The 69940-nt window shown below is 43.9% G+C and overlaps 5 protein-coding genes across 20 annotated transcripts in view; 1 reads left to right on the forward strand and 4 right to left on the reverse strand.

The window, feature by feature from the left end:
- Positions 1–2500: 2500 nt before the first annotated feature.
- Positions 2501–12424, reverse strand: LOC113578468 (terminal nucleotidyltransferase 4A-like). Of its 2 annotated transcripts, none has more exons than XM_027011729.3 (13): positions 11082–12424; positions 10461–10584; positions 9693–9739; positions 9469–9589; positions 9196–9303; positions 8845–8973; positions 7685–7898; positions 7366–7492; positions 6977–7080; positions 6542–6696; positions 6179–6319; positions 5834–6001; positions 2501–4169 (listed from the first exon to the last, which is right to left on the reverse strand). In XM_027011729.3, the coding sequence occupies exons 1-13, from the start codon at positions 11732–11734 to the stop codon at positions 4011–4013; spliced, it is 2250 nt and encodes a 749-aa protein (XP_026867530.2). In that variant the 5' UTR covers positions 11735–12424; the 3' UTR covers positions 2501–4010. The 2 variants fall into 2 exon arrangements, with proteins under 2 accessions (XP_026867530.2, XP_081552623.1); XM_081696497.1 differs by lacking the exon at positions 2501–4169 and adding an exon at positions 4181–5665.
- A 136-nt stretch (positions 12425–12560) lies between these two features.
- ice1 (KIAA0947-like (H. sapiens)) lies at positions 12561–23084 on the reverse strand. Of its 5 annotated transcripts, XM_081696493.1 has the most exons (22): positions 22821–23079; positions 22033–22091; positions 21706–21741; positions 21287–21304; positions 20797–20908; positions 20592–20668; positions 20156–20193; positions 19793–19875; positions 19603–19679; positions 19438–19475; positions 19151–19233; positions 18979–19015; positions 18826–18876; positions 18587–18664; positions 18028–18494; positions 15553–17796; positions 14892–15060; positions 14527–14687; positions 13653–13843; positions 13388–13488; positions 13100–13198; positions 12561–12980 (listed from the first exon to the last, which is right to left on the reverse strand). In XM_081696493.1, exons 1-22 carry the CDS (start codon positions 22908–22910, stop codon positions 12799–12801), a joined length of 4491 nt encoding a protein of 1496 aa, XP_081552619.1. In that variant the 5' UTR covers positions 22911–23079; the 3' UTR covers positions 12561–12798. The 5 variants fall into 5 exon arrangements, 4 of the variants coding, with proteins under 4 accessions (XP_081552619.1, XP_081552620.1, XP_081552621.1 ...); XM_081696494.1 differs by lacking the exon at positions 21706–21741 and having other exon boundaries at positions 21287–21327; positions 22821–22900; XM_081696495.1 differs by lacking the exons at positions 14527–14687; positions 14892–15060 and having other exon boundaries at positions 22821–23081.
- A 2305-nt stretch (positions 23085–25389) lies between these two features.
- prpf3 (PRP3 pre-mRNA processing factor 3 homolog (yeast)) lies at positions 25390–33846 on the reverse strand. Its single transcript, XM_027011753.3, has 17 exons — positions 33679–33846; positions 32908–33068; positions 32610–32740; positions 32325–32480; positions 32027–32113; positions 30366–30652; positions 30111–30229; positions 29825–30012; positions 29073–29239; positions 28853–28935; positions 28576–28719; positions 28104–28203; positions 27883–27996; positions 27475–27593; positions 27264–27341; positions 26797–26855; positions 25390–26375 (listed from the first exon to the last, which is right to left on the reverse strand). The coding sequence occupies exons 2-17, from the start codon at positions 33050–33052 to the stop codon at positions 26226–26228; spliced, it is 2127 nt and encodes a 708-aa protein (XP_026867554.1). The 5' UTR covers positions 33053–33068; positions 33679–33846; the 3' UTR covers positions 25390–26225.
- Positions 33847–41531: 7685 nt separating this feature from the next.
- Positions 41532–51363, reverse strand: LOC113578477 (uncharacterized). 2 transcript variants are annotated; one of them, XM_035531110.2, is made up of 6 exons: positions 51208–51363; positions 46693–47048; positions 46459–46534; positions 45717–45795; positions 45364–45538; positions 41532–45205 (listed from the first exon to the last, which is right to left on the reverse strand). In XM_035531110.2, exons 1-6 carry the CDS (start codon positions 51239–51241, stop codon positions 44705–44707), a joined length of 1221 nt encoding a protein of 406 aa, XP_035387003.2. In that variant the 5' UTR covers positions 51242–51363; the 3' UTR covers positions 41532–44704. The 2 variants fall into 2 exon arrangements, with proteins under 2 accessions (XP_035387003.2, XP_081552749.1); XM_081696623.1 differs by lacking the exon at positions 51208–51363 and adding an exon at positions 49756–49917.
- Positions 51364–59983: 8620 nt separating this feature from the next.
- Positions 59984–69940, forward strand: part of ca14 (carbonic anhydrase XIV) — a 14528-nt gene continuing 4571 nt past the window's right edge. For 3 of the 10 annotated variants that reach the window (XR_014117094.1, XR_014117096.1, XR_014117095.1), the window contains exons 1-3: positions 63516–65608; positions 66077–66225; positions 69768–69863. Coding sequence is in view for 5 of the 10 variants with exons in the window: in XM_081697021.1 (XP_081553147.1) it covers positions 65338–65608; positions 66077–66225 (420 nt within the window). In the remaining 5 variants the exon portion in view is untranslated. Of the gene's footprint in view, positions 62274–62802; positions 62909–63515; positions 65609–66076; positions 66226–69767; positions 69864–69940 lie in introns of those variants that run through there. The other 7 variants (XM_081697021.1, XM_081697022.1, XM_081697026.1 and 4 more) reach the window with 5 other exon arrangements.

Here is a 69940-nt window from a genome sequence, read left to right on the forward strand (position 1 = left end):
GTGAAAGTGCTGCCTTTTATCCCGATGGTTTTTTGGGGGGGCGCGGGGGGGGGGGTTATATCCGCTTCTCCCGTCTCTGCCAGCTTCAGTAGCTACCGTCAGCCAGAGGTCTGAAGTTGAGTTAACAAAAGCTCTAACAATGATCAATAGGCCACCTCACTAGCTCCCGTTATACATCACTCCCCGTTGTGATGAGGTTGGCGGTCTCAATTTGAAAATTTACATTTACAGCATTTGACAGACTCTTTTTTCCAGAGCGACTTACAAAAGTGCTGTCATTTATTTGTAGAACGTATCCTAGCCGGTACAGTAGGTTACCGTTCAAGATACCATTGAACCAGAATGTTGTTAATATACAGGAATCAATTGATATCTAGAAGTGCAAAACACGTATAAGCTGCATCCCCGACAACGAAAAGTGCACTAAAAACCAACATCCTACAATAAGTACCAGCGTTTCGACATAGGTGCAGATTTAATGGTCATTTAAATATTCCAACAATAGATGGGTGTTCAGTCAGCGATTGAAGACCGCAAAGTCCGGACAGCTAGAGGAAGTTCGCTCTACCATCTGGGAGCCAGGACAGAGAATAGTCTCCATGCCTGTCTTCCATCAGACTTGAAGCATGCTGCTTGCAAATGAACCTGCTTTTCACCTTCTGAAAAACGTCGGTAACACGTAGCGAATAGAATGTTTTCTACACGAGCTAAAGCTGAAGTGAGCAAATCCCAAAAGGGGGCGTACACGCTGGAGCGTTTTTATACCCCCGGTCTAAAACTCAAGAACATCTCGTCCGTAACGTGCCTACAGGACTTGCAAATTATGTGTCATGCATGTCGTTAACGCATATTATTCCTGATCTTGATAAGCCCACAATCGCACCTTCAACGCGAAAAACGAGCGCGCTCTAAGCGCGAGCTGCAAACTACGACAGCGTGCTAACGTTTGGAACATCTGGACACCCCGCGCGTACCAAGCCAAAGCGGTATTCATGCGAAACGGAGCCAAAACAGGCCATTACTCCCGGAGCGCAGAAATACGACGTCTCATTACGCTTGCCACGTTAGGAGAACGCAGATGAAACTTTTTTCAAAGTGCGCTCACATACCTGGCTAAAGAACCATGAAAATCCGTAGATACACACTCGCGGCTTCGACGGACTGCAAATTAATATTTACGGCGTGCCCATCAAAGCCGTGCTGGAGTACTACAATGACTGTATTAGTTAAGCCCATTTGTTATTATCAGTGCAATAAAGTTCATTTTAATCAAAGTGGTAGCGGGGTCCAGTTTCAGGAGCTCATTTGAGCGTTGTGGGTGCGGATACAGAAGCATGCGGCTGTTTGTTGGATGGGAATTGTGCACGTAAAATCAATTGCTCTTGAGCAAGCGACACACTTCTTTGGGAGGATAAACGGCTTCATTTGTGAACAATACAAAATTCATCTCGAATCTTTGACATTTAGGGTTTTCTTTTCGTCTTACGTTAGTTGTAACCCGCGCTGCACGAACCTCCACTGAACGTGAACCGTGCTGAGCGGGTCTGATATAGCGCAAATGGTGTGATTAAAAATAAAATCTTACTCCATCGCACACCAATATACACACAATACAATCTTAAATAAGCCATCAATTTAACAGAAGTGGGGTTTTTTAATGTATGACAACGAAAATCTCCCTAAAAGTCTTTCAAAAACATTTACATTGCAAGATCCATTGCTAAAAAAGCGGACGTTTCTGTACTACTTTCACGACCAAAAAATGCAGTCTGTTTGGTAACACGTTAGCTGAGTGTGGACGGTCCTAATTTTCGAACAGATGGCCGATATGCTGTAGTCCTGCAGGCCTAGTTCTCGTCCTCTGAACAGTCTGTATGGCTTTCTATTCAGAAAATAGCGTGACGCTACAGAAATCAAGTAGCAATTTCTGCTTTGAAAGAACTAACGCGTACTATGGCGGAGTGTTTAAAAAGGCACTAAAAGTAGGTCAGTTTCCCTAGAACCTCCAGCCCACACGCGGAATAGAGTGAGCTCTCGCTGATACAACAGTAGAGAAGATATAAAAATCAAGTAAAACCTCGTGTATTGCAGAGCGGCCATCTCATGGCCCACAACCTAGGGAAATGGTGTAGGGAAAGGGGAAGAAACGACCCTTTATATCAGTCTTTAGTTTGTGAAGTGACTAAGTCGATACGGAGAGACGCACCCGACAGGGAGCATAATCTGAATGCACAGGAAAAGGTCTTGCACACGGTGCTTGCAGCAAACGGCTCAATCGTGGTGTTGCAAGAGCGCCTCCAAGTGGCAACGAAAGGCACTGCATTTGCTGCGTTTTTCTTCCGAGATCGAGTCACGGATTCCGTTATATCCGCTTACCGTAAGTCGCGATGTGTAGCAAGACGCATTAAGATCTTTAGATGGGATGTAAGAAAAGAACGGGGGGAGGGAAAGACAGCGAGTCATTTAAGATATTTATTTTAAAAATAATCTGTAGAAAAAAGTTCACATAAAAATATCCAGGGACAAAAATGGCGCAAAAAAAAAGGGGGGGGGGGGGGGAGAATTTACTTCAGTTTACATTCAAATATCACGTTTATGCAAATTACATGTATTTGGCTCATGTAGACCGATGTACAAGCTCTACTCTCCTTCACTGGACCATGAATGCATCAACCAAGGACCATAGTCTAGGTGCACAGCAACATTCTCTCTTCCATCGCATGCATATAGGAAGGGGCTCTTCCTCTGGTGGTTCTTCCTCCCTCTCTAGCTCTACTACACACTCACGCAGGTGAAGATGAAACTCTTGGGCTGCCAGAAACAAAATACACAGCTCGCAAACGTCTTTTGCACTTGGAGATGGTCTTTGGCACAAATACTTTTTTTAAAAAATAAATAAATAAATAGAATACCAAAACAAAAAAAAACAAAAAAAAAAGCTTCCATAGTATATCCTGGAAGCTTTTCTGAATGTAAACAGATTTGTGTGTGAATGTTATTTGGCAGCACAGTTATTTCAAAAAGGAACAACAAAAGCAGCTAAAATGTGAACAGGACATGATTATGTTGCTAAAGATCTTTTACAAACCTGTATTTGAGCACTTTCTTGTGGGGGACTAAAACCATTTGTGGATAACTCAAAAAAAAAAAAAAAAAAGTTTCCCATTATTTTCTGAATGCCGGGTATTAGAGAACGATCCAGATGGAAAACTCAACTTGGATCGAGGATAAAATCAAGCAGAGGGGATATGAGCCATCAGTGGCTGTGAAGACGTAGGCTAGAATATAAGGAACACTTGGTCCATCAGCCCTCTGACTGTAGTAGCCATAGGATTTTGGCACAGAGCAAGTTAAGAACTCAGTGGCGCCATCAGCTGGTGCAGAGGCTGGAATGCACGTGTGGCAAGCCAGCAAGTTGGGGAGATGAGATGCAGAATTGAATATAGACATACGTTTTTATCATGTGCAAAAACCACAACCCTAATTATTAAAAATGGTTCCTGGTTTGAACATGATAAAAGATGTTATGCTTGTAGTACCAGAAGTTTGATCTATTGTTACAAGAGCTAACATTCTTCACAAAAATGTAAACATTGAAGTAAAAAATTAAAATGTAATTTAAAAAAGCAACTTAAAAAAAAAAAAAAATCAAATGATTAAAAAAAAAAAAAAACCACAAAAACACACCCATATATTGCACAAGTAGCAGTAAATACAATTCCAAGTAGAGCCTGTCTGTGTGGAAAAGTTTAGTGTGTCATCACAAACAGAAACCCAAATGCAAGTTTAAGGTGGGGGGTGGCGTGAGGTTCGGAGGGAAAAAAAAAAAAAAAAAAAAAAACCACGAACACGTGTAATAAATGGGTACACAGTCCATTCAAAACAGGCAGTCATGTCCGACATGCCAGGTGAACTGGTTGATGCTGCTCAAAGACCACGCATATGCGAGACAGGGCGTGGAGGAAGTGCTACCTTTCACCTGCAGCAGGTGGGGTCCCTTCACACTGCCCCTATCTGCTGAGGTTGCAGGGCAACGTTTCCCTCCTACGGCGACGCCAGCTGTTCCGGTTGTGCTGGGGAGAGTGGAACCGGGAGCCGGGAATCGGGCCCGGCTCGTAGCCGGGGGCATGTGGTGGCCCCTTTGATCCAAACCTCTGGCTGCCATGGAACTGGAGGAACCAAAAAGAAAAGCACCATTAAAAGCTGCGCTACATTAAAGCTTGTTTGCTAAAACCCGAGAGCAGCACCGCAGAGTTACCAAACAATGTCCTTGCACATGTAAAGGGCTAAATATTTGTTCAGAAGTCAGAGCTGCTCGAGGGAGCTTTGGTTTGCAGGCGTTTGGATTCCATCAAAAGTTGTCATGGCACTATAATCTTACAAAAGAAATAAAGGTCCAGTTTTTGGACCCAAGTGCTGGAGGCGTGGTTTACTTTGTTGCTATGAATGGCAGTTTGGTGACCTGCACGAGCAGTCACTGAACACAGAAGACTCTTCAAAACAGCAACCCCAACTGATCCCTGTGCTGACGTCCAATAGTATTTACAAAACAAACAGGAATTAACAGATAAGTAATACAAGGAAAAACAAAAACAATTTGTCTATATACAGCAGAGAAACAAAGCCTGAGGCAAAACACCAGCTTGACTTCTCCAGAGGGGCTGGGAGTTCCGTAATCAAGTTATTTTCTAAAGGTTTCAAAGTTCAACATGTGGAGCGTGATTTTTTGGTAGCTTGGTGCTGCAATTGTGACTGCTCAGTACAGTCAACATGTCATGATTGACTACACATGGAATACTTCTTGAACGTGCATGTGCCCGAAAATCAGACCAATTCATTTGGATTTGTTTGGGTTAGGAGACTGAAGTTACATTAACCTGCCAAACAGTCCAAAATCTCTAGTCTTCCATAGTACAGCTTTAATGTATGCTAGCATAAAAACCCCATTATTTTCTTCCTGCAGCACACCCTACTGGCCAGTGTACATCAGCCTTGGTATAATGACAGGGTCTGATCATGCACTTGTGTGTCAAGTTTGCAAAGGACCAGGCAAAGGGCTGAGGAAGTGCACCTCATTTATATCGGTCTGGCACCATTACACAAGTTCTGAGGTGACAGCCTTGAGGTAATAAAGTGATGAGATCTTTTGGTAACTTGATTCTGAACTGTTTCAGGCCACGTTTTGAAGACCGATCACCCAATTTTAAGCACCATTTTGAAAATATCCTTTTTGGGGGGGGGAAATGCAAGTTAGCCCAAAATCTAAGTAATAGAACTTAGTGGTCTGAAAGGCAGGTTTGTGTGATCTGATGAAAATCAAGAAGAGCTTGATTCTCTAAAGTTACAGTTATGGAGCTATAGACAAACCACAAAAACATGTTTCACACCAAGATTATAGCACCACTACATGCCTGGAACCTTATTAATAATTTTTTTTTTTTTTTAATGGCAAACAGGTACCACCTCCTAAAATCCATGAACAAAAAGTTGTTTGGGTTCTTTTCAAGGGGGGTTGTTTATTTGTTTACCACAGTTTACGACTGGTAAATGCATTACTAAAAACACCAACAGTAGCAAAAACTCAAACGCAGTCCGAGTCTAGCGGTACAGTCCCTTCAGCAAGCTTTCTGGCTGCAATTCCGTCCCGTGTCACCCATCAAAGGCGCTTTGGCATGAAGGGAAAAACCGTACAAAAGGGTTAGACTCTGCACTCTAGGCCACTATGTCCAGCAGGCTGAATCAAACTGAATCAACCAGGCCTTCATTAACCCTGCAAGGTCATAATGGCACACCACTGACAGAGCTGCGTCACAGATCAGGTGGGGGAGGCTACCTTGATGGAGGATTGTTGGTGACCCAGCAGAGGGGTGAGGTAGATGGGGGCAGACGCGGGGTGCGGCAGTCGGTACCCGGCACTCGAAGGGACGCATCCATCCTCACATGATGGTCTCCCAGGTAACGGTGGGGGCACCATCCCACACGCAGGGAGCGATTTTCGCAGCTGAGGAGAGAGGAAGAGGGAGAACATGTTCCATTAGAGCAACAACAGTCCACCTGGGTGTTCGTTTTTTACATTAATAAGTCTACATTTCCAATTGTAAACAGCTCGCTTTAGTGAACCTTCTGCATTTGACTTTGGGGCTTTATCTCTGGGGAACAGCCCCAAGGTTGATTCTACCTGCAGCTTGGAGTTGGGTGGGGTTTTGCCCCAATCAGCTGGATTTGCCCCATTCTGCTGTCTCTGTTGGGCGCTAGTTAGAGCGGATGCAGGGAACGCATCGAGAGCCACCGTGGTTCCACAGGCAACGGAATCAGAGTCCTGGAATGAGTGTGTGCGCAAGAAAAGTGTTGCACATTTCAGTATCACTGCAAATACACACCTGTGCCTACCTCACCATCAATACTAGGAATAAAAGAGTCTTAGATGAAATACAGAAATAAATAATTCAGTGGGCAGATTCAATAAGACAGCTTTGTGCAATTGAGGACAACACTGCTTGAAATCCGCCTGCCAATGTGGGAGGACAGTCTACAGACTTACGATGTCACTTCCTGAGAGGGAAGAAACCGAGGAGGACGAGGAGGACGACGAGGACGAGTGCTGCTGAGGGCTAGACAGAGACGGAAGGGATTCGGCACTCTGGGGGGTGGCGGAGTCTCGCTGCCGCTGATCAGAATTACCCCCAAACTGTACAACTGTCAAGTGCAAACGCACAAATCTGTTAGCGATTTGAATACAGCTGCTTAAATACAATGCCATTTCTGAAAAGTAAAGAGTAACCCATCAGAGACTAATGAAAGAATTTTGCCCAACGTCACAGTAATCATAAGAAACGGAAAGCAGTCCTGTAGTTCACCATGAGCCATCGAGTACGGGAGCCATACCAAAGATGTCACAACGTCTATAAAATATATTTCTGTAACATCCACCAAAACCTGCATCCAATTATTACACATATGTGAAAACTGAACTTACCGCGTTGATTCATTCTGGCATTGTGGCTGTCGCCCCATTTCTGCAAGATCCACTCCCTGTAGTTAATCACTTCCTGGGTCAATCTGATGATCCGACCTAGGGTACTGAGGAAGCATTTTTTTTTACCCGCCACAAAACGTGACACGCATGCCAAATCCAGAAAGGAGACATAAACCTACATAAATCACAACAGTTTAAAGGATTGCCCTGTTTAAAGCTTTATGGTTTAACCATTTTATTTTTTGGCTGATTTCAGAGCTACAACTGCATCTTGTAGGGAAGGGGTGAAAAAAAAAAATATATATATCACAAGCACAGTTGATTGCATTTCCTCCCCCCCACTGCAATAAGGCAGATGTGCCTCCTTTAACAGCTGGGCAAAGACAAACCTGTCCATGTCTTTGTTGGGGTAGGAGCGTGCAAGGGGAGACACGGCGTGGCTCAAAACGATGTAGGCGTAGTCAAACACTTGCTTCACCTGCATGGCTCCGTACGAGCTGCGACCCACGTCGTTACCTGAGGGGCGCACGCGCACACACACAGTAAGGTAAAGGTACCAACCAACCATATAAAAAGCCTATGTCTCATATGGTGTCAATGAACGTGTCCACACACAAAAGCTTGAACGGAGCACTAAGGAAATCGAACACGGAGATTTATCGTCTAGCACTCGTACGCCAAGCAGTCAGATACGTAGCAGCTCCGCACCTGGTAGGTTGGGATCCTCTATGCACAGCGTGGATGGCCTGTGTCCATTGGTCATCACCTTCATCATCTCCTCTTTGGCAAGGTATGCTCCTCCATTCTTCACACGGATGCCCGTCTTCAGGTAGTTGAAGTGCCTTCCATACAGCTCGAAGAACTCGATGAGGAGAATGCCCAGGTTGATGTTGGAGCCTCTGCAGTCAATCCGCGGGTGAAGCTGAAAAAGAGCAGAAGCCTGAGCGGCAGGGGCGGGCAGCGCTTCCGACCAATCACGGAAGCCCGTTTCAGACGGAACCCACGGCACACGAGTGCTGGCTCCAGGCTCTAGAAGCAGCTGCTGGCCAATGATGCTCGTCAGATTTGCCCGTTCGATTCGGGAACCCTAACTCAAGAACACGTCGGTTCAGTTCAGATATGGGCTCTGACATATACTGTACTGAGCACAATGGTGGTGTCTTCTATAGTAAAGTGTTTTGTACAAGTAATTGCATGTACTTGTCTGTTTGCACCGTCATCTGCTACTATTTTATGTCAAATGTAGCACTGCGTCTTGGATGGACGAAACTTCCTTCACTCAACACAGCTGTGGTTAGAAGCAATGACAAAGTTGACAGTACTTGAATGCAGTTTAGCCACCCAAGTGAAATAACGCTTTCATGACAAACCTAAGACACCTTTTAAAAGAAATATAGGCTGTGCGACTTCAGTTGCACACCTATGGGAGGAACGGTCAAGAGCAGTAAGCCCAAAACCCCACTGGCTGGCCAAGAGTCAACTCACTAACAGCTCAAATCAGAACTAATAGGGAGAAGGGAAGCCCGCCCAAAAGCACAGTGGGCCCATGATCAATTTCAATCTCTTCTAGCCAGAGACACAGCACGGAGGAGTGCAGTCTCACAGAATTAGGCCTTTAACTGCCACAATACAAGTACGCAGTCCAAATGCTAAGCTAAGATATCAGGTGTGGCTCCTTGCCTCTAACTGCAGCCAGCTGTTAAGGCGACCACCACCGACCATTCCAACAGAGGGGCCGCCAATTTATCACAGTTTTGACGAGCTACAGGCCATTAAGCAGGCACGGTGCACTCTGGGGTCTGCTTGCAGTGGTTGTGTGGCTAGAACCGACTGCAGATCGGTTATAGTGGGGACAGTTCCTCACTCACCTGTAAGAAGCTGATGACCATTAAGATGAGGCAGTAGGAACTGATACCACCGGTGAACACCTCGTTTAGGTCTCGCTGTAGCAGAAACTGCTTCAGCGCAAAGATGAGATACGGCAGCACCGAGTACTTCTGAGAGAAAGAGAGAGGGGGTGAAGGAGGGAGCGAGCGAGCGTGCCTGTGTGATCACATAATACACATTTTTAGGATTCCAAGAACAATTAGACGTAAACATGAGGAGCAAACAAAAGACTGAGATTTTCATACAACCAATGAGAAGACGGCAATTGTTTTACCCACATTACCTCAAGATTTTCAGTACACATTTCAACAGAATTTGAAGTAAAACTTCACCTTCAAGTGGTCCTTAATAAAGCGTGCGGCCTTGATGCCAGTTTCCACGTTGAAGCTGATGTCAACCTTCACTTCCGTTTCTCTGTCGGTGAGTTTAATGATGGGAACCTAAGGAGAAGGCTTCGTTACAAAACCGCTTCAAAGTGGGATGCACCGATACGGGTAGCTTTTGAAGCAAAAGTCGGGTCAATGAAACAGACCAGAACTGGGAACCTAAGAAGAGAGTGCCCAGGAATTTAGCCTTCTGCTGGATTTAAAGGGCAGGAGACTGACCGTAGCCTTGTCCAGGATTTTGATGGAGAACGGTTCAGCCAGGTTGTGCTGCTTAAGCGCCTGGTCTAGCTGCTGGAGAGGAGGGCGGTCCCACTTCCCAAACACCACTAGGTCAATGTCACTGTCAGAGGCAAGCAGAAGATGACCATAAATTAGCATCCGTTTAAACTGTACACATTATGATATTAACTGAAGCTATTCTTTGTGACAGACACAAGTTCAACCTTGTTGGGAGATACAGTCCAGTACTGAAGCTGCCAAATATTTGGACCTGAAAAAACACAAAAAAGGTACAAACCTACATCAGATGTTACAGGCTGTTCCCTTCTGACTCCTAACAGTTTATGGCCACTGCAAAGCTGAGCAAAGATCCTGAAGGTCAACAGCAAAGCTCTCTCCATCGTCCCGGAGTTGCCTTCATTTCTCCAGCTATCGCTACGTTACTGATGATCTAAACCATATACTGACAGCAGGCGCACCGGCACTGACTAAACCTCCAGCTCATTAAAAACAGGACAGGATGAAAAAATAGCCACACGAAGCTTCCTCGCAGGAGACAGAGCGCATGCATGTGTGCGTGCTTCTGAGGAGGGTGATGTGGTGGAGCACTCTCTCTCAGGCTCTTCTTCTACCTCCAGCACTTCTGCTCGGACGTGCCTGGGAATCCCAGGTGACGACATGCAGAGTAGATCCTGAGCTAGATGTTAAGCACATGCATGGCTGCTGGAAACACGCTGCCTTACATCTAGTTGCAAATGGTGTCAACATGGCATGGGATGCACAGTTTCAGAATAACTGTTACTTGCCAAGGTGCATAGGACTCAAAGGCAGGAAGGCTAAAAGCCCAACATTGTAAAGAGACTTCAACACAACCATCAGGACCTGCACACTCAAGTATAAACTGATGCTTCTGCCACTGCTTTCAGGGCCATTAAACAGAACATAATCGGGTTCCAGAACTCATAACCTCCGGGATATGTTGGGTTACCCACGTTAGCTGTAGGCCACAAGTCCTTGATCACCGTCTCGATTCGATTCACCACGTCTCTCCTCATGGCCTCCTCTTCCGGTCGCGGGGACATGAACTCATAGAAGTCCATTATCTCTTCATGGAGGCTTGGGGGGGGGTGCCATAAAATGAAGAGACATACCTAATAATTACACAGCCTACACCAAAACTAAAATAATAATAATAATAATAATAATAATAATAATAATAATAATAATTTAATAGTTCAAAGAACAGGAATTTAGATTATTACTAAGGCCAAAGTTGGAAATGAAAATATTTCTCAGAGTGGTTACAGAAACTGAGAAGGAACATTTAAGTCATTGGGAATTTTACAGGCTTACATGAAGAGACAGGGATTCCAAAACAAGGTAGGCCTACCTTACAATGCAATTGCTCGTCAGATGCACTGCAGAGTGCATGGCTAAATTTCTTGCTTAGACACTTCAGACATAAGCAAAGCGGGCCTTTTTCTCTCTAAAGTTACAGTAGTTAATTAAATGTGGAAGCTTGACAAGAAAAAAAAAAAAGTTATGCCGAAGCGCTGGAGAAAAGCGACCTCCTTGGAGCTTCGGGGGGGTGGGGGGGGGCCCCAAACACTTACCCGTTAACTCCTGGACTGTATTTCCTCGTTTTCCACGGTGTCCCAGAACAAAAGTAGTGGCCATTGGAGCTGGCGAGCAAATAGTTCATCCCGTAAGTGCTCGCTTTGTTGTCGCGCGGCTGGTGATGGTGGAGGAGGCAGTTGCTGATGTTGTGCAGATGCTCGGTGAAACTGAAATGAAGTTTGGCACCATCGGTGGGGACGGTGCTGGTGCCGTCACAAGTCCCAGAAGAGTCCGATTTCGGACTGTCCGTTTCCGAGTCCACGGAGGACGGCGGAGACAGAGAACCATGCTTTTGAGAACCATTTAATTTTCCCAGTCCTGTGCAAGGACCACTTACCACCGTAAAGTTACAGTTGTTAAATGGCGGATGGAGATTTGTCTGTGCGTTTGGACAGAAATTTGAAGAGATGGCACCGCCGTTTACCAAATGATGGGCGATGCAGCTGGCAATCAGTTTGGTGCCTGATGCCGGGGGAGCTAAGGTGCTTTTCATCAAACCTGAGGCCAGAGCTGGCGAGTTCCCACGGTGCGGATGTCGGGGATGATCGGAGCTGGTCTGCAGCCCCTGTGAGGTTTCCCAGATCTGCATCCATAAAGCGTTGGCAGGTCCTTTCTGTTCGGGCTGGAACCAAGCTACCCTCGGATCCATTAAAACTCACTCGTCAAAGAAACCTTCTCTACGAAATCCTCTCGCCAGGAGAGAAAGGGTATTCGAAACGTGTAACTTACGGGGGCCGTTTAAACGACGCAGAGAAGTTTTGTTTAAAATCCCAACAGGACCAGTAATCCGAAACAGCCGCTAGGTCGCTGGCTAATGTAAACGGTTCTACTCCACCGGATTTCCAATATGGCGTTTTAAAGCGCACTGCGCATGCGTAGGATTTTAAACTGTTCTGGAACACACCCCCCAACCCAGACCTACCCAGTTTGACTTGAGTAAAATTTGAGTTTATCCGTCTCACCTCGCACGCTCCTACCCTTGCGATTATCTAAGAGTGTTTTTAATAGCAAAGCCGTTTTTTGGAGAAAAAAAAAAAATTTCTTTTTGTTTGCATTTCAGTTATTCGCAACAACACGCAGGTATCCTGCACGTACCTCATTTTGATTTGCACGCCAATAAAGCTCAGCTTTTTTTTTCTTTTTTCTTTTTAAGTAACGGTCTGCAAAAAAGCATACCTACATCTTACATAACTCTACCTTTGTTTAGAGAATATTTCTAACCCCCTTTGAATGTAATAAATCGTCAAGGTGAACCCTTTTCAATCTGAATTCAGAAAATCTGAAGGGACACGATGGGTTCCAATTTATTAAAGGGTTAAACATTTGGGTATCATTCGCAAATCTCCAGTTTGACTTGTCCAGCAAGTCAGTGAGTAGATGGCCCGTCCTATGGAATGACCAAGGCCAGCGCCCCAATTTTTTCTTTTTGTAACGTGACCAACGACTGCCGTAAGATTGCTGCTCTAACCAATGCCTGCCTTGCTTAACTTTATTTTTTCAGGACCTTAAAAAACAGCTTTACAAATACAAAATATACAAATAATTTACAAATAAACAACCATCCCTCCTCGTGCCAATCATCAGGCCACTCTTTGATATAGCAGAGTACAGATCACCTGACTCGAAGGCAAAATGCCATGAACACACGGGGATATCAACCAGTGACTTTTCCCCACCGAGATATAAAACCAAATATGTAGTTCCCTGAACACTTTATAGTTTGATCTGACGGCAGAGGGAGCCGATCTGGGTGATGCAGCTGGTGACGGCCGGGGGGACGGGCCGCGTGGTGTCCCCCCGCCACGACGCCAGGGAGTCCAGGGCGTCTTTGGGGCTGATGGGGGCCAGGTCGTAGATGGCGTAGACCGCGGACAGCTGCACCTCCCAGGGCACACCTACACACAGGGAGGGACGGGGCTTTAACGCCAATTTTAGGATTTCCACGCAGGCTGCAGTTTCCTTAAACCCTTACATTTTTCTCCTTTTTTTTTTGGTGGAATTTAGTTCACAATACCTTCCGCTATTCCGTGTTTAGCGAAGAGGTTTATGGGTTTTGAGACGTTTTGAAGAAATTCGCATAGCTTCTCCTTAATGCCCAGTTGACCGAGTCGCCCTGAGAGAGAGAGAGAGAGAGAGGAGAGAGAGAGAGAGAGAGAGAGAGAGAGAGATAGAGAGAGAGAGAGAGAGTGAGAGAGAGAGTGAGAGAGAGAGTATGTGAGTGTCCCAATAGCATACAGGAGGGCAAGAAAAACAAACACATACACTGAACATGTAACAAAGATTTAATAAGTAAGAAACCTACCAATTAGTCTCAGAACAGCTGCTACACAAACATCTCGCACTGGTGTTTGCTGATGTCTTGGCTGTGTCACCCATGCATTCATGACTGGCCAAAGCTCTTTCCTGCAGAAAGATTTTTATTTTATATATATATATATATATATATATATATATATATATATATATATATATATATATAATAAAAATTATATATATGATTGAAGGGGGGGGGGGGGTGTCATTGGCTGATAACTGAAAGGCTGTGTAGTGTAGCTCATGCAGTGTACCCAATAATATTTTCAAGAGTCCACTTCCATCCTAGATGTGCACACAGAAGATCCACTGTAAAAATGTATTCCCAGGCTCTGGGGCAGAGGTCATCACCATAGCGATCATGCTTCTGGAATGTCAGATCACCGTCCTCTAGAAGTGCTTTTAGTGTGCTAGTGACCATTTTGTTGAGGTCACCTGATGGTGTCTGCCAGAAAATGTGACACTGGTTAGAAACTTGGTTGAAGAAATCTTAACTTCATTGTCATTTTGCTAATTTACCAAGCCCATTTGCACCCAAAGTTGCTAGTTCAGTTTGTGATACAGTATTGTTCTACAATAATAAGTACCCAAAAATGTAGGATGACCAATGCAGAATAAACAGTAATAAAAGTGCAGTGCAGATGATGAACAGATGCACATTAGTGCCGGCGAAGAAGATGAATTAGAGTGCAGTTATACAGAACATTAGCTCAGCAGCAGAAGGTAGTCTTCAATTTTAGAACAAAGTATTTACTGTGTTAGTTGCTTGACTATATAGAGGTGTTAGTGATATATGAACTGTAAAAGTTCTAAAAGAAAAACATCTCGAAGTGAAGAGAAGCTGCAGTTGCTTGCTTTGTAGATCACTGAACTGAAAACTATTGGCTCATTAGGGAATAGGGAATCTAAAACAAATTTTAATCAACTGATAATTAATCATTTTTAAAATCTCTGAACTCTCAAAGCCCATCTCAAAGACATGAGGCAGGTATGATCGATTTGTTTTGCAACTGGCCGCTTCACTTTGCAGTGGATTCAAGAACTGGAACGAGTTGATGAGGATGTTCAGCCACACCACAGTCACCAAAGACCAAAGAACCAGAGGAGGTCAGTAAGGCAGCTGCTTACCCTGTCCCAGTGAAGATACACAGTAAGGTAGTCCAAAACCTCCCCCTCTGCTTTCATCTTGCTCACTGTGTTGATGGCTTTGCACAGAGGGCCCTCGTGGGACATGACGGTTGGCCACGTTGTCACCAAAAACAAAATCATCTTCGCGGCTTCGGGGAAGTCTGTGTGATGCCAGTACAACGCAGCATTACTTCCACCACGTGGAAACAATCTAGTCGAGGAAAGGTTGGCCAAGAAGGCTGTTAACGTTACGCGCAGCAGATGCGAGGGGACCGCTCCGCTTTCTTTTTGGCCAGATTTCGGCTACGCGGATACGTTTTGCAGATATTTTTTTTAGCAAAACGAGTACGTCAGCACGGACCCACCTTCTTTCAGAAGGTGGTAGGCAAGGGCATGGACCTTTTGATGGTCACCTCGGTGGCGACACAAGCCTACGTAGACCCTGCAGAGGGCGTGCAGGTGGTCCGCTTTAGCAGCAGCTCTCTCCAGCTTCATTTTAGACAAAATGGCCAGCATTAACTCTTCTGCTGATGACTAATGGAAATGAAGCAGAATCATCAGGACTACTACTTTAATTGTGCATGAAATACACTGAAGACAGCACCTGCAAAGGTACTAATGAATGACAGCTGCGTCGGGGACTCCAACCAGTTCTTAAGCCTGGCCCTGGAATAAAGTGAATTTTCAATGGCACATCATTTTATCTGTTCAATCTAAAGATTATACAACCCTGTATGGGTAAGTACACTGATTAAAATCTGACAAAACTACTCAGAATCTTGAATTTTGAATGAAGGGCTACTAATCAATGTCTTAAAAAAAAAAAAAAGGACCAAAAGGATTTTTAGGCCCAGATTAAGAAAGTATTAAATTGCAGTGATTGTATGGGTTCTCTATTGTGTCCAAGGTTAGGATTAGTCTATATCTGGAAAACTGGTCTCCAACACACACACACACACACACACACACACACACACACACACACAAAGATTAATAGTCATAGAACATATGCTTAAAGTGAATTACCTGGTCTGAACAGAAATCAGCAAGAACAGACTTTTCTTCATCTCTTAGGACAGGGATTTTAGATATTCTTCCAAGAAACACATGACTCTTGATTACAGGCAATATATCAAAACACGACGTCTGAATTTTTTCTATTGCATCAGAGATTTGTGACGGTTTCTCAGTTCCTTTGACCTCAGCGTTGCATTCCGTTCTAGGCTCCTGATTGTTGCTCCACAGGCTGTTCGCTGGCCGGGATTCAGTCGGATCTGTGCCGCTGCTCGGTTGTGCATCAGTAAACTGTTGTAAAGGAGAGGTGACTTTAGCGGGCCCTGGCGAGCAGGCATCGAGCCGAAGTCTCTTGGCGCTCTTGGGCAGCAACACGTTCACACCCATCCTTTTTCCTTTTTGCTCTGTCTTGGTGAAGGCTGTGGATGAAGAGTTGATGGTTTTGTTTCCAGAGATCTGGCTGACAGTTTGGGGGGAGGCCCCGGTCTCGCCGGTGGCCCTGTTAAGTCCAACGTTCCACCGTAGTATGGTGAGGGTCCGCGCCTGGGCAGAGAGCTCTGGATACATGGTGTCCAGCAATTGCATGGAGCTCTCCTGTGACACAGTGGGAGAGGAGGAGCTTAAAGCTGACGAGGGCAGCCGTCCTGGGACTGGCACAGCGTGCTTTGGAGTTTCCGAGCCAAACTGCAAAGGAAAAGTAGGAACGCCAAGGCTAGACGGGGAAGGCGTGTTCAGGCAAGGAGACATCTTTGTTTCATCTTCAAAACTTGAATTAGAGGAAGATTCTGTTGGCTGCTGCACGGGAGAACAAGGTCCCTCAGCTGGTAACCAGGAGGGCAACTGCACATTGAGCCGAAGTGGATTTTGATGCTTCACAAACTTTGGTGGTGTTGCAGTCAGTGGCATAACTGCTGGAGGTAGTGGCGGGCCCATCTCTGTACGAACTCTTCTTATCGATTCCGGAGATGGCGTTGAGCTAAGTGCATCTCTGGAAGCTGTAAGAGGGGATAGATTCTCACCTTTATCCAAACCCGGAAGCATCAGCGATTTCACTTCGGCTACTGAACGTGGTGGATGAGCCTCCTGAGGGTTAACGGTGATTTGGTCTTCTGCTTTGGTGAGGTGCTCTTTCAGGCCATTGACGAGATGTCCACCCACGTTTTCAACGTTGGAACCAAGAGCTCCATGTACTTCCTGTTCTTCTTGATAATGGTGATGTGCATCACTCACTTGCTGACCGTCTTCTGCTGTGTTTTCTTCAGGAATTGCTGGCTGGCATATATTCTCTGTAATGATTTTGCCTTCCACAATGACATTTTTTCTCTCATCCTCAGGGTTACGTGTAGCACTGGAGTCTTCTACAGCGCCTTCTGCTTCTGTTTTAGGGCTTGTTCTCTGAGCTTGGCTTACAGATATTTGCTCTTCAACTGATTCTGGATCATGTGTGCCAACACTGTTTAAATGATGTGAAGAATTAGGTGAGCTAGGTCTCGAGCAAACTCCTCTGACTTTTTGGTCAAGACAAAACAACTCCTTCACAGCTGACGATTCTTCATCTTTTGAAGACTCTAAATAAGAAACACCATCAACCTTGGTACAAGAGGAATCATGAATCTTTGAATCTCTTCTTAAAGTTGTGTCATCTGGAGTCAAACTTTGGATTTGTTCTGGAGTACAACTGCTCCGGATTTCCTCTGGAGTCAAGCTTCTCTGGTTCTCCAGCCCATCATCAGTATCCGGGCACTTGTGGTCAGTGTTCATAAGTTGTTGTCCAGAATCTAAACCTTTGCTGATTACTTCACTGCAAAGTGTGCTAGGTATTTCACTGCTAGCATTAGACTGGGACTTCACTGGATTCATATGATCTTCCATGGAGCTCAGATGTGATTCTTTTGTGATAATCCAGGCTGGTTTTATTTGGACATAGTCCTTTTCACATCCATTCTGTAAACTCTCTGCTCCAATGGCACTGTTTTGAAACTTTTCTTTCCCCTTACACAATTCTTCCACTTCCATGTCTTGACACTCTGATGAAAAGTTTTCAAGGACTACTTTATCAGTATAAAGGGGAACTAGTGGTATTTCTGAGCACAAATGGCCTGTTTTTAGTGGTGAATCGGAGAAGGAAGATTGAACTGCTACAGGACTATGTAGAGGCTTGGATTCTGTGGAGTCTGTTGATTTTTCACAATCTTTATTGCTCGATAGTGAGCCTTCCTTTGGTTCCAACAGTGATGGAATAACATCTCTCTCAACCTGAAACAAGTTGCACATATGTAAACAAATTTCTCAAATCAACAATTCCAACTTCATTCAGTTTCATCATATTAAACAGCACATAAACACTTTAAAGCTCACTTATTATAATTCAATACAGAGGTCTGAAACACAGTTGCACATGAAATGTGGCATTTAGCACATTACTGCACTGAATTCTACAGAAAATTTGAAACCTGATGGCACAGTTCAGAGTAAACAAATACTTACCTGCTCGTTAGAAAGACAAGACATGGGGGACAGAGCAGAAGGCAAAGGCCTGAAGCTATCCAGAATCTCCCACAAATCTGTACTGTTTCCCCAGCCGTCTCTGCCTGTCTGATCACCACCACCACCTTCGGTTGACACCTCGGTGGTTTTGTGCATCAGTGTACTGCTCTCATTTGGCTCTTCTGATTCCAGACTCCGTTTCTTCTTGCAGCCTGTTTTTCTGTTCCCGTGTTCTCTCCTTGGACTGTTCTGTTCTTGGAATAAAGAGTGGAACTTACTCTTCCCTGGAGACTCTTCCAGCTTGGAAGTAGAGGAACCTGGGGTTTGAGAGTGTGTTCCTTCAGGTGGGCTCGAGCCAGCTGATTGTGGCATCCGCTTTCTGATAAGACTGCCAGACAGTATTTGAAATGGAGCTCTTTGAAATCTGTGTTTTGGGGGGCTGGTCAAGTGTTGACTGTCTGGGAGGTCTGAAACAGAAGAATTCCAGTTCATTCCTGGCCCATTTCCTTACCACTGGAGTTTTCAGTTAATAAGGATAAATTCAATATAAAAACATTACCAGTTAAGTCCAACTTTTCTGTGGTCTGAGACAACTCAACACACTGCCACAGCTGCTGTAAGAGCATTCTGACTTTAGCTAAAGAGAATGGGAACAATAAAAAGAATAAAATACAAGAAAATGATATTTTTTATAGGCATCTGAAGAAAAAAATAAATAAAAATCGCACTGTGTTTGAAAAAAGGTATTGGTCATATGCATGGAAAGGTTTTTATAAAACAGCTTTCATCAAGAAATACCTTTGTCAACTTCTGGTTCCCTTTCAGTTTGTATAGAAATATTGGTTTTCTCTATTGCAAAAAAGAAAAAAAAAACAGTTTAAAATATATAGTCAGTGCAAAAGCCTTCATACGTATTAATGTATGACTGTTATATCAAGATATGACTGTTACCTTTGTTGAATTCTTTTTCTAATTTTTGAAGTTTTTCCTAAAGAGTTAAAAAATTAAATGATTATCAAAAACAACAGAGTTAAATATAGTAGATGTACAGAAGGGGTAGTTACAACTTCCCTTTGAAAGGTCTCTTGTGGTGTTTTCTTTAGATAAAGGAAGAAATTGGCACCTGGGTTTTCAGGAGGGCTTCTGCAAGTCTACTGTTGTCACATTTCAGGTCTCTGATTTCATCATTTTGCTGGAGGTTTCTGTCTGTGTACAACAAAAAATGAAACGACACATGGACAAATTCAGCTGATCAGACCTTGCTGGTCTTCCGTGCCTCATACAGTCACAACATAAAATTACTTTAAAAACATCCCACCGGTGGTCAAACACAAGGCTGATGTTTTTTTATAGAGAACCACAGACGGGAAAGCACTGCTATGAGGGAAAACAATCCAAATTAAAACAGACCTTCATGTGCCAGGAGCTGATTTTCAAGATTACATTTTCTGGAAAAAAAAAAAGAAGAAATATCATTAAATAAAAGACAGGTTAGAATGAACACTTAAAAGATAGCATGTTCATGTTATACTCAGAGAGGTGCTAGTGCGGTCTGACCTTTCTGCGGATACTCACAGAATCAGAGTCTTGGCATTCTGCAGCCTCAGACTCTCCACTTCCTCGGCAGCCTGCTGGCATGTCCTGAGGGAATCCTTTTCAAGAAGAAATGAGCCAAAACCAGATGTAAGGAATCAATAAAGGGATCAATTCCAGGGTTTAAAATAGACAACAAAGGTATTCATAAAGACACAATGAGGATTCTGACTCGAGTCTTCTGCAGGTCTTCCTCCAAGCTTTTCTTCTCAGATCTCAGCTTCATGCTTTCCAGACTTTGCGACTCTGCTGTGTCTGTGTGAGGAAACAGAACAAGTTTAAGTAGTAATAATACCAACAATTTCCAGGCGAAATCCAAAACAGCTTACATTTACAAATAACTCTGAGTGCATTACAATTTCCTTATGGCCTGGAAAGCAACTGATTGAACTTCAAGTGCGAAATGAAGTTTGCCAGGTCTTTCCTTCTAAAGAATGACAGAGTGCCTAGAGAGTCATTTGAGTAATGTTTCTCTCCAGTCCCGGTTGTACGTTAACAGCGCAGGAACGGACAGCAGGTCCTGTATGTTCCTTACCTTCTGCTTTCTTGAGATTGTCTTCAAGCTTCTGCTTCCTGGGAACCACAATGTAAACACAGTGAGCAAAGCAAACAGCCAATGAAAGTGAATAAGTGACAATGAGGACAACTGACACTGCTCCCTTATTGACTGACTAATTTAGTACTTATTGTATGGCATTATTTATGCTTTTTAACAAACTCTAGCACTTACTGTTTATAGCACTTATCATTGTTTAAGATAGACCTTATGTATTTTGCACTTCTAGGCATCAGCATTCATTCCTGTATTTTACAGTATTCTAGTTCATTGGTATGTTTAATTCTAACCTACTATACTGTACTTGGATATATTCTATGAGTAAATGACAAAGCACTTTTGTACGTCACTCTGGATAAGAGCGTCTGCTAAATGCCGTAAATGTAAAGGTAAATGGAAAAAAAAGAGGCCTTACAAAACGAGTGCTTTTGCGTTCTCTGCCCTCAGGCTGTCCACCTCCTCTGACTTCTGATGATAAGATTTCACAGCAGTCTGACAGGAAATCAGAAAGGAACAAACTCACTGAACGTGCAGTAAAACACACAGACCAGCAGCCTGTTTTATTGGTTGATGAAAGTGTATGCTGTGTACTTAAAAATGGCAGCAGTGTTGTAAATAACCTTCATTTCTGCCAGTTCAGCCTTTACGGTCTCATAGTCCGCAGTCTGTTTTTCTAAAGGGCCGAGTTTCTCCAGCACCTCATCCAACTGTTTGTGCAACTTACTGCTCTCTCTGTAAGAAGAAGAAAAAAATCCCTCACACCAGTGACAAATGATGACACTAACAATAGGGTGACAAGCCAAGTTTTTCTGTCATTCTTTTTTATTTTAAGAAGAATGATTTCATTGTAATGCTGAAACTATATAAATGTTGTTCAAAACTAGACTGTTTGGTGACTAATTAACCCCCTGCTGAAAATGATACTCCTTTTATTATTATTACTGCTGATGTTATTGTTATAAAAGTAAACATGTTTTTGCATTATTAGTGTACTATTATGTTATTAATAATGTGTTATTGAAGCATTACTTGTAAAGATAGTTCAAAAGGACATTAAAACAGTGGATTTAAACGTTTGTGAGCATGAATGACAAGAAAATAAAGTCTTACCTTTGGGATTTCTGAAGCTGTAATAACTTTGTCAAGGAAAACTGACAGCATCAAGAGAAATACAAATATTTTCCAATTTTACCAGAAATCTGCATCTTTCTTTAATCATAAATCTTTAATCTCATATTCTACAGACCTGTTATTCATACTTAGCTGAACATTTACTTTACAAGTGAATAAGCACTTGCATTGGAAAGAAAACATTTCCTTCCCTTCAAATAACAGAATTAGCTTCTGTATGTACAATAATGCATCATGGAAATACCATATTGTAAAATTGATCTTTTACTGTTCTGAGTGTTTTGTTACATGCCCAATGGGCAAAGGTTGCTTAAAAGACTTAAAGTTTAAAATATTTAATCCAGTAGTCTAAATACCTAGCAAAAGCAAATAGAAATGTTTATTGTGTTTGAAGGATATCATCACATTTCTCTTTGTACTCACTCAAGAGATGGCTAGAAAAAATATATATAAATTCATGGTTACAACATGGTTACATGGACCCAGACAATCAAATGAAGCAGGTATAGTCTAAACTCCATACTCACACAAAACACAGTTCAGCTTGAGAAGCATACAAACAGTGGTTTACGTAAAGCACTGCATCTTGAGATACACTGCAGCTTGAGATACAAGCAGTGACTTATGTAAAGTACTGCATCAATCCCCTACGGACTCTGTGCGAAGCACTTTATAAATCTCTGGATGTACTCTGTATAAAGCACTGTTTCAAACCGCGTACTTACTCAGTGTCAATGATCTTCTGTTTCAGTGCCAACAAAGCAGACATGTACTCATCCAGGCTCTGGAATATGAATAAATGCTTATAGGATTCATAAATAATGACAGGAATCAACAACTATAATGTGTAATAATTAATTATTCATAATGGTCTATGCACTGATAACCTATCAGTTATTGCTCCAGAAATACACTGAATTCACGTCCGGTTTAGTTAGACTGACGAGAACCATACCGACAGAGTCGACAACAAAACTACGTTGGGTGAAACTTCAACCCTAAGAATGAGGATGTGATTTCTAATAATGTTTGTGCCACAATCATACAATACGCCAGATCAGCTCTCTTCTAGTCGCTCATAAACCCTTATGAATGTCGTGGAAACCTTAGCAGTGCGCGGTGCCATCCAAAAGCTAGCAAAGGTGCAATTAAGAAAGGCATGTATAAAGTTTGACGTGCAAAATATATACCTTAATGTCATCTAACTTACCTCATGCCTGCACAACGTACCCTGAACACACGTTTGTCAACTGTCAGTTTATCAACTAAAGTGGCGCAACGGTAAAGGATTTGGGGTTTCTTGGTACGCATCAATTCCAGATTTATATGAAACCGTCACAACAGTTGACTAACACTGCCCTTTTCATTAAAAACGACAGAACCACACACCGTAATTCAGATGTAACTAACTTGTGCTTGCGTACACACATTTGAACGACACACGCCACACAGCTAGCAAACTAGCTCGCTAGCTAACTACTTTAGTTTCAAAGCTTCTACACTGAAAACTTACCCGATTTAAAATAGTGCAGTTTTGACAGGTGCCAGACGTTGCTTCGGAGGCAACCTCTCCGGCTTTAGACTGGTTCTCTCCAGGCATCATGGTATTGAATCCCCACCACGACAAGGACGCAAAACAAGCATCGATCAAAACAACTTCGATCTCATGGAAACGGAGCGCACCACGTTGACTTAGGACCCTACACGAAGGCCCAGGCTGGCCGGAAGAAATGCCTGATTATAAAAATAAAAATACTTTACTGCCTGAGCCTCCGAGTGAAACGGTAGTGCAATGTACGAATATAACAAAGTCATTCTGAACAACCGAAACTGTATGACAATGTCCGTCAGTTATTAAATAAACAGGCAAAGCTGAACGCCGACGCCCTCTTGTGGTCGCCCTGTGGCTGTGTCAGAGGTAGAGGTATCACATAGTGGTTAACTTAGTTGCTATCCAGCTAGTTGGTAGTTATTCTGACATCAAGAAAAATGGGAATTAAAAACTAAAGCGGCTTACATTTTTACTAGGATAAATTCAATTTTTACATGTAAGAATTTTATTTTTACTAGCAAGATTTTTTTGATATCAAGAATTACATTTTACATGAAAATTCAATTTCTACAAGTAATAATTACATTTGTATATGTAAAAATTTTATTCCTACACTGAATTCTTAAAATTTTCATTTTTACTAGTTAAAATGTATTCAAATGAGTCAGTATCCTATACCTTTATGGTATCTTATATTTTTGAGTCTTGGTTCGTGAAGAGCTTGATTTTACCATCTGTAGCAAAGTTGTCTTGCAGTCATCCTCTCACTACACCGAGGATGGACACGTCACTTAAAGAAATCAACATTAACCTGATTTGTGATTATTTTTGATCGTTTTATATATGCATTTCTGTACTTTTCTGAATGTCTGTGGTGACCACCTGTTAGGCAGGTATCAAGGTCGGGAGGTAATCCGTCTATCCCCCTCCTTCGTTTCCTCCCGCTGTCCCATTTCTTAGGTTTGATCTCACTTCTGTGTTTTTGTAAATAAAGAAAATAACTGATCCATAGTGTCTCTACGCCCCCACATAAACACCAAGACTCCGAGGACCAATATGGCTCCTGACTCTTCATTTCAGAATTTCTAACGCAGTGACAACCTCAAACTACCGTGGCTGGAAAACACAGTTTTGTGCTAGAATTTTATTGATACTGTATAGTCAGGATACTTGAAACTTTATGAAATATGCTATTTTGAAGTAAAATACAGGTCTTTACTAGGCAGTGAGTACAAAACAAGCCATTTTTGTTATTTTGGGTGTATAGCCTGTAATTAAACTAGCGTTGCTCCCAAAAACTGTTTTCTGCTAGCACTTATATATGAAATGTTAATTGTTATGAAATATATAATATACATATAAAATAGCCACTACAAATAACACACTGAACAAATGCAAATGTACAAAACTTAATTACAGAAATATCCAAATTAAGATCAATTTATATAGTAGGCGTACATGGTGTGTGAAGCAGTTGACACATCAGCAGTTACAGAAGACTTTAATGCAGACTCTCAAACAATTCTGTGAATGATCCCATGCTTAAATGATTCTCACTATGACAGAGAAGAGCAATGAGAATCAATAACACCAACATCAAGCAAGCCTCCATTACAGCCTTGCTGGAAGTTTTTGTTAATTAGTCTGACTCTCCTCATAATCTCTACCAGCATTTAACAATAGGCCAGTAATAACGGTATGGCCTAATCTTGTGTGCATTTCACTGTAGAGAAAGGAGCACTTTTGATCATTAGACAATACCAGGTGTTGTTTCTTTAAGAATCTCCACCTTTGTATCCACATACAAATTAAGCTCATTAATGTTAGGTCATGTATTAATTTAATTAGTACTTGTAAAAAATTTATTCTTACATGCAAAAAAAAAAAAAAAAATTACTAGTAAATATTTAATTCTTGATTTCAAAATATAATTTCCATTTGTTTACATTTACATTTTTTATAAAGAAATGGATGTTATTAATGCCTATATGTAGTTATGGCTCTCTCTCTCTATATATATATATATATAATCATACACACACATACATAGGTATGTTACATGTAATTATATTTTTACTAACAGAAAACTAATTGTGAAAAATTCTTACCTGTTAAAATGTAATTTCTGATATAAAGAGTTACATTTTTCTTTAAGTTAAATTCTGAATATCAAGAAAAAAAATTGTAACTTACTAGTCAAAACTCATCTGTAGATATTTAAACTTTTATTATGGATAGTTAGATTAAACCCATTACCATTTGCCCTAAAACCTGTAGATAGGACTAACAGTGGTTGTTCCTGGGATTCTTAAGTACTGGAATTAGTTAGGAAATGCACATTTTTAACTTTAAGCTGTTTTCAAATCACTCAAACATCTTAATCACATCATTATGTGATTTTATTAAGATATTTTAAATGGATTTAAGTCTCGATTTCTCTGCTGTCTTGCAGTCTATCCACCCATGATTGGCATGAGGTCTGTGTGTCTGCAATTTTTTTTTTAACCAAGTCAAGAACACATCTTTAAAATGGTTTTCTCCCAAAGTTTTAATCTGTGTATGGAGTTGGCAACAGGTTATCTACACATCTAAAGAAGCCAGCATTTAGAAAGCACTTAATAAAAAAGATGGAACAAAAAAAAAGAAAAAAAAAAAAAAAGAAGAGGGGTGTGTATTCCTTAAGAAAGATTACCTCAACAAAATCATGACCCAGCTTTGGGCCTTTTACAGATGAAGGAAACTTCTTGTTCTGTCCATGAAAACCCAGACATTTCGCATACATCACAGACAAACCACTGGTCTGCGCTGTGATCTTTTTACAAACCTTTGCACATCCCCATGACAATCCCAAGTAACCCTGGAGCAGAGTGGTGCTACAGTTGGAGTTCAGCTTCAGGAACCACAGCCAGAAAGCCACAGGTAAGCTATGCATCACTGACACCTGGTGGCAACGTTGCAACATTACAGCTTCACACTGTATAAAATCACTGAAACCGTAAAACGGATGCAAACACGCATAACTGCCAATGTCTGCCCACCTAAAGCACAAGTCTAGTTCCCTGAAGCTTGACTGGTTTTATTACACAGTATGGCACACCAGTCATCTCTGTAGGTCTCTAACAATCTTCAACTTAACATTCACTCACTGCCTGTCCCACTCAGAATACATCTCTCACACACACACACACACACACACACACACACACACACACACACACACACACACACACACACACACACACACACACACACACACACACACAAAGTCCTCCATCACTGTGTCAGTGGCTGGGTGGTCCAGACTGGACTGTGAGGCCTCGTGCTCCGTCAGGTCAACTCCACCTCTACGGCTCTGTGACCATGCCCTCAGTCGTCGGCGGTCTCCAGGACACTCTGGCTGAGGGCAAGGTCCCAATAGTGCTCCGTGCCGTGCTTCTTGAAATGCTCACGTGCCATGTTCTCTGTGGGACACTGCTTAAACTTCACCTCACCGAAACTCCGCTCTTTCGCCGTACCCTGCGGTGGTGGGTGGAGACAAAACCCACACAAAGAAGCAGTCAATTTATAAAAAAAAAAAAAAAGGGAAGACAGACAACCCTTGCCTTACAGCAATTTATTACACAAACACTATCTTTAAACAAGAGAGGAAAATTAAATGGAGCGATTGCCTCATTCAGTTCTGATTCACGTTTATACAGAATTAGTGATTAAAGCATGTCAGCTGGTTCACTTATTTAGAAATAGAAGAGTTCAACCATCACAAAGCCAATCACTGCTTGAATTACATTTACTTCACAGTCCTGTCAACAGCAATAAATGAATCTTGGAGAATTAACTGACAAGGTATGGGTTGGCTGGGAAAGGCTTTACTACAGTCATCAACATGCTCCTAGGGGCCGGGTGTAGGTGGGGCGTGAGCAGGGCCCTGGACGCTTACCTCCCACACCAGCGTGCACTTGTTGTTCTTTGATCCTTCATCATCTGAGCCTTCTGCCTCTGGTAAACAGGAGGGAAGAGGGTCAAAGGTTAGAGGGCATGCCCGCTAGCTTGCCAGTACGAGGCAACACACTCGGGCAGAGTCTCCAGACCAGTGCCGGTGAAGTCGCAGAGCCCAGATCAGGGACTAGAAACATCACTCAAGTGCGTTACATGCTAAAGGCTCCCAATGTGCCAAAGCTCCCCATTCTGAATATAAATGAAGGAATCACATTACCCTAATACATTCTATACGCATTCTATATCACTACTACTTACTACTTTAAAAAATATATATATATTTCTTCAAAATTTAGTGCTTCTTCAGAAACCGCCAAGAAAAGTTAGCGATTAATAAAAAAGCTTTAAAAAGCTTATTAAGCACTAATAAAAGCGGTTGTGACTGTGAAGCCCCTCCCCGTGTCTCACCTTCTCTCTTGGAGCTGGGCTCCTCCCATTTGATCCTGTGCAGCATCAGCTTCTTGAACTTTTTTTGGGACTTTGGTCCTGGAGGGGCAGATCCATGGCAGGTGAACATAGTTTTACTGTGAAAACTGCAGGGAAGTCTAGCCACAGTGGACTTCACTACCAACATGCTATTCAAATGCAGGACTAATTCCACTTATCAATTCTAGCTCACCTCCCTCCACCACCACGATGTTGACGTCTTTGTGCAGCACGACCGTGCCGGTGAGGTACAGCTGACTCGCGTTGGCTTCCACCTTGAACTTCTTGGCTGGGTTGTGTAGGTTTCGGATTCTGAGAACAGGTGTGAGACGCGTCAGAGAGGAAGTGCCAATCAGTGGATCGTTCTTAACCCTCGTGACTACGAGAGCTAGCACACGCGTTCACGGCACACGTACTCATGCCAGCAGGGCTCGAAGGAAATTCTGCACAGCCACTACCATGTCCGCTTGAGCCAATACGGCATCAATGCATTAAACACCAATCACATTAAATACTGCATTATGGTGGCAATCCAAGTTTATTTATTCCTAAGCGCATATAATGGTCTTGATTTGGGTGAGTGTGTGTGCGTTTTTTTTACCTGTAGACAGCGATGTGGACCCCTTGACTCAGATCCTCCCTTAACTTCTTCACCTTCTTCTCTTTCCTCTGTTCCGCTGTGAGCTTACGGGCTGCATTCGCCTCCTCATGGGCCCTGTACACACACACACACACACACACTTACCACGAGGACTCATCACAGTGGAGTTGTGACAGCCCTGTTCTAAACAGGCTGTACTTGTGCATGTGGTGTGTGCTCACTTCTGTCTTTTGGCCATCTGTGCTCGGACGTGGGCCTCGACCTTTGTGGGATCCTGAACAGCCTCCGTGCCCAGCACACGCATCAGATTAGAGATGCGCACTGCGCCCACACGAACACACACACAAACATATTTCACCTGTAGCTAGCATGACAGAGGCACGTCAACACTTCATATTCATATTAAATACTCTAAATAAATTCACAAAATCTACACATTTTCTCGAAATTCTTTCACTCAACAAACAATACTGCTAATGTATACGAAAAACAGCATGGGAAAGTTAAGAGAATTAGCACAAGTTGGAGATACAAAAGTTGTTTAGTTGGCTTTTATGTCAAAGGTGGCCAAGTTCTAACCAATTTAGATGCAGACAAACACCTTACTGCCCAAGGCTGGTGGCCACTGGACCCAGCTGCGGGTCACGTGTGGGCTTGTGTTCTTCGCTGCATGGGAGAGATCGCAGACGTTACCTTTGGGTTCAGGTGGCGGCATGAGGCCCAGCCGCACCTTCTCCTGCACCTCCTTCTGCCCCTCCCGCCGAGTCTGCCGCCTGAGCTTCTTCCTCTCCTTCTGGGTCAGATACACGCCGAGCGTCACCGGCCTGTCCAAGTCCACTGGGGGAGGGGGAGAAAGAGAGAGAGAGAGAGAGAGAGCACCAAAACAAATAAAACTGCTGTTGAAACAGAACCATGCAGTGCAGTGGCCTCTTGATCCATCACATTGGGGTTTTTCCACACCAGTTAGTACCTGGGGGAGCCATCTGGGCTGGGTGCTCCACCAAATTAGTGACCCCATGGAACTCCATACCATCGAACACTGTCTGATCAGAGCTGAGAGAGAGAGAGAGAATCTCAGTGTCGTAGAACGAGCCAGAAGGCTCTAGTGTACCATGGGCGTGAATGTTCTGCCTGTCTGTCTGTCTGCAGCTGCTGTAGAGTGAAGGAGTGATGGCTTGTGGGGTCCTTACAGCTCGAGGCCGGTGAGGAGAATGTAGGAGTCCCACCACTCGAAGGGGGGCACCTCGCCCTCACCCAGCTCCTTCTTGGGGGCGATCAGAGCCAGCTTGGTGGAGGCTTGGATGCCCGTCTTCTTAGCAGCCTGAGCAATCTCCATCTGAAGCCTCTCTAGCTGAGCCTAGATAGATAGATAGATAGATAGATAGATAGATAGATAGATAGATAGATAGATAGATAGATAGATAGATAGATAGATAGATAGATAGATAGATAGATAGATAGATAGATAGATAGATAGATAGATAGATAGATGAGAGCACAAGGGAGGGAGGAGAAAAGAGAGTAAACTTCCGTATTGTGACCATTTTGATGTTTTAAATAATATACTGCAGTATAAATTATATCATACCACAGATAATGCTAGTACGTCTGTTATACTAATAGCTTCTTTTGAAAAGGTAAACAATATACTGCTGAATTTCATGTTAATATATGGTGAACAGTAGTGATTTTGGTGATTATTTCAGTTATTGAATTTATTTGAAATTATTTTAGTGCTCAAAAGAGGTTCAATATCACTATAATACTTGTGGTGAAATTATTTGGGTGTGCATTAGTACCTTTTAAATCTCAGTATATTTTTAAAAACCACATCAAAAACCGCATTTGTAAGTGACATCTGACAGGAAATGTTCACCACCACCGTGTGAATCGTGTATCAGGAACATTCCGGATCCTGTGTATGGCTGGGAGGCTGGAGTACCTTGGTGCGTATGCGCTGGGCAATCTTTTCAAAGCGGCCTTTCTCGTGGAATTTGAAGCCCTTCCTGGCCCTCTGTGGCGGGGGCATGGACATGCGTGGGTCGAAGTAGGAGGTGGACTCCAGGTCCTCGCTAGGCTTCTCTTTCAGTTGCTGCCGAAACTGCTCCCTCTTCACCGCTCTGATGTTAGCTGGATACGCACACAAGGAGGGAGGGTACAGGGGTTAGAGCTCGTCAAACACTCAGGGATCTGTGTGTGTGTGTGTGTGTGTGTGTGTGTGTATAGACCTTTTAAAGTGGGCATGCGGTGTGTGAGCTCCACTTCCTTGCCGCTGGCATCTACGGTTCTTCCCAGCTCGTCCAGGATGAGAGGCGTTGGCTTTGTGATCTCGCGGGCCTCTACCTTACTGCAAGACACACACACACACACACACACACACACACACACACACACACACACCTTTGACCATACCGTCACATACAACTGTATTCAAACATGCATACCATGTGAGCATGTTTTATGCGTGTGAGCTGTGCACTCACGGTGGAGCAATGCCCATGGCATGCAGATTGGCCAGTGCTACCAGGTTGTGTGGGCCAGTGTTGCCCACGGGGCCCAGGATGCCAGGCTTCATAGCCAGGGTGGACTGGATCTTGGCCTGGAGCTCGGCTGCCTTGCGGGCTTTCTCAATGGCGTCGTTCATAAAGCTGGCGGCCTGTGATGGCGCGATGGGCCGGGGGGGCCCCATCCCAGACGCACCCCCTGGCATGGGGAGGAGGGGCCGCGAGGCAGGGGCCTCCGGCTGGGGTGGAGCCAGCGGCAGTCTGGGCTGGAGGATGGCAGAGAAAAGGGGAGGGGACAAAATCTAGGGTTACAGTCAACTCCAACACCCAGATAAATGGTCAGATAATTTGATTATTGAGATAATAATCAAGGTTCAAATTGCTGTCCAAATGCAGCAATTGCATTTGATGCATATGGCTAGGTGTCCAAACAGACAGTATCGCGAGTTACAATCTGTTCCACCTGCTGTCTCCCTCCTCTCCCCTGTAGTTGATACAGGCTGCAGTGTATTATGCAGGGAAATGTGAACAGTGAACATAAAAATATGACTTATGCAGGAGGTTATGTAGAGCTGAAAGACAATTGGTCACAATCAGCTACAAAAAAAAGCATGTTATTAAAGTCATATTTTTATGTAGAGCTGCAAGACAATTGGTCACAATCAGCTACAAAAAAAGCATGTTATTAAAGTACAAAATAGAACAATGAAGAAATTTGTTTATTGTACTTTGTTCTACTTAGGCTACATTTCAAGACATTTAAGCCCAACCCAACTGAATAGAAATGCCAATTGCTTCAGTAAGATGCAGGTGGGTATTCAAGCTAGCTTCAGACTAGCCAACAGCTTACAGCTTTGAGTGCAACTCACTTGTGAAATTTTATTCTGCATTAAGTTTCTAAATCTTCACATAGGTTACGACGTATTCAGTTAAGGATGAATACACGTAGCGTTGCGCCACAAAGCTGTAGCCATTATATTTTAGTAGGGTTGTTGTTTTCAGCAATTTGTGAAGGACATTAATTGTTCAACAGAAAGGTAAACAACAGAATATTCTGCATTAGTATGGATAATATGAGAATCTCTATAGATTCAGGACACCCAAATGTCTACACTTCTGCCTAAATATCTGCATATTGAAGAAGAGCATAAGAATAACAAGAGCATAAATTGAAGAATATCAGAAACAAACGCAAAAATGAAGAAGTGCTGCAGGAAGTTCAGCACCACCAATTCCTACATGGGTCCCAACAAAAGGGTTCACACCTGGGGCAGGGAGAGGATCGTAATCCATATGAAGCCCACCAAAAATGTAAACAATACCTCCCAGAGGAAAAATAAATGTGTGTGTGTATGTGTGTGTGTGTGTGTGTGTGTGTATATTACGATAAGTGCTGGCACATTTTGAAAACAGCAATGTGTTTATAAAAGCTTTTTACACTTCCTTAAAGATGGTGTGCCCAAGATCATAACTGCACTGGAGGTATGGTTTAGATTTTGGGGGATTCATACTGATGAGATTATTTTCAGAACTACCAGTGCCGACACCTTTTCAGTGAAGTGAAATAATCCAGGTGCAGGTCTTGGAATACACACAAGTCTTCATAAGGCTGTATGTGTGCACGTGTGTGTGTCTCCCACCTGAGGGACAGGAACCGGAGCGACAAAACTAAGCTGTTTTTTCCTCTCCTCGATCTGCCGTGTAGCAGCCTCCATCATCTGCTTAATCTGCACACAAACAGGATTGTTTTACAAAAACTATGGGAACCAGTTGTATCTTAGAACAGGTCAGAAAGAGTTGGTCAGCTCGGAACACGGGCTACAGAGAAGCATATGGATGCCAAGACACGTTCTGTGACTCTATTAGATGGTGTTGCAGAGCGCCAAGAAAAAAAAGCACTGGGATACCACGGTGATCATGTGTGCGTAGGTGTGTTACCTGCATCTTGGTGAGCATGCCCGGGCTCTCAGCTGGTGGTCCAGGGAGGACCTCTGGCTCCTCAACCTCTTCGAAGCGAGGCACCCTCTTCTTCTTCGCAGCCATTTCACCGACATCCCCATCCTTGGGCATCTCCAGCTCATCGCCGAACACATCCTGAGAGAGGAGGAGGACTGGCTGAGGCAGAATAAACATGAGGCCTGAAAATGCCTCAAACAGACTGAGGTTTTAAATCTGAGGACTAGTACTAGGTTTAGCTGGGTGCACATTTGGGCGAGGACCGACCTTTAGTTCCCTCTTGCGGTTCTTTTCCCCTGCTCCCTTATTACCACGGGAGTTCCTGCTCTCCTCAAGAGCCTCAAAGAGCCTCTCCACAAAGCTGCTCGCAGACTCATCCAGGAACGGTCTGAGCTGATCTGAGACAGGCAGATGCGTGCACGTACACACACAGCACATGTTATGCAAACATACACAACCTTTTTGAGATGTCACTTAACCAGCCGTAAACAGGGACCAAAGCCTTCGGTTCACTGGTTTATGTGAAGACATGCACACGTTAATAATACCCGTTCACATTTCCTACCCGTTGTCTTTCTTTTGTCCAGGCCCTTTCCCACGCAGTGCAGCGCCGCGGTGACCACGGTAGGCTCTGAGAAGCCGAGGACCTTTTTCACCGTCCGCTCCACCCAGGGCCGCAGCTCCTCGACCTCCCGTTTGGGAAGCGACATTGCTGGGAAGCGCTATCTGCACCACATGGAGGGCAGAGCTCTATTAAGCTCAACAGCGCTTACAGACAACTCGCTAGCTAGGCTAGCTATGCTGGGTCGGTCGTGCGACGACTTGAAGCGAATCCGGCTGAAATCCTAAAGCGATGTAGATGCTCATCTAACTTATTATTTTTGTTATTTTCATGTTATAAAAATAATTCTCGCAGCAATACCCAAGCAGCCAAGAGAACCGATTTCCCAACTTAACTACGATAAATAAGCAAGCAACCAAACCTAACCTACCCATCTACCTAGCTAGCCAGCCAGGTAACTGCTATCTGAATAGTTGCTAAACTTCATAATAAACTATGTCGTCTTAAATTAGACCAAGCAAAGCATTCGAACTTGCAATTTAAAGGCAAAGCGTCTAACTAGGAACGTAGCTACCTAGTTACTTTAACTAAATTAGCTACATAACCTATCTAATTATCATTTAAAAGCGGGACTCAGATTAGCAGCGTTGCCAAGTAAGCGGCCAGCGACGAAAACGATGTTGCTAAGCAGGCGTTAGCTGTGCTAGCTATCTTAGCTTATTTTAGCTAATACAACTCCACAAGATGGTAACGTGTAGAGGTACCGACACTTACCAACCGCCTTCTCCTATCGTTTAGCGGCCGAATATAACGCTTCTTCCAAGACTACGTGTTTCTTCAGTGACCAACGCTATTATAGGATTGAAAACTACTAAAAAAAATTCCAATAACTTCCAGTTTTCCACGGCGTACAGAAAACGTTTCGGCAATGGACCAGCCGGAAACGGAAACGTCAAACTAATCCCTTTCAACAAAGTTGGCGGTTCTGTCCTGCTGCCCACTAGTGGAATGGCCCCGAGTCTTCGTGAACGAGAACAAGCAGGGTGTCGCTTTTTTGAGGATGTAGACTTGTACTGTCATACCTGAACAGATGAAGTATGCTGATATGTAACTGATAACGATGCAGCATGTGATTGGGCTTATCATTTGCCTCTTCTGAAACGTAATAACGTTCCCACTCTTATTTTTGAAAAAAAGAGTCTGATATAGTCCTTCTTGTTGCATATCAAAATCATGCATTTGGCTTTCACAGAAAGATTCTGCCTCGTTTTGTGGATTCCACACCTCTAATACACTTGATAGATCCATTGAAGAGTTGAACCCTTTAGGTAGTTAAGGTGACACATAATAAACTACATGGTGCTGTGGGCTTCTCTCATTGGAACCAAAGACATCTGTAATACATAGACGATATCCTCCTGTTCTTTGGCTTTCTACTGATTAATTTCAATTGTTGTGGTTTTTTTCCCAAGTTCTAAGGAATCAAGGAATAAACTCACCAGAACATGGAGAAATTTAATTTACGAATTCACAGAGATTTAAAAAAATCTGTTGATGTACAGCTGTCAATTTAACAGCATTGTGTATTGTGATAGCTGCCCTTTAATAAATACCCCACTAGTCAGCAGTCAGGCGCTAAGAAGCCATTTTTCTAAAACACCAGAAGGTCCTTGTGAGCAAGTCCTTGCCTTTATGAATAAATCCTGGTTCTTACTGTCCTACTAAAGACACCCGACGACTTTCAATAGATTTCGGTGGCGCATGGGAACACGTGGGATCAGGCAATTATTCCACGGCACATTCATCATCCCTGTGCCTCTGATGTGGGTCATGAGGGAACAGCAGTGTTATGACCAGGAGTGCGTTGCCCGGGGTGATACTCCCCATTCTGACGGATTTTACACTACTTGCTAGCCCCCCCCCCCCCACACACACTCACAGTCACGCTGCGGGAGTGTATTGTAACACCAGGCTGGATCCAGTTTAGGTCTCTTCTTTCTCTTCTGTGCTATCCACTATACGGCACTGTGCTCTCCGTCCTGTAAAATCCTCACGTATAACTATTCTATGCTATCGGCTCGATAATTTACAGCAGTTCCTTTCGCTCCCTTCCCCTTTTGCAGACCTTCACTAGTGTGTGCCCTTCCCCCATTACTACTGCCTCCCTGTACCCTCAGCCTAGCCCAGCTCCTCACCAGCACCGCCACACTTTTCCCATGGTGTGTGTGTGTGTGTACGCGCATGCATTCATATGCCAAAGTTTCAATGCATGCTAGAATGCGGGAATGTGTGCACATCTGTTAACACAGCTATGTAAATGTGTGTGCATGCGTGTGTCTGTACGCATGTGAATGTGCATGTGTGTGTCCTATGCCTATTTGGAGTGAACATGACTTGGAGTATGAAATTGAAGGTTTCTCTATTTACATGTGCTCTGTACACAGAACCTGTGATGTATCACATAACCAGTCCTGCTGACATATGGCATATATAACAATATGACTCACCCAAAGTAATTTAAAATCCCCCCGGCAGAGGTCATATGTGCTATTGTTGTCCTGGCGTTAATGTACAGTGTCCTCTCAGGGCCCTATAAATGCCATCATACCTGAAGGGAGCAATACAGTTTCAGTTCCTGCTGAGTGTGGCTGGTGTTCTAGCCATCAGTACAATGTGTTATTTCATTTAGGCTGTAAAGTCTCACAGTAAAGTGTCTCCTTTGCTCTCAACTTACTCTTTCTCTCTCTCTCCTTTCTTCTCTCTCCTTATCTCTGGTAGTTTATTTGTGAGCTTTGTGTGGAACTTTGGATAGCTGTATGGTATCATTAACTGTAATAAATGCCATGACAATGGGACACAAGTGTGTGTGTGTGTGTGTGTGTGTATATGCATGGATTCACTGTATATTTTTGTGTTTGTAAAATATGCTGGTTTTGGAATGTGTGCATTGTGGTCTGAGGGGTTATATCCTTTGACATTCAGCAAGAATCTTTCCTCTGTATAATATATATGTATATAAAATCCCTGTCTCACCCTTCTGTTGGTTGGCCATATCTTTCTCCCCACCCTTGGGCCTTCTTCCGAGGACTGGGAATTTCAGGGTGTGGCTGCTGTTCCTAGGATTGCACTCTTCCGGACTGAGGTTGATGATGTCATTCCTGGGATCTGTTGGAGCCAATCCTTTATCTTTCGGCTCAGAACCCCAAGTGCACCTTTCACCACTGGAATAACCTTGATGTTAACCTTCCACATTTTCTCTGTTTATTTCATTCAGTCTCTGGTATTTCTCCAACTTTTCCATCACTTGGGACAGTAACATCTATTAGTGATACCATTTTCTGCATCTTATCTACTATCACGATATCTGGTTGGTTCACCACTACTTGTTTGTCTGTCTGGAGGTCCCACAGGATCTTAGCCTTGTTGTTCTCCACCGCTCTGTTAGCCTAATTTGCCAGCATAATATGTTGTGCTCGAGGGCATGCCAACAGACCCTCAAACCCGATGGCTGGGGCACCAAATTCAGCTATAGCAACCATGGAAGGTGACCCTGCGTCTCCGTCCATATCTGCCGTTAATGACAATAAGGTTGATTACATTAAACTACATGTAGTGTTATTATTTATATATTTTCATATATATTCATATAACAAGATTACTAATATTGTTATATTCCTTATATTAACATTGTTCATTATCAGTTATTTCATTATGTTATTATTATTATCCGTCTCTTATTGCAAATAGATGCTCCATGCTTGCTTTTTGGATGAAAACAAACTTCTGTAACATCTGTAACTCTGCCATCTTGTTACTACTGTTTACTTTGGTTGTGCACTGTGCCACACACTGAGGATGCATGCCAAAACGATGCATCTCGCAGGAAGTTACCCAGGTGCTTGTGCAGTCTCTTGTGATCTCAAAGCTAGACTACTGCAACTTGCTACTTGCTGGTCTTCCTCTAAGAGCCATCAAACCACTACACCTTGTCCAGAATGCAGCAGCACAACTGGTCTTCAATCTTCCGAAGTTCACACGTTACTCTGCTGCCGCGCTCCCTTCATTGACTTCCAGTAGCTGCACACATCAAATTTAAAACCTTGGTGCTTGCCTACAAAGCCAAAGATGGACCAGCCCCTTCATACATGAGGTCAATGGTCAAAGCTTGATCTGTACCTCAAGTACTTCAAACCTCAAGTACGGCTCAGCTTGAAATACCTTGCTTCAGGTCTCATTGAAGACAAGCATTGAGACTATTTTCTGTCCTGGCTCCTAGATAGTGGAATGAACTCCCACTTGCTATCCAGACAGCAGAGTCCCTTGCAGTCTTCAAATGCAGACTGAAGACCCATCTATTCATTGGATATTTAAATTACCCTGCTCCCATATTGACTGACTAAATTAATACTTATTGTACTAAATTACACTTATCATTGTTTAAGAGACCATATTTATTTTGTACTTCTAGGCATCAGCAGTGATCCTTGTATTTCTACAGTATTCTAGATCATTGGTATATTGGACTCTACCCTACTCTACTGGCTAGGGTGAATTCTATGAGTAAACGACAAATCACGTTTCTAAGTCGCTCTAGATAAGAGCGTCTGCTAAATGCCATAAATGTAAATGTAAAAAAATTTGTGCAAACATGGACCTGTTCTCAGAATAGCACCAAGGTTCTCATTATGGGATCGTTGGTGGAAAAGGGCTATCCGTACCCTTCCCATTTGGACTTGGCAGTGTCCAGCCTTGCATATGTTCCTGTATATGATCCCTGCCACTTGGTTGTGTCTCTCAGTGTGTGCTTTCCTTGCCAGAATCTTGCATCCTACTACTAGGTGCTGGACTGTCTCAGAGGCTTCTTTGCACAGTCTGCATCTCGGGTCCGGTCTGAGATGATACCCTGCTTTGATTGACCTAGTGCTTAATACTTGATTAGTGCCTATGTGCTGTCCTTCAGTCATGCCTTTTCCAGACATTGGTAGGATTGGAAAAATTAAGTTAAATTGGAAAGATCCACTATCTGTCAGTGGTGCAGCCCATGGCATGTCCTCTGCTTCCATGCAAGGGTGGATATTTAATTTCACTGTTTGGGGGGGCGGGGTGGGGTGCGTTGACAAGGAGCGGAAACATTTCTAAGAGCAATTCCTGAAGGGGACCTCCTAAGATGCTGCAAAAATACTGCTGATTTAAAATTATATAGGCCTAGAGGAAACATACAGCTAATTATATATATATATATATATATATATAAAAAGAACAATAATAACATGGTGTAGGCAGTAGAGAATACATGTGTGCTGGAACAGAACAGCTCTCTATCTGCACATACAAAAACCAAACTGGCTGCTTGTTGTAGGTAAACAGGTAGCTGGGAGGATAACTAAAATAATGTGTAGATTTGAAGAAAGTAGTTTATCCAAAATACTGGGACTAAACCAAGAGAGATGGACAGGTTACTGTAAGCACACAACACTGACACAATAGGGAAATTCATTTAGAACATTAAACTAATTACAAGCTGCCGGGAGTTGCATGGCCATCTGGGAGTCCTAACAGTGTTCTCCCCATCCTTTTTCTTTGTTTTGTGTCTGCTTCTTCCTGCCATTTTCTGTCAGAGATAAATTTAATTTCTGCTTGTTTGCTGGATGTGAAGCGTAAAAAAGACTTCACTATAATTCGGAATTGGTACACATTGCTGGTAAAAGGTGTCTTCAGAACTGCCTTAAATTTTCATGGCAGGGATTCAACAAGGTGCTGGAAACATTCCTCAGAGCTTCTGGTCCCATATTGATACGATAACATCACGTAGTGGCTGCAGATTTGTCATCTGCACATCCATGATGCAAATCTCCCATCCCACCACATCGCAAACAGCGTTCTATGGGATTGAGACCTGGTGACTGTCATGTACAGTGAATTCATTGTCATGTTCGAGAAACCAGTTTGAGATGATTTGAGCTTTGTGACATGGCACATTATCCTGCTGGAATTAGCCATCAGAAGATGGGTACACTGAGGTCAGGGATGGACATGGTCAGCAACAATACTCAGGTAGGCTGTGACATTTAAACAATGCTCAGTTGGTATTAAGGGGAAAATAACCCCCACATCATTAGACCACCACCGCCAGCCTGAACCATTGATACAGGCCAGGATGGCTCCATGATGTCATTTACATCAAATTCTGAATCTACCATCTGAATGCTGCAGACAAATTGAGAATCATCAGAGCAGGCAATGTTTTGCCAGTCTTCTATTGTTCAATTTTTGGTGAGCCTGTGTGACTTGGAGCTTCAGTTGCATGACAGGGGTGGTACCCACTGTGGTGTTCAGCTGCTGCAGTCCATCTGCTTCAAGGTTCAATATGTTGCGCAGTCAGAGATGTTCTCCTGCATACCTCATGACAAGGGGTTATATGTGTTACTGCTTTACTGTTGCCTTTCTATCAGCTCAGACAGGTCTGGCCACTCTCCTCTGACTTCCAGACTCAAGGAGGCATTTTTGCCCAGAGAACTGTTGCTCACTGGGTATTTTTTGGGGGGACAATTCTATGGAAACCCTAGAGATGGCTATGTATGAAAATCCCAGTAAATCAGCAGCTTCTGAAATACTCAGACATCAAACATGCCATGTTCAGAGTCACTTAAATCAAGCTTCTTCCCCATTCTGATGCTCTCAGTTTGAACTTCAGCAGGTCGGCTTGCATGTGCTTACTGACCTAAGTACATTGAGAGAGAGAGAGAGAGAGAGAGAGAGAGAGAGAGAGAGAGAGAGAGAGAGGGGCATAGAAGTAGTATGGCCAACCATATTGAGTGACGGTGAACATCACTGACCACACCCTGTGCTATACTACTTTCCTTCTGACAAATGACATAATCCCACTTTATCCTTTATCTGATACGGTACATATACACACACAAATCCTATTAGACCTTAAATATACAACAACCTTCAAATTGTGTTACACATACAACTAATTTTAAATGTACTTATACATTCAAGAAACAAGCCACTTAGTTTGATATGAATACTGTGCATTAATGGTTACCACTGTTGAAGTGTTTAAAAAAACAACAAAAAACAACCCTAACATTCTATTAGCTCTGGGAGAAAAAAAATGAAATCACCTTGATGCCCCCTCAATGTCCTACACACACACACACACACTCTCCTCCCCTTCCATTCCCAGATGAGAGAGAGAGAGAGAGAGTGAGAGAAAAGGTGAGATAGAGGGAGAGGGTGAAGGAGAAATGTAGAGGGGGAGAGAGAGGAAAGAAGCACGGGAGGGAGGGAGAGATGGAGAGAGAGAGAGAGAGAGAGAGAGAGAGACAGAGGAGAGGCAGTGGGCCCAGGCTGCTCTCTGCCTAAAACTGCATAGAAACAAGGGGGGAGGGGCAGCGCTGCACGTGTGTATGTGTGGGTGTGAGTGTGTGTAAGAATGTGCGGGTGGGTGTGTGGGTGTGAGTGTGTGTAAGAATGTGCGGGTGTGTGTGTGTGTGTGTAGGGGTGCAGGACTGGCTTGGTTCCTGATTGGTAATATGCATAGTCAATGTGTGTTCATGTACACTGCATGCGTATCCACTAACTAACTCCTATGGCATGGAGATTAAATAATGCCAGTCACAGGCCAATGTCTGTGTCACCTGGAACAGTATGCGTGCACGTTTTGCTATACGGTATTGGGGGAGGGGCAGCTCAGTCAGTCCCAGTACCTTCAGCCTCATTGTGGGCCTGTATGAGGTCATAAAAAGCCATAGCGCCATGTAGCAACGTGTGCCGCACCAAATACATCAGCAATACTCAGGGACCATATGCATCATTTCTGGACAGAAGAGAAGTGGTAAGTATTAAATTATATACAGCAAGAAAAATCACAAATAAGATACAGAGGAAAAGTAGTTGAGAAACTGCTTTTGTTTTACTTATTTTTACAGCATCACAGACCACTAGCTATATTTCTTGGGAGTCCCTGATTTTGAAATGCATTGGGCTGGTTTTGGCATTTGTGTGTGTGTGTGTGTGTGTGTGTGTGCGCGTGCGTATGTGTGAGTGAGAGGCAGAGAGATGGTGTGTGAGGGGAGTGTGCAGACCCTCTTGCTAGTCGTCGCTGAAACCACCTGGAGCTGCTCACATGACAGGCGAACCGGTGACGACAGATATTAATAAAAGGAAAACAGTCTTCCGCTTTGTTGCCATGGTTACAGAGAAGGGTATGGCAGCAGTCAACAATGTTTTGTTTAGTTAAGTTAAATAGGTACAAGTATGACCACATTCAAACGAGGGGGTGAAGGCTAGAGTCAAGGCCCTATACACTCCAGGGCTAGCAATGCTGAGGGGGGGAAATACGTACACACACACGGTCAAGCCAAACTGCCCAAGACAGATTAAAGGAGTCAGATATGGCAACGTTGCTCAGGGTCACCTCCACCCCTCCCTCCCCTTTTTGTCCTTTCCCAAATTATTTCAGCTTTAATTCTGTACCCCAGGAAGCAGCACATCTGCCCGTGTAGAATTCCTCTCGGGAACGAGGGGTGAGCACACACACTCACACGCACACCCAGACGAAAATGCTGCATTACACCAGACGCCTAACCGTGCTCAGGACCACCAAAACATACGAGGAGTATTTCCAAAATGCGTGGTTTATTAAAAGATTTCCATTTGTTTTCCTTAATGAAAAAGTAGAAAGATCAATAAAGCTAAGCAAGGGAAAAGACATGAGAGAGAAGAGGAGAGCGAGTAGTTGACAGAATATGCTGGCAGAATAGGGAGCAGAAAGCCCTTAACAAAAAGGAGCAAGGGGCAATACAAAAAAAAGGCTCAAGAATCAAGATCATTCAGTCCATCATTCCTGACCAGCCTAGCTTATACAGTAAAAAAGAGAAAACCACAGTCAAAACAATAAGCGTCAGACTTGTACAAAACCTTGATGCAAAAAAGGAAAACAAACAAATGAATACACACATCAGACAGAAACTAATGCTTTACCACAGAGCCAAAAGAATGGCAAATCTGTTGAGCTACAGGGAAAGACAGCATTAAAAACGTTTAAAAGGTTTTTTGTTTTTTTTAAACACTATATAGCAGCACACAAAGTTTGTGCAATTCCATTTGTATACCCTTTAAAAAAAAACCAAACAAAATCACTTCGACTTATCCGATGGAACCCTTTCTAGGCCGTAGAAAGTGGCGCACGTTGGAGTAACGGCCGACGCGCGCAACGCTGCGCTTTATACTGACCGCTTCTTTTAGTGCTTCTCGGGAATAAACGGAGCTGATCCGAATCCAGTGTTATTGAACCAGTCACCATGGCTACTCCACGGCGTGCGTCACGGACTTCTAAGCCTCTTAATACTTGAGTGTTTCAGTACTTATGTGGCGTACCCTGATTTTCGATAAAAGTCCACAAAAGAAAATGTAGCGTAGGTATTTTTGCACACGTCTTACTGGGGTGAAAAGGCACGTCTTCCCATCTACGATGTTCTTCAGCCCACCCCCACCCTTTCATTAACCTCAAACACGTAGACCTCGCGTCGACAAGGTGTAGAGCTAGCGGCTGTTCTCTCAGCTGCCATATGAATAAATAATCACATAAATAAATGTAGAAATTGACATATGAATAAATAAAACACTGGAATCTGAGGGCAGGCCTGTAAGAGATGTTCAAAGCATGGTGGGCAGAGACCCCCCACCTGACCTATGACCTTTTCCTCCCAACCCATGTGCCTTAATTTACAGCACATGCTGTCTTCTCTTCTCTATTCCTCGTTTCATGCATCATTTCGTGAGTCTGGCCCCGCGTTTGCTTTTGTTTTGTACCAACCTCTTTATGCATCCATGCTTTGTCCATTCTTTCAGCCCTATCGTCATCTTTGAAAACTGGTAGGAAAGACCCATTCCAAGGACACTCATACGACTAAGGGCTACTGATGGTACAACTACTGGTGATGGTGTGCCAAGCTGCACAAGGCCCTGTGACAAAACCTTCCAAGCTGACAGGGAACAGACATGGCTTAGGTTGAAGGCTCTAGGAGAGGCCTTCAGAGGCTCAGAGGGCCCCTATTAGTATGTCATTTTAATCACCGTTACATTGAAATTACGCAAATGCAAGTGTTGCTTAGAGGGTAGGTGCAGCACTTTTAAACCTTATTAAAACTGGAGCTTTTTTATTTTTTAAAGATTGCTTAAAAAGGTTGCTCGTCATTGTTTGTAATCATGCAGAGTATTCTTGCTGAAGTGTTGTGCGTAGCTTTAGTGTTATGAAATTATATTTATCTAGAGCCTCTCAGTGGGCTTACACAAGTGCTGAGATGTAGCACACAACACCCGTTCTTTCCATCTCAAGCCCAGAACTCGTGTGATCAACCAAATTGCAGTGACGCAGCACTCACAGTGAAGCCCAGCCCCTGTGGATCGGCACACGCTGTCAGAGAACTCGCGCCTTGATTACCCTTCTGTCTTTCTGAACTTAAATTCTTTTATTACCTTTGTGTTCTCTCATTTGTAAAGCTCTTCGACTGTCTCGGTGTATGAAAATGCAATATCGACTTTCCTTGACTCCTTTGCTACGTGGGTCCATTCAAATTTAGACCAAACTTCCCCTCTTTCTACCCCCCCCCCCCATTGTAGACAAGGACATTTTGAGAAGTAGCACTGCACGTAGAAAATATCTACAAGAGCGCGAGTTCATTTGCCTGGAATGGCACCCAAGACTGTGCAACTGTGCACGCACTCAGGTTGGAGGGGAGGGCCGGGGGGGGGACCCTATTCTGGGAAGTTCCCATGAGTTATGGGCATTTGGTAAACTTACTTCACCCCTCCCACCCTTTGTTATTTCAGTTCCATTAATTAGGTTACTTCTATGTACGCTGCAACGAACCAAATCATTTTAAATACTTCACCTAGTTAAGTGCCCTTAGGCTTTGGAGACCAGCCCCTCCACCAGACGCACACGTGCCCCGCGTCACAGATCTCGCACACAAACGGAACTGCTTTGTCCGTTCAAACTTCGGCTCCCACGCCCATAGCGGGCAAAGCCGTCCAAGGTGCCACGTGAGATCCCCACCCCCCCCCTCCCAAACACGCTCTAGCGGGAACGGTTTTCTTTACCGAAGGCTGGCGGTGAACTGCTCCAGTCGAGGCGACTGAGGCGCGGATTCGGGTTCGGAAGCGTTGCTACATTTGTCGCGGCCGGTGGCAAAACTTGGTCCTTGAACATCGTGTTCTTGCTGCATTTTCCCTTTGCGCTGAAGCAGATGCAAAGCCCAGATGCAGTAGGCACAGCACAGCAGAGCAGGATAGGACAGGATGGTGCTTTCTCTGTTTGTGTCCTAAAAAATGCCCTAATAAATCGCCAGTGAGACATACTGACCTTCTGTTGATATTTCAGTACATTATTGCATGATGGAGCTGGCTGGCTTCCAAGGCTCCAACCAAACAGACACCTCCGCCTTTCTCCCAGTTCCTCATGTACAAGCTCGCACACACACACAGACACACACCTCTTGCTATCTCATTCACAGGAATGGGCAACTGATGCCAGATCAGCAAGTCATGTGGTTTTGGATATTTTTATAGGCCTCTAATGCATTTGTGTCTCTCTCTCTCAAACTGTCAGAATCATGTAACCAGTGTCTGAGGTCAGGAAGGCCAAATATTCATAAAAACAACACTGCTGATGCAAGCGTCCTAAAGGAAACGCCTTGGAGTTCTCATATCAATTGCTCAGAACAGGGATTTGTTGCTTGTGCTTGTTTATAGTGCATCAGGTTTTGAATGGATGCTGTTTTGCTCCACTCTAAGGCTGTGTCATGGTTGGAGGAGTCTGCCCCCGCCCCGTTTCCGGATTCAACGTCTCTGAGTCCACAGGCTGATTTTGGCACCCAGCAGGATCAGAGAAGGGTGTCGTAGAGGAGACGGAGCTGTCCTGTGTAGCTGGACTGCTCCTGCTGGTGGAAGAGGGAACTGTGAGGAGAATGTAGCCACTCCCATTCTGCTTAGCTCCACCTCCTCCCTCATGAGAGGGACAGGACTTGGGGGGAGAGAAGATGGGGGCTACGTGCACCCATGTCAGGCGAGGCTCAGACCAGTAGACAGCCTTGTGTCCTGATGTCGCTCTGCCCGTCTTGTCCAATTGGTCTGCTTGCAGGGCAGGTCTGGGGCCTCCGCATCGGCCCTCTGCTTCTCCCTCTTCCTTTTGCTGACTCCACTTCTCATGGCCTTTGACCTGGGGGCACAGGCATGCAATGGGAGGCAGCGTGGAAGAGGAGTCCGACTCCGACCAGCTTAACCGTCGCTTCTGCAGAGGATAAGCAGAGACAGACAAAAAGTATAAAACCTTTGCACCTCTTCACCAATGTTTCTCAGCAGGTCCATGTTTCTGCTCCAGCCATACCGCACTACAGATGTACCAGGAGCTTTCTCCCCACGCCTGGCCTGTATGTGTGCGCCACTCACCTTAACTGGAATGTGCAGCTGGTCTTTGTGTTTGTGGGGGGGCGTGGTGCCACTGGATGTGCCCTGTCCTGATTGGTCAATGGACACGGCTCTGCCGGTAGGGCGAAGTGTCACTTGAGGGAACCAGAGTTTGAGCATCATCTCTACCTGCAAAAGAGTAGGCAAATACTTCTCCCTGGGAAGGAACAGACAGAGAAGGACATGATGGGTTTGACCGGAATTGCTACAGCCATGAGCAAATAAGCACACATAACGTTAGGCTCTCAGAGCTGAAACACACTGCGGCATTTCTCCACAGCCTCCAGTTCTCTTAACCTGAGCTACTATATCCCTGCTGCTTCCAGACCTCTTACCCGATGTGAGGCTTCTGCAGGACTCCCACAATCCTCTGGATCCGGTCCATGGCGACGCTCTGCTGGAAGCTGCTCAAACCTGCCAGTCACACAGATCAGCAACGGCATGAATACGTGTGCCATGTCTGACTCTTTGCAGCTGGCTTGCAGGGAAGCGATCCAGCGCTCGGCACCAAACCCAGCATGTGCGCGCGTGCTTGGACCACACGTGGTGGATCAAACGGAAACTAGTCCGGCCCCGCCCCACGGGCAGTTAGGCACTTTTACCCACACTAAAAAACACACACCATCTATCTGCACTTGGTGATTGTAACAAGACGTTCCAAATGAGTCAACCATTAACATGGAGCATATGAACCCTCTCTACGGTCTGCCATGTAATCATTGCCAGGGTAAGGGAACAGACATGCTTCCCTGCAAAAGATCCTGCAACTGTGTATTCTGCATCCTCGCCCTCAAGACATGAACACAATACTGCGAGCCAGCAAGTCTGAAAAAAGCAAAGATTCAAAGTATTCTGCAACATCAGAAAGCAAAACAGAGGAAATCCTGTGTGCCCCCCCCAGTTGATTCCAGACCTCAAACGTGCTCAACGGCATGAGGTTGAATGTGCATACAAACAGCATGCAAACACATGGACTGTTGAGAGTACAATTGTGCATACACGTACGCGCACATGTGCGCACACACACAGTTAGGCAATTCCAGTGAGAGACTCGAATCGAGAGCGCTCCACCCTCACCTCTGTCAAAGCGTCCCCTCTTTAGACCGTTCAGGAGATCCAGCAGAGGCCTGACGAAGCCCTGAAGCTCCAAACACTACCACCAGGACACGGGGGGGGAAGCAGACAGAGAATTATTCTTCTTCTTACACTGAAGTTACTACTGGTTTTAATACTGTGCTTTGGTAACACTGGCATGTGTCAACGTGGCGGGGGGGGAAGTAAATTCTCAAGAGAAACATCACGTGCTCTCACTTTCTGGGCGAAGAGCGCATCTCCTCGTGTTGCTCCAGCATTCTCCCTCCTGGTCCTTCCCCCGCGCTCCTCAGTGCCTTGTCCTGGCCCTGAGGAAGAGCGTGACGAAGCGGGGGGGGGTAGGGTGGACGGGGCAGTGGCCTCTGATCTTGCGGGGTCGCTGACCTCCCCAAAACCATCTCGGGACCAGCGGGAGGCGGGGCTGTCACTGCCATGCCCCACGCGGGCACCCGGTGTGGCTCCGCCCTCCTCCGACACGAAAACGCCCGAATCGTCATCGCTAAAAAGGAAGCCGTCACTGGAGCTCAGCGAATCCAGGGACGGTTGGGAGGAAGCACTTCCCGCAGGCTGCATGACTGGGGTTGGATATGAGAGAGAGAGAGAGAGAGAGAAAAAATAAAATTAAAATTTAAAAAAAAAAAAAAAATCACAAAACTCTCTCACTGGCCCTTGAATACATATTGCACAAAAGGAAGATATGGAAAAATGAAAAATGTAAAACTCCTCATTACTAAACTCAAACAATCAAAGACCAATGTAAAGAAAAAAAAGACAAACACTCATATTGAATTTGTGTGTAAACACAGAGTGGGGGATCACATGCAGACGATATTGAGTAGTTCACAGAAAACAGCCTGTGTAGACCCTGTGGACATCAGACGGAGCAGCAAAAGGGGGTGTGCCTTTCTGAGATTGTGTGCATGTGTCTAATGCAGGGGAATGAGTAGGAGGAGTCGTATAGTCAGGCTCAGTGCGGAGCACTGCAAGGGAGCCCCCTGCTAACCCCCACCTTCGGTGCTGTTCGTATTCCTCTTCTGCCTCCAGCCCCATGCATGCACGTGCGCACACACACACAGTGTTATTCACCGTCTACTCCCATCCCCCCCCCCCCCCCCAACCCAGACGCACACCGCTCTACTCACTAAACATCTCTCTGCCTCTGCTCAAAGGCCCCATTCCAACGCCCCTATAATATTCAGTAAACATGAATGACACTAATGGTCACACACACACACACACACACACACACACACACACACACACACACTTTAAAAAAGCAAACAAACAAAAACAAAAAAGACCAGTCCCATTTCAGGTGCTGGTATAGTTTGTCTACCTGCAGGGACTGCGCTAGTCAGAAACCTACTCCAGGCTGCAGCTGCAACAATGCCTTTGTGCATTTAGCGATCATGTCTCAGGTGTGTGCACGCACGTGCAAGCTCCGGGACCCGCCCACATGATCACGCTGGGACCCATGTTGCACCAAATTCTGCTTCTGGCAGAACTTGACCCATAGGGGCCGCTGTTGGTTCTTTTTGAGCAGCATTTCTACATCAGTTTATCCAGAATAAAATTGGATGTTTGAAAGACTGTTTGAGATCACCATAGGCAAGTCCGCAACCTTAACCAATCAAGTCAGAGTCAAGACCAAGAACAAGATGACTAGGCCAAGACCAAAGGGTGTGGGTCAAAACTGCAGACCTCAAATCTCAAACCTGAACACAGCTTACGCCACTAAACCATCAAAGCGAAACCAAAATCAAGATAAAATATCAAAATGGAACTGTAACAAGTTGTATCAAAACGTAAAAGGAACAACACACGCTGCATCATCATTTTGGCAGCATGATGTAATTGGACCTGAATTCTGGGGAATAAACTGTGTAAACTAGTCCAGATATCCCAAGATCTCAAGTCGCCTTAGCTGATACCTCAGTAACAGTACAGTCACTGTCCTGTGTGCACTGCCTGTTGAAGATAAGCTTTCCACTGCTTGTTCAACTCTGCTGGGTCAAAATAGGAGGTGCCATTTATTGTAAAACATATAGGACTGTCACCCATTTACGTCACTCTCCTGATTCCAGGAGCTAAAGTCAGACGGCCAAACCCAGCACTTCACGTCTCACATCACTAGCTGTATCTGCTGTGAAGGATCAGGGACCTAAAGGAACAGCAGCATTAAAGGTTCACAGGGGAATATTCCTGTGACTGTCTCAGGCAATTTTCTTGTTATATTACCCCTCAAGGCCACATTGCATTCAAACCCTGTCCAGTAGACAGAGGCAGACTCAGGGAGGAATTCACTTGCCCTTGAGATAACGTTAAAATATGCTTTAGGAACAGTGAAATGTTACTTTCCTTACATCTTCTAACTTGTGAAATCAAACAAAACAACTTCCACATAGCACAGGAAAAGGCATGAAGAACATTATTCCATCGAGAGGCATATTATCATATACGGAGGTGAGAATTTCTAGGGGTTTTCCTTCCTTGTCAAACAGACCTTTACTGTTTTCCCTATTTATCCAAATAAAAACTAATTATTTTCTTTTGAGTAGAGTTCCTAGGTAAGTGTAAGGGGCGGGGGTAACATTCTAAGCGCAACTTTTTAAGCCTTTTACTAGCAGATGGTTTGACCTTTAGCAACAGATGCGTTAGCTAGTTAGTACAGATTAGTTATGTCACCGACTGCTAATTGCCAGTCATCTCTTAACAGTACAATTGTCTGTCTTTATCCAGCGGATGTACGAGACTAGGAGGAAAAAAGGAAAAACTGCACGGGGATTCAGAATAAGGCAGAGAAACGCCTTTGTTCTGCTCTTATGCAATCCAGAGCGTTATCGCCAGACATCAGTCATATTCTGAGTCCATGTTGCAGGATTTGATTCTGATCCGAGCACTTCGGGACACGTTCAACAACAGAAACAAGTTACATCGGTTTCGCAGTTTGGTACACGACTCAAATTCTTTATTTAAGTAACGTGCAGGGTTCATTTTCATGCAGCCAAGCGCCCAGGATGAGCGAGACGAAAGCTCGTCCTCGCGCTCACATGAAGTCACCGCGAGCTCTGTGTAACAAGTTACCACGTTCGCGGATTTCGGCGCAACACCGGAACTTCTCTGAAAAATTCCGTAGCAAGCAGAACTTGTATCAGAGTTGACAGCCAAGTATACCTGACACTCACGTTACAGCTCTTCCTCCGCGATGCAACGACACACTCCACTGCATGGGCGCCATTGCATATCCTTGAACGCAAAAAAATTATAATAATTTATCCTCACCTCGATAATAGCTTATAACCGATCTCGCTGCAAGCAGCCTCGCGTCTTATTCAGACTCGCTCGCACGCCTCGGCTGGCGCGTCGGCTCCCCCAAACACCGTCGGTGACTTGCGCTTCCTTCACTCGCTTTCCTACCCGTCCCCCCTTTTTCTCCTCCCTCTCTCAACGTCAACGTGTGCACGGATACACGTGCCGAATGTAGTCCCGTCCACGCTCGGCCCCCCACTGGCTGCGCTTATGACACGGACGACTGCTATTGGGTGGATCTTCTAGCCAGTAATCGACCGCTTCTTCTGCGATTGGCTGGCGTGCTCCACACTTTTTTTTTTGTTGCGCCGCCTCCACGTGTTTGACGTGTGTTTCAAGATGGGTAACTGGCCTACCCTGGAACAGCCCAGAGTAAACACATCAACGCGGCGGATCAACACAAAACACCGGCCAGAAATACAGCCTGGGAAAATGTTAACTTACCCTCCCCGTGTTTCCAACCACCAGCGTTCCGGATAGGGTCGTTATATTACCAATGTTAATTAAAGCGAACCTCGGTACTGGGGAAGCCAGCACATGTGAACGGCACTAAATTATGATGCGCTATTGTCCCAGTGGCTGCTGTAGGCCCACAGGATAACTGACTGTCAGTCGGCGCACGTAGAACGATTAGCGGACACACCTATTGACAGACACACCTATTAACAGACACGTTCAGATCGTTTTGCCCCCTTTTTATTCCCTGCATTTGTAAACAGCACAGATAGACTGGCCTTAAATATTTTATATTACATATGGTTAATTCGTTTTAGACCACCACATCGAATAAAACCAGCATAGCTTACTCACAATTTACTCAAGCAAAGCATATGAAGCATTTTACCTCTTTTGGCCTAATGTCCTTAATATAAGTAGGATAAGTTTACTTTCAAGCCAAGAAACTTAAAGAACACTATTATAAAGAGCGCGCTTACTATTAATTCCTATAAGAATAGCTTTCTTTGATTGCTGACAAGTCTACTGACATTTCAGGTAGTCATCCGAATGTACAGCAAAACCCAGTCAAATGGATGTCAAAAGAGCTACACCGACTAACGGTTTCTGATAAGATAGTTATATTTAGTTATAAGATAGTTATACTTAAAATAAATAATTCTCATTAGAAAATAAAGCATTCATAAAGCATTTTATTATATGTAACTGTTGAACTCACTTGTACTCTGCAGGTTTACGCATATCACATTTCAAAACATTCATTATGCATTGCGCCAAGTGTTCGAAGGCACGTGCTGAGACGTTAGCCCCTTTTTATCAGGCACGTCATCGCTTTCAGAGCGCGTGCACGACCGGCGCGAGTGAGAGGAAGACGAGCACACGCACGACAGTAAGGATTCTCTGCCATTTATATGCTGTTTCTTTTACAAATACCCACCTACTTTAAACGCATCCGGAATCATAACCTACCAGAGAGGTCTGCCGCGAGAGGCAAAGAGTCCATCGCTGCATACTAAACGGACCGGTATCGAAATTGAAGAGTGGCGTGAACTTGCGATTAAGGTCGCATGCCAGCCGTACACCGATTGAGGCTGCACCGAGCTCCAGACAAGTGGATCAGTTAGAAACGCCTACTGCAGGAGGCGCCCGTGGTGGTGCGCTACTTCAGCTGCAGCCTCAAAAACATTTGTGAATGAAAGTCGTAGACACGCCCCTCAAAAGTAATTCCACCAGTGGCAGTTGGAGAATACGCTATTTTACACGCCCCTTTCTGTGTCAATCGACCAATGCCAGGTCAGGACTGTTGTGTAACAGCTAACCGACGGCTTCACGTTTAAACGGAACGTTACACCGTGTGGTTTAAACCGAAGGGAGGATAGTTGCCCGGTGAAAACACTCAAGGGTGTTGTTTGGGGCACGGAAGTAATAAGCGCGTTTTTCAGTTTGGGTGGGACTGATAATAGCGGTGGCAATGCAAACAAACAAATAAACAGCTAAATAAATAAAATGTATAAATGTAGTCTGTGCCTGATACAAACAGTATAAAACGTGAGTATATAAAAACTTTCCCATTACAGTATTTAGCAGACAGTCTTGTTCAGAGTGACTTACAATAGTCTCCATGGAAGAAATCTTTTTATGTTACTATACTAGGTCTGCGTCTAAGGGTAGGAGTACTTGTAAGCTAGGACCCTACCAGAGGGAATACAACACATAGGGAAAGAAAATACAGAGAATACTCTTTAGTCCCTGTATCTTGAGGGGAAGTGGTTCAAATTGTGGTATAGGCTACTATAGACATGAAGGGTTCGAGATACTGTCTGGGGTGACAGAAGTGCTTTCAGGTACGATGGAACAAGAATGCAGGAAACTATAGTCTATGACATATAAATTACATTACCAAATATTGCAAATAATTATATTATTGATGGCAGTAAGTAAATGACTCCTTTATTGTGTTTTATTACATACTACTACCATTTGGTTGCTTATAAAAGTGCTTCATGTGTTATTAACCATTCCCTTTCTATGGATAACATTCTATGGTTAGTTAAATGTATAAAGAAAAAAGACTATTTGATTATAGGCCACACAACCTCACCAACTAATTAACTACAAATACATATTTTTCAAAATACCACTTGAAACGATTCTAGCAGGTTTTCTGAACGCTGGGGCAGCATACATGCAAATACCACAAAGAGGTTGTGTTTGAAATAGCCTCCCGCATATTGTGTACTGCATACTGCACTCAGTATACAGTATATACTGTATACTGGTCCCCATGTAGTATAGTGTCAAGTATGCCACAAATGCAAATACTATTATGAGGTCAAGTGAATGTATAAATGTTCTGCCCACTTGGTTAAGATTTTCCGCCACAATTACATGACAGGATGCAGTAAGTCATGAAGATAGGTCTGGTTGTATACTGGAATATTTGGCTGGAGTAGTACATCATATGGGTATCTTTCACATGCTGGAAAAAATTATTTTGGTCACATTCTGTATACAGCATCCTGATATAGGGCCCAGTCCATATGTGAGCAGTATGTAGTACACTATTTCAAACATAGCCAGGCTCCGGTACATGTGAAGGAGTTGTCCCAGAAGGCTGTCAACATGCCAGTTTAGTAATAGTTGGTTAATAGTTAGTAATAGTAATAGTATGGAGACCAATAGTTAGGGTTAGGGTTAGAGTTTCTCCATAAATTGTTTAGATATTCACAGTGTTACATGAAATAAAAATAGTCTCAGTACAAGTACTCAGGCCCATGCATGCTGAATTTAAATTGCTAGTAGTTGTAGTTGTGAGTACAAAAATACTGAAATGAATGACTGAAAAGATAAAAGGATGATCGTTTTAGCAACATACTAGTGTTTCAACATACTATGTTGTCAAAAACTATAAATCTTCGACTGCTGGGGAATTATAAGTAGCATTGCTATTTCCAGAATCAAGATCTATCTTTTACTTCTCAATTGCTCTCACCCAAGATGCCAGTCGCTTGGATAGTGGCCACGGTAAAAGGGTCACGTGACGGAAACAGGTGAAAAGACCTGTAAGGTAAACTGAGTTACGAAGTACATGTGAGCTTCAGAGTGAGCTTGTTTATCTCTGTAATTATGCAGATTAGAATCATTTGCCTAGGGAACTACAAGCCAACAAAGGAAAACCCACAGCAGTGAAGTGATGTGTGAACGTGTAAAGATTAAAGTCATGCAACTGTTTTATGGATCAGCTGCAAGGGTCTAGTGATGACTGCCAAGAGAGAGGTGCAGTAGCCCAGTCTTGAGATGAGAGGACTGGACGAACCACCTGATGTTATATGAGAAACCTGCATGCCTGGGTAACATTAGTAACATGGGTAAAGAATAATATCTGGTTGTTCAGGGCCACGCCTAGATTTCTTGCATTTTCAGACAGCGTGATAAGAAAGTTCTCAGGGAAGATGGCCAGGAAGGAATCGGAGAGTATGTAATAGCTCTGTCTGGCTGGGGTTCAGTTCCAGGTGATGGGCAGCCGTCCTTGATGAGATGTCAGACAGGCACACGGAGACCCAAGATGAAATGTTAGAATCTGAGGGCGTGCAGGAGAAAATGAGTTGCGTGTCATCGGTGTAGAAGTGGTGAATGCCATGTGATGATACTACCAGAGAGTGAAGTATAAAGAGAAAAGAGAAGAGAGTCACACACTGATCCTTGTGGGACACCTGTAGAGAGCATCCAAAGGGCAGGTGACGAGTCTCTCCATGTCAGTTAATATCAGCATCCCTCTAGGTAGGACACAAACCACAACCACGCTGAGTCAGTGATGCCTAGAGTAGAGCGGACGGATAAAAGAATATCGTAATTAACTGTGTCAAAGGCAGAAGAAAGGTTTAAGAGGGTGAGGATTGATGACAGTTTGGCTGATCTGGCTGCATGACATTTCTCTGTAATAGCAATGGGGATAGTTTGTGTAGAGTGTGCAGGTTTAAAGCCTGACTGACTGGGATCTTGGTGTTTGTTCTGGTGAGACAGAATACTAACAGATCATAAACAACATCTTCTTCCAGAAGTTTAGAAAAGAAAAAAAAAAGGTGTGATTAGCTTTCTGTAGAACCTTGAATTTGAAGTTCTCTTATGTGTGATCATACTTCTACATTGATTATTAGCTTGAAAAATATTTTCACTAATACTTTTAGGCATTTATAAACAAATAAATATGGATACTCTTACCAGTTAATGTGGCTTGGTGTATGTGACAAGATCGAACGGGAGAGAAAAGTAGACAGTGGGTGACAGTGTAAGTGGTTTTATTTTTGTTGTAATTGGGAGGCCAAAGGCACAAACAAATGAAACAAATGACCAGGCAATGGGTGGGGCAAGGGACAAGGGGCTGGACAATGGGAGTGGTAAGGGACAAGGGGCTGGACAATGGGTGGGGCAAGGGACAAGGGGCTGAACAATGGGAGTGGCAAGGGACAAGGGGCTGGACAATGGGTGGGGCAAGAGACAAGGGGCTGGACAATGGGTGGGGCAAGAGACAAGGGGCTGGACAATGGGTGGGGCAAGAGACAGGGGGCTGGACAATGGGTGGGGCAAGGGACAAGGGGCTGGACAATGGGTGGGGCAAGAGGCATGACAAAGGCCTCTTACCATGCTTCCAGTCCACTGCAGTTTATTCTCTCAGCATAGGCCAAAGATATTCAATTTCAGATCTCGATTCCAATTTCCAGTCATGAATTTTGTAACCACTTGCCCAATCTAAATGTCTTGTGCCCAGTCTTTCCACACCTGTAGACTCGTGGACTTAACGTGCATGTTCCTAAGTCAATAGGGCTGAAAGGGCTGTCTAGCCCTGCCGTTCATAAAGGTTGCACAGCGGTAATGGACTGTGACTTCCAGAAAGTCTGCTTGGGATGCAGACTTCAGCAGATTCTGCTCATGGGATTTAGCCAAACACGCATGCAGCTAAAAAACAAAAGAGTAATGAATTTTGTCACATATTTTTACATAAACTTAATTAGCATGCATTACATATGCCTATGGGGTGATTGGTATGTTGAATTGTAACAGATTAAAATTTTATTAGAACTCCTGATCTTTGATAACAATAGGCTCACTGGCTATGACAGTGTAACTTATTCTGTAATCTGTATTAAAATAAATTGCATACCTCTAACTGATCCTGGAGGGCAAGAGCCCAAACAATGGGATCAGGTAATGAAACCCTTTGCCTCTAAGTGCCAGTGGCGGTTATTAAATGCACAATAACGTAAACAAGAGTAGCAGTCATAACTGTGTCTTGCTTCTGGTATCGTATTTTGGCACTGAAATCCCCCTGTGCGTTTTGTATGCTTGCTTCACGCATTCGATGTGGTGACATTCACAACTTCGGTAGGGTGTATTTATAAACTCCATCACCCAATCATAAGCCCAGTTCCAAACAGCCCTCCTAAGCCCTGCGGTCCCCTCCAAAGTCCACAATTTGACAGTTGCATGCTGCTGCCCAATGTTTTCACTGTAGTGCTTGAGCCGCTTAATAACTAACAATCCTTCACACCTAATAGTAAATTGTTAGGGAAATGCGTTTAACTCACATTTTAATAATTTTCTTAATCCCATGATACTCAGACTGCTTCACACAGTCATCCATTCTGATTGGTCCTCGTATGTGTCTCATGGAATTTGGGTAATAGGCGCTTCCGAGCATGCATCCCTACGCTTGTAAGGACGGCTTTGATCACCAAAATGAGAAATGGGACATGCATGGGTGTCACAGTCCTCATGTGTGCGTGTATTTGTGGACTGCAGGACAGTGAGTGTGCCTTTTGGGACTGGATTTAAGTGTATGGACTTAACGTGCACGTTCCTGAGAAAGGGCTGTCTAATTCTATCTCGTCATCTTCATTAACACTTGGTGTATTGGCTACAACAACGTAACTTATTCTGTAATCTGCTCCTGGAGGACAACAGTCTGAACAAGGGAATCAGGAAACCTTTCTGCCTCTGAGTGTATGTGGCAGTACGCATACGCAGAATAGCGTAAACAACAGCGACACTGTTAGCTGCGTTTATCTTGTGACTGGTATTGTATGTTGCCATTCATGTTAACCATGGAAATTTGTTAAAGCTGAAGTACCCCTGCGTTTCTTATACACTTGCAGTCCTGCAGCCTTGCGGATTTGACCACTTCAGTAAAGGTAAAAAAAAAACGTATGTAAACAGTCCAGAGACCAGAGGCCACAGATCTGCAGTCCAGAGATTTCAACTGGTTGAGATGTAAACAGTATGTAAACAGATGTAAACACTTTGTCACACACCTGACTCCTATGTAAAAAGAAAGTGGAAAATCTGAACTCCCTGGACCTCAAGGGCTGGGACTTGAATACTTATGAGCTAAAAGATTAACCATCAAATTAACCATCAACTGATTCCAAAATCCAGGATGGGATTGTGGATCAAAGTTCTGGAGTTGAATATCTCTGGCATGTGCGCAGTCAGATGATTTCCAGGGCCACTCCCTTTGACCGCCCACTGCCCCGCTCCGGACCGCCCACGCCCCTTGTAGATTCATAGGGTTACAATGTTGCTGGTGTCTGTATTGCTCCACATAAGTCAAATCAAATCAAAATTTATTTATAATGCTTTTTACAACAGATGTTGTCACAAAGCAGCTTTACAAATGTCCAAGTCCAAGCCCCCAGTGAGCAAGCCAAGGGCGAGAGTGGCAAGGAAAAACTCCCTAGAGCAGGAAGAAGAAACCTTGAGGAGGAACCAAGACTCAAATCGGGGGAGCGGGGGCATCCTCCTCTGGTCGACAACGGTCACCACAATAATAACAATTTAAAGAGAAAAATAAGTGAAGAAATAATCAATTAATGTCTAGTCTAACTCTCTAGAGGTCCCAGTCTTGTCCTGAGGTGTGTACCCATCCCGCAAGAGAACGTCTATTAAGGGCAACGGAGAGTAGCTGTCTGGGGTGGAGGTGTGGTGAGCTACAGCAGGGGACATCAGGGGGTGGTGGGAGGAGCCATGGCATCTGAGATGGGATGAGTCTTAGTAACATCACAACATCAGAGGTAGGTGTACCTCGGCAGAAAGAAAGACTGGATTAGGCATGTCCTGGCATGTACGAGGGTGTGTAATTTAGGGAACTATGATGTGCAATGATGGACTCCGGCAGATCTAGCTATGGCAGAATAGCTAATAGGTAGGAGACAGTAGGAAGCGCAGCCATGAGGGCACCCTGGAACATCAGCACTCCGCTGCTCTCAGTCAACAAACATGAGTGACAAAAGAGAGGTGAAGTGACAGCATCATAACATCCTAGTTTACCAGAACTCTCATGGACCCTCAGAGCTACACCTTTACCTAAGATGGGAAGTAGTTAATAAAATGCCTGACCGTACAGATAGATTTTTACTCTAGCCTTAAATATTGAGAATGTGTCTGAATCTCAAACATTTACAGGAAGGATATTCCATTGTGTGGGAGATTTATAGGAAAAGGCTCTGCCCCCTGCAGTAGATTTTCTTATTCTTATTACTAGTAGAGAGCCTGCACCTTTTGATCTAAGCAGATGTGGTGGATCGTAATGCACTAAGAGTTCTCTAAGGTACTCTGGGGCAAGACCATTCAGTGCTTTGTAGGTAAAGTCATTTGTGCCTTTCATATATTCTAGTGCTATGCGTCCATGGAATTATAAACATACGTTAACCAGACCCCTTCATGTCTAACTTTGGATCCCCATCTATTACAGCCACCCACAGTGATTGATTATACGAGTAGTTCCCCATCTATTATGTGATTATGATTATATGTTTAGATTGTCCATCGGGTCAAGCATAACTAGAATAAACTACACCCCGTAACCTTTTACGGTGCACAAAATACTCATTTTAAAATACGATAAAATAAAATGTAGCCAAATTCTTGTGGGACAGACAAATACGTCTAAAGTCGGCGTTGATGTGAAGATGGTGCCCCCTTGTGGCAACAATAAAAAATAAAAAAAAACTAAAAATGTTTCTGTAAATTCATTTTTCAATGCCGTGGTCCAGCACGTTTAAAAACAATCTTAATCTGCATAATCAGGTGTTGCAGTCTAAAGTACTTTCTTATTGCATAATTTAAATAAAGTTTGTTGCCAACAGTGATATTTCTACGTGTAGTGAGTGGTGACATTTACAATTATATTCAATAAAACAGTATTACAGCGGACACTGACTCTGGTGACGCTTACTCAAATTTCAAAGCGTGGTTGGTTTCTAAACGTTACACATTGTCTTGTACTGTACTACTCTTGTATACATAATTCACATATACTCATCCCTGTGTTGCCCTTTATTCAGTGTCATGCACTATGTTTACGTTAATATTTTTTTTAAAGTTTGCTAAAAAAAGGTTTGCGTTTAAAAAAAAAAAAAAAAAGTTTGCGCTGATTTGCGTTGAAGACACCGCATTCCTGTTTACAAAATACCCAAAACCAGATTAATGAATACAGTAGCCTGTAACTAAAAAATTATGTTTTAGGCAACTTTACACAAGCTAGTTTTGCCGTTCTTGAAAGAATATCTCTACTATGTAAAAAGAAACAATCTTTACAAAATGTAGCCTCTCAGAACTAATAAAGAATGTAATTTAAATGTATGTTAATTGTCATTGTGTGCCTGTCAGTTGATGAAAGCAGGTATGTGATTCTTTTCTCTTAAACAATGAGGACAAGCAATACTCTCTTGTGGTCCTTATTATATGTGGTCCTGACTTATTTACCATAGTCAGTGGCAGTAGCCAACCTCTCAGGCAGTTTACTGGATACAGCAGCAGTGTTGATGTGGCTCCAGACTTAACCCCCATCCTGTATTCTCTCTTAATGCTTTTCTGGGCCTGCAGGTCTTTCTCGGTGTCTCTCTCTCTCTCTTTCTGTCTCCCTGTCGCTCTCTCTTCCTCGCTCTCTCTCTCTTTCTCTTTTTCTTTCTCTCCCCGTGTCTATTGCTCTCTCCCTCCATTGCTCTCTCTCTCTTCCCCCTCTCTATATTCCTCTTTATTCTTTGCGATTGCATGATCCCCTCCTGAGCCCCCTTCAATCAAGCTTTCAACCCCTGACCCCTACCCCCTCCACACACAAAAACGCAATCCATTGAGTCATACACATTTTTCATGGGGTAACACTAAGTGTTTTTTTTCCCCTCAAACTTCACACTCCTCATCCATTGCTCTCTCTCTCTCTCTCTCTCTCTCCCTCTCTCTCCCTCTCCCCCCCCTCTCTCTCTCTCTCTCTCTCTCTCTCTCACTTTCTCTCTCTCTCTCTCTCTCTCTCTCTCTTTCTCTCTATCTCTCTCCCTCTCTCACTTTCTCTCTCTCTCTCCCCCCCCCCTCTCTCTCTCTCTCTCTCACTTTCTCTCTCTCTCGCTCTCTCTCTCTTTCTCTCTATCTCTCTCCCTCTCTCTCACTTTCTCTCTCTCTCTCTCTCTCTCTCTGTCTCCCTCTCTCTCTCTCACTTTCTCTCTCTCTCTCTCTCTTTCTCTCTCTCTCTCCCTCTCTCTCTCTCTCTCGCTCTCTCTCTCTTTCTATCTCTCACTCCCTCTCTCTCTCACTTTCTCTCTCTCTCTCTCTCCCTCTCTCTCTCTCTCTCTCTCTCTCTCTCTCTCTCTCTCTCTCTCTCTCTCTCTCTCTCTCTGCGCTGCTCTGTTTTCTCTCTTGGGTGACTCACCCTCCAGCTCATTTTGCAGCCTGGCTCTACGCGATCGCCCGTGCTCCTACCGCAGCTCCTATCTCCTCAGCTCCTCTGTACTAGTGCCCCCCGGTTTGAGCGAGACCACGTTTGCATGTGTGCGTATCTGGATGAGCGAGAATGCATGGACCCAGCTTGGCTAACCACGACAGCCTCTCTCCTGCTCTGGCTGTACGTGGGGCCCACTGGAGCCGGAAAGGATGGATGCTGTTGCACTGGTGATAGTAGTGAAGGTACTCGCTGGATTTGGGGTCTGCTAGAGCTTTTCAAATAATTATTATTATCAAAGCTTCATTTTTAAAAAGAAAAAACCTTTTCCACTTTTTTTTTTTCAGTCAGTGGATGGACATATACAGGTAGCAGTCTTCTTTTTTTGCTCTCTATCATCCATAAGTCATTGCTATTGTATTTTACTTTTGAAGAGTACTCATTTGGACATCTCCAATTTCATCAATGCAACTTCTAGGTCTAATTTAAAAAAAATACTCTGGACTCCCATACGTTTTTCTTCTAAAGCAACCCAGCACCCAAAATGTTTTAGTTTCAAAAATAAGTAAAATGTTTGTCATTATAAGATTTCTATTAATGAAAAAGATCACCTTTTGACTGTTCAAAGAATGGAACTCAAAATGTTTGCATGTTTCAGAGTCACTGTAACATTGAGCGGTAAGGAGGCAGACGCATGTGTGGATAAGAGCGAGATTTATTAAGGGCAAATCTAGAGTCATAGTCGTTGGAATAGTCTAGAGTCGGAGAACCTACACTGAGAGTCCGGGAATACATGATTAACTAAATGAAAGAAAACACATGATGACAAATGGGCTAGGAATAACATAGAGGCTTCGATTCACACCCAGAGGCTGTGATTCACACAGTGGCTAGGAATAACATGCAGGCTAGGAATCACGAAGGCATGGATTCACACACAGAGGCTTCGATTCACACACAGAGGCTGTGATTCACACAGTGGCTAGGAATAACATGCAGGCTAGGAATCACGAAGGCATGGATTCACACACAGAGGCTTCGATTCACACACAGAGGCTGTGATTCACACAGTGGCTAGGAATAACATGCAGGCTAGGAATCACGAAGGCATGGATTCACACCCAGAGGCTGTGATTCACACAGTGGCTAGGAATAACATGCAGGCTAGGAATCACGAAGGCATGGATTCACACACGGAGGCTGTGATTCACACAGTGGCTAGGAATAACATGCAGGCTAGGAATCACGAAGGCATGGATTCACACACAGAGGCTTCGATTCACACCCAGAGGCTGTGATTCACACAGTGGCTAGGAATAACATGCAGGCTAGGAATCACGAAGGCATGGATTCACACCCAGAGGCTGTGATTCACACAGTGGCTAGGAATAACATGCAGGCTAGGAATCACGAAGGCATGGATTCACACACAGAGGCTTCGATTCACACCCAGAGGCTGTGATTCACACAGTGGCTAGGAATAACATGCAGGCTAGGAATCACGAAGGCATGGATTCACACACAGAGGCTTCGATTCACACCCAGAGGCTGTGATTCACACAGTGGCTAGGAATAACATGCAGGCTAGGAATCACGAAGGCATGGATTCACACACGGAGGCTGTGATTCACACAGTGGCTAGGAATAACATGCAGGCTAGGAATCACGAAGGCATGGATTCACACACGGAGGCTGGGCTAAACAGACAGGGTTTAAATACATGTACTAATAAGAATTTAACAAGACACAGATGCTGCAAATGAGGGGCAGAAAAAACGAAACATGGAAGCAAAACAAATACACAAGACAGAGTAACCATGACAACAAGGACGCGAAGAGACATGATAATCCCCCCCACAAAGCGTGCCGCACTGAGGCGCGCAAAAAAAACCCAAGAAAAACAGGACTAAGAAGATACTGGCAGGAACAGAACGGGCAAGACAAGGAGTAGAATCAGGAGCAAAAACAGAAGCAGGAAGGACACAGACAGGCAAAGGACAGAGGAGCAGAAGAGACAGAAGACACAGAAACTGGAGACTCAACAGGAACAGACGCGAGAACGGACACACGGATGGGCACGTGGACAGAAACCAAAGGAGACACAGGAACCGGAATGAGCACAGAAACAGGCACAGGGACAGGCAACACAACAGGGGCAAAAACAAGACCAGACATAGGAGCAGGCAACATAGCAGACACGGGAGGCCCACGGGAAACAGGACGCACAGGCCGGCACGAGACAGGTGGGAACCAAGGGGTCAGAGGCAGCAGGAGACACAGATGGGGGCAGGATTGGGCATGGAACATGAAGCCTGTGGGTCAGGAGGTAGGTCTGAGGGCGTGGAGGTGACTGGCGAAGGGTACAGGGGGTCCGGGGGCACGGGTACGATGTTCAGCGTCGGGTCATGGAGGCCCGGGGGCGCCGTTATGGCGTTCAGCAGAGGGCCCGGGGGCCCCGGGGCATGGGGACAGGCTGAGTGGCATCCACTATGCTGGGAACAATAACTGGCAGGTCGGCGTCCTTCACGCTAGGAATAACATGCAGGCTAGGAATCACAAAGGCATGTATTAACACACAGAGACTTCGATTCACACACGCAGGCTGGGATAAACAACAGCCAGCCAAGCAAACGGGGAACGAGACAGGGTTTAAATACACATATGAATAAGAAATTAACAAGACACAGGCGCTACAAATGAAGGGTGGAGAAAACGAAACACGAAAGCAAAACAAATACATGAGACAGAGTAACCATGACAATGAGGACGCTAGGAGGGGCCAAACGTGACAGTCACACACAAACATCCAATTGTCCATAATGATAATGAACATCTGTATGTTTTACCAAACGCAGGTTCTACTGCCACATGGATGTCACATGGATGCTGAAGATTTGTGACATTTCAAGAAATCAGAAAAACTGAAGACGTTTTATCACATCAGTCTCTCTAGGTCTGCAGGTAGACCTTGCTGAAATTTGCTATTTTCACTAAACTGCATGTGTGTGTATTTTCAGTACATAGCGCTTGCTACACTCACTACACTACATGTGTGCATTTTCAGCAAGTAGCATTTGATACATTCACTGCATGGCGTGTGTGCGTCTTCTGCTTTTGTGCCATTGGATTGTTTTTTAATAGCTCTGTGGAGCGCCAGGGGCCGTTATTGTTGATGGTGCTTTTCATGGAATTACAGTGAATGAATTTCAGTGCCGAATTTCAGTGTATATGTCCCTTTGTCATCTCTGTCGGGCCCTGTTACTTCCACACGATCTCTTTGCCATCAGAGAGAGAGAGAGAGAGAGAGAGAGAGAGAGAGAGAGAGAGAGAGAGAGACTTAACAGAGAGAGAAGCAAACAGTAAGATAGTGTGAAGTAAAAAAAAAAGGGGGGGAGAAAGATATAAAAAGTGTATAAGAAAGTGTGCAGAGAATGAGGGAAATCGCTAGCAATAGGTCAGGCTGTATAGCAGAGAGAGAGAGAGAGAGAGAGAGAGAGAGAGAGAGAGAGAGAGAGAGAGAGAGAGAGAGAGAGAGAGAGAGAGAGAGATGGACATGGCGAGGAAGAAAAGGAGACTGCTCCACTTTGGCATGCGCTCATTGTCTCCTGCAGATAAACGCTAGCATGTACAAGCAGCAACACCGCCCCCTTCAGTGCGCCAGACGTACTGCAGGTGTGCAGTGCCGCCTTGCATCGTTGGCCAGCACCACGGTAGCCCTCTGCGTGTGCCATATGGAAACCAGTGGTGCAGTCACTCCTAACCTGGAATATTTGCTGCCACGTGCCAATCATGTGAGGCTCGGTATGAATGGACATCTAGAGCAGTTTGATTATCTCTAGCAAACAACTCTTTCAGCTCAACTTAGTTGGTATTTTAGAAACCAACACTCAGTTGAACTCGACTCCAAACTGGAATTACTTAGCCAATGGGTCTTTAATACGCAGTGTAATTCTTTTATATGTTAATATTTAAGATTTAATATTTGATCATTCACTCAAGGTACAGACATATTCACAAGAAATGTGTTTGGTGAGGACTGTATTTAGTCTTTATCTCATGTTCCCTAAGTCATGAAAGACAGTACATTTGTTTACTTGCATTGTTTAAGAATGATGGCCATAATCAGTTCTATGGGGCTAACCTAATTAAACTGTTTCATTGGAGATAGAAGCTTTAATCAATCATTGTTCTGTTTAATAGACTGTTTAGAAACAAAGATCGTTGGGACCATAAAGGTTTTACATGAAAATAATCATGGTTGTGGGCATCTGTGTCTATGCATGCATGCATGCATGTGTGGTTGTGTCTGTGCCAACGTGTGTGTGCGTATGTGTGTGTGCGTGCATGTGTGCATGCATGTGTGTGTGTTTGTGTGTGTGTGTGTGAGCGCGCATGTGTGTGTGTGTGTGTGTGCATGTGTGGTTGTGTGCATGTGCGCGTGTGTGTTTGTGTGCGTGCGCGCCTATGTTTGTGTGTGTGCGTGTGTGTGTGTGTTTGTGTGTGTGTGTGTGTGTGTGTTTGTGTGTGTGTAATTTGGTGTTGTGTTTTTTGTCCGTATTTGGGACAGCCTGCTAGAGGTGGTCTGGGAGAGCCAAGGAATATGTGTCCCACTGTTGTCATGGTGATCGCCTTGGTAACGGCAGAGCTGTTTTACCAAGTTTTTCTCCCCTTCATTGTATGCTTGTGTGCTTGTGTGTGTGTACAGGGGGTAATATGTTGCCTTTATGTATGAAGAATGCCTTTGCTGCCATGCTGAAAGGACCCACACACACACACATACACACACACACACGCACACACACACACACACACACACACACACACACACACACACACACACACACTGCATATTGCTACACAAGTTGACTTTGGGAAGTAACATTTTCTGAAGATGTTGTATGGTGAAGTTCTTTTTTACTGTGCACCACATACAAAAGCATGAATGACAATTAAAGGCTATTTTCCCTGTAGACACAGTTTCAACCTAATTTAATGTTCATGTCTAGGCTTAAGAGAACACGGCACAGCTAATACTGTGATTGGCAACTGTTAAAAACCTTTTAAAATGTATTTCTTATCATTTGTTGAACTCTTGTAGCCTCTTGTAACCACTCATCTTTTTCATTATATAGTTCCTCTGCTGGTAAATAAATGTATATGAACAAGACTTAATATCTGTTTGTGTGTAAGGCTTAATGTTGGTGTGTGTGTGTGTGTTTGTGTGTGTTTGTGTGTTGGTGTGTGTGCTATGAAAAAGCACACGTATCCACACACACACACACACACACACACACACACACACACTCAACGACATTAAGCCTTACACACAAAATCTTAATTTACTTTCTGCTATTTCAACTGCTTTTATTTTTATTTTATTTTTACAGTGTATGCACATGTACCCACAAATTCTCTCTCTCTCTCTCACACACACACACACGTACATTCCCACATGCTCTGGAAGGTTTTGTGCTTCCCCAGAACAAGGCGGGCAGCTGGAATGGCCAGAGCTGTTTCCAGAGTGCGGGGGATTGGCGCAGTCGCCCATAGACGTGGTCACTTCCCAGACACGGCACGAGCCATTGCTGCCCCCACTCCGGCTGGTTTGGCACAACAGGGATGTCTACGAGCCTTTCACTCTCTCCAACAATGGCCATACGGGTACTCCTTTCCATATGTCACTCGTGTACACACACACACACACACACACACACACACACACACACACACACACACACACACACACACATCAGAGCTCATGGCTGATACTCTTTTCCTTATATCACCATTCAGATCCACCTGCACACAGACACACACCATATCACTCTCAGACACCTCAAACACACACAGACCCACTTGCACAGAACTCCTGGCTGGTATTCCATGTTTTGAGACTGCAGTAGATCTCTGCATGCACGTGTCATAACATCTGTGTGTTTTTGACATAGTGGGTGTTGTGTTCAGTGAAGAATAGCTCAGGCTGTATTTGTTTAAGTTGAACACATCATAATCCAAAAAGAATCTCCAGGAGAATGGTAACATTTAACATGCCAGAACTCACTCTTTCTCTCTCTCTCTCTCTCTCTCTCTCTCCCCCTCTCTCTCCTTCTGGATTGCTGTCTCTCTCAGTGAAGATGGCATTGCCAAGCAGGATGGGTGTTGCTGGGTTGCCATGGCAATTCAGTGCCTTCCAGCTCCACCTACACTGGGGGAATGGAGCCATGGACATGGCTACTGGAAGTGAACACACCATTGATGGACAAAGTGCCTGTGCAGAGGTGTGTGCGTGTGTGTGTATGGGTGTGCGTGTGTGTGTGTGTGTCATAATTAGAGAGCCATAATAATAAATAGAGCCAGAAAGAAACACAGGCATGAGGGCAACCTGGAACATCAGCACTCCACCACTCTCAGTCACTTCAGAGGTGAAGTGACAGCATCATAACATTCCAGTTTACCATAACCCACAATGCCCATGGACCACCAGATTTACACCTTTACCGAATATGGGAAGTAGTTAATGAAATGCCTGACTGTACCGATTTTCAGTCTAGCCTTAAATATTGAGACTGTGTCTGAGTCTCCAACATTTACAGGAAAATTATTCCATAGTGTGGGAGATTTATAGGAAAAGGCTCTGCCCCCTGTGGTAGAATTTCTTACTTTTGGTACTAGTAGAGAACCTGCACCTTTTGATCTAAGCAGACATGGTGGGTCATAATGCACTAGGAGTTCTCTAAGGTACTGTTAGGCAAAACCATTCAGTGCTTTTAGGTCATTAGAAGCATTTTATAACCAATATGAAATTTTACTGGGACCCAAAGTAACATAGCTAAGATAGGATTAATGTGATCAAAATTTGCAGTTCTAGTAAGAACTCTGGCTGCTGTATTTTGAACTAGCTGGAGCTTGTTTAGGCACTTAATGGTATAGCCAGATAGTAAGGCATTACAGCAGTCCAATCTTGAGGTGATGTATGAACTACCTTTTCTGCATCATGTGGGGAGAATGTTCAAGGAGGAGTTAATTCAGTTTAGTAAAGGTTCAATTACTTCAGGTAGGATTTCCTTAAGAGTGTGGACAGTGAATCTAAAAGCAAGTGGATGATTTGAGCATGAAATCAGAGATGTAAGTTCAGTCTCTTGGATAAGTGTAAAGGATTCTATACTTTTTAGGTTTGGTTGTTCTGATCTCTAAGTCATTGGCTGATGTCTCTTAATTTTCTCATTGGTGTGAGTTTTATTCCTAGTTAGATGTGCAATTGTACTAAATGGAAATCTAGGATTAGTTTTATTTTATATTAGGGTCGGTAGGTAAGATGTTTGAGTGGTAATAAGTGCCTTTCTGTACTTGAGAAGGCTCTCCTTCCATGCAAGCTGGAGGACAACAAGTTTAGTGTGGCACCATTTACGTTCTGTCTTTTGAGTGTTCTGTTTTGAATTGTAAATGTGGTCATTATACCAAGGTACTAATTTTTTGTCCCTAATTTTTTTATTCTTAAGTGGAGAAACATCATTGATGTGAATACTGCTTCTAAGCATTCAGTTGTTTGCTCAAGTTCCGCAGAGTTTGAGGGTATCCCAGTTACAAATGATAAGTCTGGGAGATTCGCAATAAATCTAGATTCATTGGCTGATGTGATCATGCATCTGGTGTGATAGTGAGGCGAGGTACTCATATGTGGCTCATATGTAGTTCAAATGAAATGAGGGAATGAGCCGAGATGGTATCAGACTGGAGTAGTATGACTATGTCTACATCGTATGTCAGTACTAAATCAAGCGTATGTCCACCAGAGTGTGTGGTTCTCTTATACATTCGGTGAAACCAACCGATTCTAATATAGAACTAAAGGCCAATCGCAGAGGGTCTTGGGCACTATCAGAGTGAATACTGAAATTGGCAACAATAATGGCTCTTTCTACTAGAGTGACTAGATTAGAGAGGAAATCTGCAATGTCGTTAATAAATTCTGAATAGGGTCCCGGTGGCCTGTAGATGCCAATCAGTGGAAGAGGCTGGGTGGGCTTCTTTTCACTGGCTATATTGTTTATGCTAGTAAAAATAATTTCAAAGGAGGGTTATAGGGTTTGGGGTAGAGGTTTAGCAACTAACATCCACAATTTGGCTATAGGCCTTGTTCCAAGCAAGAAGAATATATTTTAGTTGGAAAATTGTTACAATATGTACATAAAAGACTATGATACAGTTTATCCATTAATGTACCCAAAGAATGGAATAACAAAAGTCCTCATCCTATCAATTTAATAAAAAAAAAATGACATAAAGCGATTTCAAAAGATAAGAGATCAAATTTAATGAAATCCTGGTGCCAAGGGACAGTGATCTGTGAATCACTAAGAAAGCTCAGTCAGTAGATGATAAAACTTGGGTCAGGACCAGAGCATGTGAGTTAGATCTTTTGTGTCTACCGAACTCCAGTCACAGATGGGGTCTGTTCTGTGGGTGTATTTGGTCAATCTTGCCTCACACAGATGTAGAAGAAGCATGCCAACATCAAAAAAGCGCTTGAAGTATTAAAATACTAAATTGCATTTAGGTATGAAAAGTAATAATTACCTGTTTTAACTAGGGGATGTGCCATGCACAGAGTTTAAGAGCTCACCTAAACAATGAGGGTAATATAGTTAACATACTGATGTCAGAGGGAGGTATATGTCTTTAGAAAGATGGTTGGGAAAATCCTCACAATCCTTAAAAGTGTAAAAATCTATGTGAGGTGAACACTCCTTCATTGTCCTCGAAGTGCTAAGGGAATCTATACAGCAGGTTTGCGCAAGGGCCCTGGATCTCTATTGGCCCCTCCCTCTTACTTACATGGCGTTTACTAGAGGTTGATGGCGTGGGTCTAAACTGTTTGTATGACTGTGTTTTTACACATCTTTTTTAGATAGTGATCTATGACCGTAGGCTGCATGAGTAGCGGAGTACTGCAAGCTGGAAATGAAACGATTTTTGTTATGTTTCTTATTAGTGAGTATAAAGTCCGTCCATCCATGTTTTTCTCATTTGGATTTAGCCTTCAACTTCATAGCCCCTTAAGTCAGGGATCGGCACTTCCTGTTGCCATTTAATTGCAGAATTTAGCTTTAAAGTGCATAAGCTGGCAGTTTTAGCTGGGACCACTGGGAGCACTGGGAGCACTGGGAGCACAGGTCTTTTTGGAGACTGGTTTGCTTTATTGGGGTTTGGAGGGAAACCTGAACAAGAGGCAGAGGTGTAAGCCTGCAGGCAAACCCCAATTCCTGTCCATCTGGCCTGATTCAGCTGGGCCAAAAAAAAAAACCAGGGAAAAAGAAACATGGAGACCTGTTCCATATGACCCCCACTTCATACCCCTCATCCTGCTTTAACTGACCCCCACCTTCTCCCCCTACACCCATCCACCCCACCCTACCTTAGTTATTGCTGGACAGAATAGATGTTGTCCAATGGATAGTTATTCAGATTCACTGAGCTGGGTTTTTAATGGATTAGACAGGAGAGAAGGCTTCCTCTGGCACTGCTTTCTAAACTTGTTACACACACACACGCACACACACACACACACACACACACACACACACACACAATTATTGAATGCATGCAACAACAGCAATACAGTCCTGTAAGGCTGTTTTTGCTAACAATAATATTTTGTTGTTACAAGTCTTTTTTTTTTTACATTAATTTAAATTTTACTGAACTAGAAACAACTAGTGGATTTTTCTACCATGTGTCATGTTTTTAATCTCTCTCTCTCTCTCTCTCTCTCTCTCTCTCTCTCTCTCTCTCTCTCTCTCTCTCTCTCTCTCTCTCTAAGCTCCATGTAGTGCACTATAACTCAGAGCTGTATGCTAATGTGTCTGAAGCTAAATCCCAGGAAAACGGCCTGGCTGTTCTAGGAGTGCTTATACAGGTGCATTCTACTGACTTATAAACATACACACAGCTTTGTGTTTACAGCTATTCCCAGAACAGACCACGGTAAAATGT

Source organism: Electrophorus electricus, chromosome 14 (genome assembly GCF_041902795.1).
Source record: "Electrophorus electricus isolate QZ-2024a chromosome 14, ASM4190279v1, whole genome shotgun sequence".
NCBI classification, from domain to species: domain Eukaryota; kingdom Metazoa; phylum Chordata; class Actinopteri; order Gymnotiformes; family Gymnotidae; genus Electrophorus; species Electrophorus electricus.

Coding starts and splice junctions, on each gene's coding strand:
- ice1 (XM_081696493.1), bottom strand. CDS start 22,910: ATGATGCCTGGAGAGAACCAGTCTAAAGCCGGAGAGGTTGCCTCCGAA. Junction 20,194..20,591: donor AACGCAAAAGCACTCGTTTT/GTAAGGCCTCTT, acceptor TGTGGTTCCCAG/GAAGCAGAAGCTTGAAGACA. Junction 19,234..19,437: donor TCAGCTCCTGGCACATGAAG/GTCTGTTTTAAT, acceptor TGTTGTACACAG/ACAGAAACCTCCAGCAAAAT.
- LOC113578477 (XM_035531110.2), bottom strand. CDS start 51,241: ATGGACTCTTTGCCTCTCGCGGCAGACCTCTCTG. Junction 47,049..51,207: donor TCTCGCGGCAGACCTCTCTG/GTAGGTTATGAT, acceptor ATCCAACCCCAG/TCATGCAGCCTGCGGGAAGT. Junction 45,539..45,716: donor CTGCAGAAGCCTCACATCGG/GTAAGAGGTCTG, acceptor GTTCCTTCCCAG/GGAGAAGTATTTGCCTACTC.
- LOC113578468 (XM_027011729.3), bottom strand. CDS start 11,734: ATGGATCCGAGGGTAGCTTGGTTCCAGCCCGAACAGAAAGGACCTGCC. Junction 9,740..10,460: donor ACTTGTGGCCTACAGCTAAC/GTGGGTAACCCA, acceptor GTGTTTTTTCAG/GTCCAAATATTTGGCAGCTT. Junction 4,170..5,833: donor ACCAACAATCCTCCATCAAG/GTAGCCTCCCCC, acceptor TGGTTCCTCCAG/TTCCATGGCAGCCAGAGGTT.
- prpf3 (XM_027011753.3), bottom strand. CDS start 33,052: ATGTCGCTTCCCAAACGGGAGGTCGAGGAGCTGCGGCCCTGGGTGGAG. Junction 32,481..32,609: donor ACCGCAAGAGGGAACTAAAG/GTCGGTCCTCGC, acceptor CTCCTCTCTCAG/GATGTGTTCGGCGATGAGCT. Junction 28,204..28,575: donor GCCGCCACCTGAACCCAAAG/GTAACGTCTGCG, acceptor GTGTGGGCGCAG/TGCGCATCTCTAATCTGATG.